Source organism: Cryptomeria japonica, chromosome 9 (genome assembly GCF_030272615.1).
Source record: "Cryptomeria japonica chromosome 9, Sugi_1.0, whole genome shotgun sequence".
Lineage (NCBI taxonomy): Eukaryota > Viridiplantae > Streptophyta > Pinopsida > Cupressales > Cupressaceae > Cryptomeria > Cryptomeria japonica.
The window spans coordinates 186,020,993-186,093,081 of NC_081413.1; positions in this window are offsets into that span (position 1 = coordinate 186,020,993).

Consider the following 72,089-nt stretch of genomic DNA (forward strand, 5'->3'; position numbering starts at 1 on the left):
TGCCCATCACAAGGTCACAAAAGGCAAAAAGTAAGATGGAATCAAACAGTGACTTGTCAGTAAATCCAACTTGGAACATGGACATATCAACTAGTCAACAGTCAAATTCTCAGGCAATGGCCACAATACATGAGCTACAATAGAATTTAACACGTGAAGAGATTGAATCAGCTCAACAGGACCCACATGTCTTTATGATCTTAGATGATCTTATACATAATGATAGGGACAAGTATCTCTCGTCGTTATTAAAAAATGGGGCCAAGTTACCTAAAGATTTTAATATCACAGCAATCTTACCACTAGGAAATACTCTAGGTCAAAATAGCAGTCAAATACCACATATGACACAAACTCAAACAACAACCTCAAGTTTTCCTCAGAATACATCAACATCATATATACAAAGAAATGACATTTTAATTGTGAATTTTCAATCAAGTGTGTCATCCTCAATAATAATGTCAATGCACCAGCACAGATTATACCAACGATGTCAAGTGTCTCAGTACCTATTCAAACACAAGTTCCTCATACAACAAGTGCAACCCAACCTCTGGTTTCCTATTCTATAGGATCTACATACAATCATCAGAATGCAAATCTAGGTTCCGTTAATACAATGAGTACAACTCAGCCAAACATGGGTTCACATATTGTTTATTTCACAGTACCTAGTGGAACTCACAACACGCGGAATTATAATCATGGTAACTTTCAACAACCTCCTAGTTATACTACCACAAATCCTTTTGTGGGAAATATACATACACAAAGTGTACCTCTGACTCAAATGGATATTCTATCACAACAAGTACAAAATCTGCAACAACATATGACAACTATGAAAACCAGTAATGATAAAAAGAGATACACAATGCAGGACTTACGTCCTTATCCTTTTGATTACACATTATACATGTCGCCTTTCCCACCACATTTTGAAACACCAAAATTTGACAGATATCGAGGGAAAGGTGATCCTAGAGACCATATCAGAGAGTTTTTTATGGCATGTATAGAGGTTGCAACTGAAGACACTTATCGAATGAGATTGTTTCCTAAAAGTTTGGGAGGCTCAGCCTTGGAGTGGTTTTCACATTTACCAGCAACCATCACATCATGGGGTGAATTAGTTGAACACTTCATTGCTAAATTTTTGCATAACATTGAAACCCCAATCACTATTATGGACTTATGTGCTGCAAAACAATATGAGAATGAAACATCTGCATCCTTCATACAACGATGGAGAGCTCTCTATAGGATATGCAAGACTATTATTCCAAAAATAAAGCAAGTTGACATGTTTATAGAAAACTTAATCCCTAAGATCAAGTACCCGATACAAATGCAATGTTTGACCACATTTAAACAAATCACCGAAAAAGCTCTAAAGTGTGAGAAAGGACTAGTAAAACAAGGTCTCATAAAATATGGCAATAACGACAACAATGATAAAACCAAATTTTGGTCGAAAAACAAAAATGTGACCAATGATGGTGTTGTAGACGCCTGTATAGTGAACAGAACTCAACCGATTTTGTCTTTACAAGGTCCAAGTCAATCATTTAGTCCACACACAGAGAATAACATTGTCTCGACAAATGTAAATACCGCACAAACTATGAACACAAAATTTCCAAGGGTAAACACTCCAAGAAGGAATTACACACCTCTAGGGGAACCTATTGAATCAGTGCTAAAAAAATTGATATAGACAAACATGATCACTTTTCCAGAAGTAAAAGTATATGAACGAAGTCCTTTCAAACCTACATGGTGGAATGATAGTGATTTCTGTGACTATCATCGCACTAAAGGTCACAAAATTGCAAGTTGCTATAAATTGAAAAACTTAGTCCAAGACATGATCGATCAGGTGACATCACAATTGACACCAACAAAACATCAGCAAACATGAATCATACCATCTTTAAGGATCTATTTGTCAAACATGACAAAGGGAAGGCATCTACATCAAGAACACAAGATAATACAGCTAACTACACAAAAGTCTCATACAACTACACTATTCATGCCACTAGCTCAGGAGATGTAGTAAAAGATGATTCACAAGAAGCACTTGATAATAATGAGCAATATCAAGAGACTCATAGCGATGATAACCAAATTTGTATGCTGTCAGAAGCACCAAAATATGATGAAGACAAGAATCTTTGTCTTATGGATTGGGGGCATGAACAACCATTCCATTCAGGATGGTTTGAAGATGAACTTATAGCACATATTGTGAGGCCCTAGCCCGATTCAGTTTGACATTTTCAGTTATTTGCATATTGAGACTATTATGGATGCTTATTTTATGCTTTATGGACTTAGAACTTATATGATTCCATGATTTGGATCACACTGACATATGTTGATGTTTTATTTCATGCATGATGATTATGAAACCTTAGATATGTTACTAGAATAGAATTACATTATGATGGTGAATGTCATTATTGGAAATTTGCAGGACTTCATATTGACGATAGAAAGATGATGCTTATTTATGAATGGTTCAATTTTGGAAAATTATGTTGATTGCTTATGTGAAATTGAATTTGAACGAATGAGATATTGAATTATTGTTGTCGAATGTATGAGTGTTTGATGTGTAATGAAATCCATGTATTTGATTATGTATAATTGTGATTATTTGGAAGTACTAATGTGTTAATTGAGATGCGCAGGAAAATTATCCGTGTGACCATGGAATTTATATGGAGAACCAAGCCTAGACCAATGTGCGTTTGTTAAGCCGGGAGTTGTCTATTTGGAGAGACAACACCCCTTTGTAATGTGTTTTTATTTGTGAAGTGTATAATGCTTGAGTGTTAAAATTAATTTGTATGTATATGTGTAAACCTACAAGAGACAAATTCCATGTGTGCTTTTTATATTGTATTTTTATTGTGTCACTTGACACATGTGCTGATTAAGTGTCATTGATTTTGACTTGTCTCTTGGAGGGAGTTTTGTTTCTACCAAAACCATTCAAAAACATGAGTGTGGTCCCAAATTTGCCTTGGGTAGGGAGTCTTGGGAGTGGTCAACTCAAGTTTGACCCGTAGGTAAACTTCAGTTGGGTTTCCAAAGGGTTTAATGGACTCCTAGGGTAAGTTTTTAGGCTTTTCCAAAGGTCCAAAGGGTATACCTATGGGTTAGGGGTATTTTGCAACATGTGGCTTCTCCCATGTGACTATTTAGTCACTTCAAAAAGTGGTGTTTTCAAGATGAACGAAAATTCAACTTAGAAAGTTCTTCCTAGGATAGAGAACCTTCCCTTTAGGAGTTAAACTCTCTTCCCCATCTTCTTCCACCTTTTCCCTTTCCAATTTTGGTAATGTGTAAGAGTTTGGGAAGGGCAACCAATGGGAACTCACACCTCACCCAAGGGGTTGGGAAGTGTGTGAGAGGCCTTCTTAGGCAAGAATTTGGAAACTTAGTGAGTAATCACCCACTCTCCTTTCTTGGAGATTATGCTTGTTTTGGAAAAAGTTAGTAGGAGATTAGCACTTTTGGTGGGAATTTGGGGAAAGTTAGTATGGAATTGGGCAGCTCATCCCCAACTAATTTTAGCAAACCTATTGGCAGAATAAGGTTGGTTACTTCTACTTCCTCTTGTTATGTTGTAAGTGCTAGTTTATGTTGTTTTGTAAAAGAAAAGAGTTGTTTGTAAGAATGTGTTTTATGAAGTTTTTTTTTGTTGAAGTTAAAATGTGTAGTTTTCTTTTCTATGTATTTTGTTTTGTGTTCTTGTTGCTTTGGGAGTGTCCAAGATCTCCTACTCTTGGGAGGGTAGGAAGATCTTGGGGTGGAAGGAGTATGACAGCCATGGGTGAGAGGCTCTCCTTATGGAGAGTGTTCTCAAGGGTGTCCTTAGTGACCCCTGATGCATAGCCTTGTGTATGCATTTGGGGGTCATAAGGGGAGTAAATATGGCCTTGAGCCTTTTTGGGGGGCATAAGGATTGTGGAAGTATTTTTGGTTGCATTTGTATGGCCATGAGGTGGCTTATGTTGTATTGTTTGTGGCATGCATTCTCCCCATTGGTACTTGGTCCACTTCCACCCATGGAAGAGTCACCATGAAAGTGGTGAATGTGTAGCTTGGGAAGGGAAATTTGATTGTAAGTGTTTTCCTATGTTTGTGTAGAGTTTGCTTGTTTGTAACCCGTCTAGTGCTTGGTTCTCCAAGCTCGGGGGTGGCTTCTAGTAAGCCTAGGCTGGGAGGTGAGCTTCCCATGGTCAAAATGTGTTTTATTGCAGGTTGCATGGGAATGGGAAAAGAAGAAATAAAGGATTATGTTGCTGTCTTGTATTGCAGAAATGTGTTTTAAAGAAAAAGAGAAAAGGATAGATTTAATGTTGTAGTGGAATAAAAGAAGAAATAAAGGATTATGTTGTTGTCTTGTATTGCAGAAATGTGTTTTAAAGAAAAAGAGAAAAGGATAGATTTAATGTTGTAGTGGAATAAAAGAAGAAATGTGAGCATTTGTAGCATTTGCTTTCAAGAAAAGAAGGTCTTGTACTACATTCAAGTTACTATGTAGAGAAAAACAATGTTGGGGTTTCATCCCATTTGTATTCATGTTTATTTTGTATCTATATCCATGTTGTATTTACCTTTGTCAATGAATATACATGCTTTTCCCTACTTGTTAGTTTGCAAAAGAAAGTGAAAGTGTTAGTTTGCATCTAGAGTCTTAATGTTTTGCATAAAAAGAAAAAGAGAAATGTATGCACTTTTGAGAAATCTGAAATTAATATTAGTTGTAAAACCATATTTCTTTTAGTTGAACATGCTGCTGAAAATTTGTTTAAAAAAAAAACTGTCTTTTATTTTTCTGTTTATTGCAGAAAAGAAATTTATTAAATGAGTTTATCCTTTGCAAAAAAAAAAAGAAACATTTAGTTTTTAATATCATCATTTTGTTACAAAAATAGATTATAGATTTGGAAACCCCCTTTAAATGCATTTTGTTGTTTTACAAATTAAGATTAAACACAATAGGAAAGCCTATATGGGGTTATATAAAAAAAAAAAAAAAAATGGTAGCACAAAAGAGGTATTCATAAATGTTTTAGCCCTTAAATGTTATTTGAAGATTCTGTTTCAAAAATAACATATGTACATTTGCAGACCTGGTAATTATTTCACTTACAAAAAAAAAAAGGAAAACTGATAATATGATTTAATAAATAAATATATATATATATTTTTATTCCCTTACAAGGAAATCTGCCAGTTCCTGGAATATAAAACTATAGGAAATGAGCTTTTCTTTCCAAAATATTTATAGACCTATATTTAAATGTAAATATATATATGTATATATATATATATATATATATACATATATATATATATATAAAAAAAATTAAATGACAACCAAATACAAGTGAAGAACCTTATTTTATCGCATGCTTTAACTGGGAATCAAAACCACGCGAAACAGAAAAAAAAAAAAAAATGTTTAAACGAAGCAAAGTTAAAACTGTGCAAAGAGTCTGCGGGGGGGGGCCGCGGCTCCCGGGCGGCGGTGGCCGCAGCTTGCGGCACCCGCAGACTGCGGGCGGCGTCGTCCGCAACCTGCGGGGAGCCGCAGCCTGTGGCGGCGCCGACCGCAGCCAACGGAGCCTCCGCGCTACAGGCGCTTCCCCTCCCCACCGCTCTGCCTGCCGTGGTTTCTACGCATTGCAACACACACAAAAAAAAACACGGTGCCCGGGTGGTTGGTAACACCGCTCGGCTTCCTCCCACATCGCCTTCCCTCCTGCGGCCGCCATCTCCCCTGCACACACAAGCACGCAAAAAAGAAAAACATGGGGTTTCATTCACACTCACAAAAAAAAAGGGAGGTGTGGTATTGACGTGTTCGCCCTAACCCTAGTTTCGGGTTAGGGCAATACTCATAAAGTTTAAACAAACAAGTGTGTGTGGTGGAAGGGGGGGGGGGGAATTTAAAAAAAAAGAAATAATAGAATAAAGGTTCCACTCCCCCTCCCTCCTTTTTGGGATTATAATTAAACTCATATGTATGGGGTTTAAAGATAAATGTATAAATAGTTGTATAAAATATATATATATATATATATATATGTGTGTGTGTGTGTGTGTGTAAATATATATACATATACATATATATATATATATATATATATATACATATATATATACATATATATATATATATATATATATATATATATATATATATATATATATATATATATATATATATATATATATATATATATATATATATATATATATATATATATATACATATAAGTAGTCTTAAATTGGTATTCATTAAGAACTAAATTTGTTAATGGTTAAACTAAGTCCTTCAATATTGGCTAAATGTAGAAGAATTTTTACAAGAGAGGATTTATTTCCTAGAGGGGCTTAATTCCTTGTTTAACTAGAATCATCTATTTGATTTTTTTGAATTAGGTAATGTTATTTTCCCTTTTAAATTATTAATGAATTAGAGGAATTTTTATAAGAAGACTTTTTTTTGAATATTTAGGTAGACTAGGTTTTAAGAAGAAGGGTGTAAACTCAAAATTAATTGTAGGGCCAAGAGGGCCAATTAAGTCAAATGTTATAAAGTAATTTTATTTCTTGAGGGAATTGTTTTAATAAGGTGCTTCCATGGTTTGGTCAACTAAATTTTAGTACCTAGGTGGTTAAGAAAGATAATAAAATATTTAGATCATTTAATTCGAGATTAGTCGATATTCTGGAGATTCTAATTAATTATTAATGAAGATTAGTGTTAATCCTTTTGGGGAATATCTTAGCTCGTAGATGACTTAGTAAACCTTGTCACCCAACTGAATTTAATCACCTGATTTACACCAAATGTAGTTGAGAACAAACAAAGTTGCAATATATTAATTAAGAAAGTCGATAATTAGAAAGTATTTAAAAAAAAAAAAAAAAATTCCTGTTCGTGCCCAAAAGTTGGGCATGACACATATCATGGATGTCAGAGTAGCACATAATGACTATAGGGAGGGGTAAGATATAAACCTTGATAACACAATGTATGTTACAAACAGTTCCATCACAAGAGATGATACAGTGGCTATAATCACGATAACTCCCAGAGATAGAGATTGTGCAGTAGTTACTCATAGATCTAAAGTAACTTTACAAGGAGTACCATCAAACTCACTACCAACAGTAGGGACTTATAATTTTGTTGAGCAACTCAAGAAAACCCCAACACAGATATCATTGTTTGAAATATTACATATATCACCAACTCATAAAGCTATACTGGACAAAGCACTTCAAGATTCAGTAGTGGACAGAAATATAGATGAAAATGCCTTCCAATCCATGGTAGGGAATTTGACATAGGGTACCCACATTGCATTCAAAGAACAAAATATTCCTAGTGATAGACTTCTCCATAATGATCCACTACATCTAGAAGCTTACATGCATAAGAAAAGAATCAGAAGAGTACTTATAGATGGAGGAGTCAGTCTCAACATTTGTACATTAAAGCTAGTTAAGGCATTGGGATATTCTGACCTTCATATTGATTCTTCGAAGAGAATAAACATCAAAGCATATGATGATGAAGAGTGTCCCTCAAAAGGTATAATTATGCTACCAGTGCAAATAGGACCTATAATAATAGAGGTTACTTTCCAAGTGTTGGATAGAGAACTAGGGTACAACATGTTATTGGGTCGCCCATGGATTCATACCATGCAAGTTGTACCATCAACATTTCATCAATGTGTCAAATTCTCATACAATGGCATTGAAATCACCATAAAGGGTGATCCAAATCCATTCCAACACTGTAATCACTTAAAGGCATGTGTGGATAACCGGGTGCCAATTAATCAAGTAGTACCCCTCACTACAAAAATGGAGTCATTAACAATCACAGAAACACAGAAGAATGTACCTACAACATCCTCTTTGCAGATAAAAGATATTGGTTGTGGAGAATACTCTATTTCGAGTACTTCAAATGGAAAATAGTTGTCTTTGTCTCCTAGGTCTTTTGGGAAACCTCAAAATGCAGTAATGAAACAAGACAAAGGAAAACAAATAGTCAGATACTCAGATTCATGCTCTTTCATTAGGTGGGGTGATTTGCAAGAAGAATATCTGAATGAAGATGTTAATCATTGGATATACAGAGAAGAAGATGACATGACAATACCCAGGTTACCTTTAGATCAGTATGGAAATGGATTCAAGATGCTACAAAAAAAAAGGGTATGATGGTACCATAGGCTTGGGTTTACAAAAGCAAGGAAGATTAAAACCCGTTGTACCAAATAACAATCCAAAGAATCAAGGGTTAGGGTATAAACATGTACTAAATATAATGGAATCAAGACAACGTACATTGGATATATTGAACAGACCAAGACTGCCATCAGAATACACATCTCAAAGTCAATCGTCAACAGGAGTGTTTCCCTCTTCATCTCAAACAAGCAAGAAAGTACCAGCATCACCTAGTGCAGAATCAGATGGTGAAGATATGAGATAACTTCTACAAGAACCTAGCACAAAATCACCCAATAATACTGTATCTGACACATCCGCACAAGAAAATGTGGTAACAAACACATGCTTAGTACCAATAAATGAGCTTAATCCTTGGTAATTGTCAATACTTCTGCCAAGGGAACTAACTCAAGCTCCACCCAATGAATCAGATGAAGAAAGACTACAATGACTTATACTAGATTTAAGAAGGGTAACCTTCATACAAAAGGAGACCTATGAATATACAAAAAAATCAGATACAAGAACAAGAGGAGATAAGTGATACAACCTCAGAAGCTGACACATGCATAGAAAGTGAGACAGACTCTCATGAATATGAATTCCTATCTGATCATGATTTTAATCCACGAACAATTGACATGAAAAAGTATCACAAATCACCTATAGATGATGAGAATATACCAGGTCCCTCAAATAACCAAGTATGCATGTTATCATAATCTGTTACGACAGAAGGGAGTAATGAGTTACCCATTGTACACTCACATCTAATTGATTGGGGACGAGAAGGAAAACCAACTCTAGATTGGTTTGAAAATGATAAAGCTATTGCAGAATTCCTTAGTGTCAGAGAAGGATTTCCACAAGGTGATCACAAGGCAGGATTTGTTTTAGACCTGGATAGAACAACATACTTTGGAGAGGCAAGTGCCTCTATAACCAAAGATATGGATCAAAGTAATCACAATGGCAAGAGTGAGTTACACAATATCCCTATTGAAAAAGAGATTTCAGCATTACTCATGGAAGAAACTGAAGAAGTCAATATAGCAGAAGGAGAAGTTGTACATAATATCCACTTAGCAAGATCCTTAAACCAAGAAAAAAAAGACAAATTCATGCAGTTTTTCAAACGTCCTATCAATTTCGCTTGGTCCTATGCGGATATGCCAGGATTGCATCTAGAATTGGTGTTACATCATTTACCTTTGCTACTAGGAATTAAACCGTACAAATAAAAGCTACGAAAGATGCATCCACAGTTTTCATTACTTGTCAAAATAGAACTTCAAAAGTTGTTAGATGTGGGCTTCATTCGACCTATTGACTATGCAGAATGGATATCTAATCTGGTACATGTAACTAAGCTCACTGGGGGCATAAGAATCTGTACCAACTTTCAAGATCTAAACAAAGCATGTCCTAAGGATGATTTCTCATTACCCAACATAGATATGATAGTTAACTTAACTATTGGGAATGAAATGCTTTCATTAATGGATGGTTTCTCGAGATACAACCAGATCAGGATTGCACTGGAAGATCAACACAAGATGGTATTTACTTGTCCATGGGGGACATGCTATTGGAATGTCATGTCATTTGGTCTTAAGAATGCATGAGAAACATATCAAAGGGCTATGACGATGCTATTTCATGACATGGTCCACAACATCATGGAAGATTATGTGGATGATCTACTGGCTAAATCATAGACAAGAGAAGGTCATCTTGAAGTCCTTGCAAAGATAATTGATCGATTAGAGCAGTACAATGTCAGGCTAAACCCAAAAAAGTGTGTATTTGGTGTAACAACAGGCAAACTGTTAGGGTTTATTGTGTCTAACAGAGGAATTGAAGTAGACCCTGCAAAGGTCAAAACAATCATGGATATGCAACCTCCATAAACACTTAAGTAGTTAAGAGGGTTACAAGGAAGACTACAGTCCACAAGGAGGTTCATAGCACAGCTGGCAGATAAATGTCATTCATTCCAGTATTTACTCAGAAAAGGAGTTACCTTCAAATGGACGGAACAGTTCCAAGAAGCTTTCTAAGCTTTAAAAGATTATCTTCTGAATACTCCAGTGTTAGTTCCACCTACTCCAAGAAAACCCCTATTATTATATATATCAACAACAAACTCATCTTTAGGATCCTTGTTGGTGCAACATGATGATCAAGGAAAGGAAAGAGAAATCTACTATATAAGTAGAACCTTAATTGGATGTGAGCTTAATTACAACCCTATAGAATGAGCATGTCTAGCAAAAACTTAGACATTATATGCTGAGTCACAAAGTACAACTCATTGACGCTTTGATCCATTCAAATATTTGTTAAGCAGAGCAACTTTGACTGGAAGATTGGCTAAGTGGGTCATGATTTTAAGTGAGTTTGATATAAAGTATGTGGACAAAAAGGCAATCAAAGGGAAAATTATAGCAGATCAATTAGTAAAGGCTCCTTTACAAGACAGTCACCCACTACTAATAGACTTTCCTAATGAATCAGTATTTACATTGACAACATCTACCATGTGGAAATTATACTTTGATGGGTCATACACAAATCATGGAGTTGGAGTTGGGATTCTTTTTATCACCCCTCAAGGTGATTCTATCCCTAGGTCATTCAGAATAAATTTTCCTTGTACGAACAATATAGCTAAATATGAAGCTCTCATTAGAGGACTTCATACCACTGTACAGTTGAGGATAAAAGAATTACAAGTCTATGGTGACTCACAACTAATTGCAAATCAAGTCAATGTTGACTATAACACAAAACATGATAAACTGTTGCCTTATAAAAAAATGGTAGAAGATTACAAAGAACATTTCAGATTCCAAGGATACAGAATAAGGCAGTCGACGCCATGGCTACAGTAGGGTCTCTACTAAATATGTCTAATAATGAAACTCAGTTTGAGTTTATTGTAGAACAATTGATGATACCGGCATATGATATTCCCTCATCAAAATATGTATGTGAAATTGTGGGTCCAGAATCCCCATGGTATAATGAGATATACACATACTTACATACTCAGTATATGTCTCCTGATTTGTCTAGAAATCAAAAGAAAACTCTTATTCATCAGGCATCTAGACACACTATTATTGTTGACACATTGTATAGAAAGGGATTTGATGGAACCCTTCTCTGATGTCTTGATGAAAATGAAGAACAAATTGCCCTAAAGGAAGTACATGGTGGAATTTGTGTGGCACATCAAAGTGGCTCACCATTGTCAAAGAAATTGTTAAGAACTGGATATTATTGGCCAACTATGGAAAAGGATGCCAATAAATATGTACAAAAATGTAACATTGTCAAATGCATGGAGACCTCATTCATGCACCGACACAGGATCTTCAACCTATTACATCACCATGGCCGTTTTCATAGTGTGGGTTGGATCTAGTTGGTAAAGTCAATCCTTCTTCTTCCAATGGGCACAAATTCATCTTAACAACTACTAAGTATTTTACTAAATGGGTCAAGGCAATTCCCCTTACATACACCACTAGCAAGAAAATAGCAAAATTCATTTTTAATTACATTATCTGTCGATACGGGATTCCCATGTGCATAGTGATAGACAATGGATGTCCAATCAAAAATCAAGAAATGAGAGAATTGTGTGACAAATTTCAAATACAACAGAGATTTCCAACACCATATTATCCGCAAATTAATGGACAAATAGAGGCAACAAACAAGACAATATTGAAGATCCTTAAGAAAGTTGTCACTAATGCAGGACAGGACTGGCATCTCTAGTTAAATCCCGCTCTTTGGGCTTACAAAATAGGAGTACGCATCCCTATAGGAGCAACACCATATTCCTTGGTCTATGGTATAGAGGCAATAATACATATTGAAATAGAACTACCGACTTTAAGAATCTCCTTAAAAAACATCATATCAAAGGAAGACTGTCATGTTGTAAGATTACAAGAGCTAGAAATGCTCGATGAAAAGAGACAAACTGCTTTAAATCATTTGCAAGGTTACCAGAATGGATTGAGAAGGAGTTATAATAAACGAGTATGCCCAAGGAATTTTGAAGTGGGAGATCTAGTTCTTAAGGAGAACCAAAGGAACCTAGCGGAATGAGAAAAGCCAGGGAAGTTTGAACCTAACTAGCTAGGTCCTTTTATCATAACAAGGGTTATAGGCAATGGAGCATACAATTTGGCTACCATGGAGGGAGATCCACTCTCTGACCCTATGAATAGAATGCACCTTAAACAATATTATATCTAAGGGTTGGGTTAGTTTAGGTTTTACTGTTTGCATTGCATATCATTTTATTCAAAAAACTACATCGCATATAGTTTCTTTTTTCAAATGCATCGCATTCATAAAATTTCTGCATTAGCATATAGCAACATCAATAAAACAAGGCAATTGTCCGAGTTTATCATTTGTTTGCATTCAAGAGAAACAAGGGTCATCTCCTTTCTTGGATATTCAAACATGAAGTCTTTGAGATTCTGAGGTCATTCATTTTCAACATTACCATGTGATGATGCTTTACTTATGTTTGGGTAGTGATTTCACTATTTGAGACTTGTTAACCCAAAATCTATCAATTTCTATATCTCAAACACATTAACAAAATCTCTAATTCCTTTGAGATACCTAGTTGTGTTAGGAACCAGAAGGACAACTGAGAGGGGGGGGGTTGAATCAGTTGTCAATGAATTTCAACCCAATTATAATTTAATCAAACTTAATACTTAATATCGATAAACCAAACTTAATGTCAGTTAATAGATTAGCAGTCAATATCAATACCAGTGAAACTTAATGCATGAAACAGAAAGAGAAACAACATCCACAACACATAACATAGAGATTTTGACGTGGAAACCCTATAAGGGGAAAACCCACAATGGGAAACCTTACCCACAATCAGATGATACTACTGCAGATAGTATGTGTATACAAATGGGGTCTGCACATGTAGAAAGGACAACCGCCTAGAGCACACTACTCAAATGGGAGTCGCAATGACTACAGTAGGATGGCTAAATCCTAGAATAATGTACTACTCAAAATAGCATCTCCAATGTTAGATTCAGTACCAGTTAAGCTCTGATAAACACCTTCAAACCTTCCTTGAACCTTCTCTATGGTCTGCTCATATGATCTTCAATATTCGCACATACCATGTTACAATACCATGCCATAACCATATCATATCTTTATCTCATAAATGAGATCTTACATATATACAAAACCTAACAGCAAATGTGTAGGTCATCTCACTAAGGATATTATAATTAAATCAATTACAAATAAGTCTTGATGTTAAACAACATGTCAGATCAATACAATTACAACAATATCCAATCAATAAATCATCTCCATAACATGTCATGCTGATCTAGAATAGATAACGCATACCGGTCCATAACCTAGACCAATCTACCGGTAACAACAAATATGTCAACCCGATTAGACCAATAACCAAAACACCAAAACCAAGTATCCAAACCATGTCTTTGACATAATCAAGTGATCTCCAAATGATAACAAGTCATCATCAGTGTCGGTGAGCATATACCGGTGATTGTGTATAAGTCACTAACCTTGTCAATGAACACAATGTGTTGGTTCAACAGTAAACTAAAATAACCATAGTGCCAAATCAACAATGTAGATCTCCAGAAGGATAAGTGTTGACATCAATGACAAAACTAATGCAACACATCCATAATACCAACAAGTTGATCATATGACTAGTGAAAAATCTAAAATTCTACTTCAGTGTTGTTGTAATTGTCACACCCAAGTAGGTTTCATTACTTACAAGTCAAAGCAATAAAATAAAAAAGAAAAAGTATTATGCAAAATATTCATCTCAAGGCAAAAGAGCAATGATATATAACTGAAATATCACGCATACAAAATGTGACAAAAAGCTTGACTATGAAAATATGTGAGTAACTCCATCAGGGCTATGAATGTCTGTTGGCAATGGAGAAATATTTGAGAAATTAAAGTCTATAACCTCGTCAGAGCTCTAAAATCTTGCTAGCAGGGAGGCTCTATTCGGGATGCTTTTGAAGTTAGAATAATCCATGTAGCTAGTCACATAGGATGCTAAGGATCTTTCATGAACACAAGAGTAGGAATTAACTCATTTGCACACACATGGGAAAAAGAAGATCAAAGTTTCAAGAACCAATGGGGAAGTTTTCCGCGTCTCCAATTGTAAATCCTAGTCACTAAGTGTGTTAATTTGGATGTTCCAAGGGGCCTTAAGGATCGATTGACCGCTTATCTATGAAATGTTTTGTACCTCCAATTCAATTGGTGTATTACAAAATGCTAAAAAAACATAGTCATCCTTGTTTGAATAGGAAATACATTTTCATCATGCATATTGCATTAACATAGGCCATATCAAAAATTTATTGTCTCCGCATGCATTCTGCAGATCATTATGTCATATAGGTCTGCACACTGGAGGCATAACTGAGAAAAAAATTTAAAATTAATATAGTCCTGAAAAAACCCTAAAAATCAAATACGATCCTGAAAAAATCAATCAAAAACATTCAAATATGGGAAAACATAAAATTGTTGGAAAATCTTTCAAAAATTCAAAAACATTCGGAAAAAGTCTTGAAAAAATCCAAAACATTGGGAAAATCTTTCAAAAAAAAAATTCAAAAACAGTGAAAAACATAAAATCCAAAAACATTGGAAAATCCTTCAAAAATCCAAACACATTCAAATAATGTCCTAAGAAAATCAATCAAAAACATCTGGAAAATGTCCTGAAAAAATCAATCAAAAACATTCAAATATTGATCCACATAATCCAAAAACATCAAAAAAGCTCTTGGAAAAGAACTAAAAATCTAAAATCAATCAATCAAAAAACTTGCAATAAAATGTCTTGCAAGAATCAAACACCCTAGCAAATATCCAACAAATGCTTCACATGAAGTTAGCAAAGGATATGACTATCCAGTCAAACATCTGCAATCAACTGATCAAACTATCTTATCAATTGTATCATATTCATATCAAGTGATCATTATCTTGTCTTAAACAGAAGAGGATACACTCGAAATCAGACAGGGAAGTCTTAAATGGGGTCCGTAACTTTCTAAGATCAGACATTATCAACCATCACATCAAGCAACTAAGAACGAAGGCACAAGGTCAGTATAGCTACTGAATTTTGTCTGGGTCAGTCTTTATCTTTTATCATTTGGCAACAAATCATGTTCCTATGCTACTCAAGGATGTCCACAAGTGTCTAGAGGAGCCATGATGGGCATTATCTTTTTTGTTGTTTCATGTTTGTGGTGTGAACTGATGAAGTTCTAGGGAAATTTCTCTAGTGGGTGTCTGTGATAGGAGCATTCAGCTATTCAATGCCACACATACCTTGACCCCTAGTGTATTTTCCAGAATGGAGGGGTTCACTCCTTGTCTGCTACGTGTTTGTTTCTTCAATGAGATGTATTTACATATTGGTTCCTTATACCCTGATGTTCTAAGCTCCATTGTTCAATAATAAGGCTCAGTGATGAATATATATTGTGCAATAAATAAATGACACAGGTTCATGATTCAATCATTCTCATTCTCATCTCATCTGTTTATTGATTTAATTTGTTGATTTCTCATCTTCTTTCTAAATCATATTCTTTTCTAACATTATTCTTTGATCAATCTCTTCTTTCTTTCATCTTACTAACATTTCTTCAAGGTACATCTGAGTTAAAATATTATTCTAGCATTATCATACAAAAACAAAAATACATCCACTTAGTGTTAAGTTGAATTCACTAGTTTAAATCATTGCATTCATAACATCATTCATAAATCATATAGAATCATATAGAAAGCATTTAACCATTGCATTCATAACATCATTCATAAATCATATAGACATGCATCGCATAACTCATTGCATCATGCAACATACATGGAAAACAAGGTATAATAAATCACCACTAAAAAACTACATATCATATATATATATATATATAACTCAAAAATGATAATGTGTTTGAATACAATAATCATAAAAAAGCCCGAAGGCTCAAATAACATGATCTAAATGTCTCAACCAACACTACCTCTATCAACAAGTGGATCCTGCCCACTAGATCCTGCCCCAGGATATCGAGGTGGACCCATGTCGCCACCACTACTGGTCCTCCGTGTAGAAGTCCTACTGGAACCGGAATGACCTCTAGCCTCACTTAAGCTAGGAGCTCTCTATCTCTTAGGTGCAATGTCATAGTAGAGCTATCGATAATAAAAAGCCTCCTATGCAGCGTAATAGAGTCTGTCAGACTGTCTGCGTGCATCAGTACCTAGAGAAAATTGTTGATCATAGGTAGCCTAAATCATCTGCGACCATCTCACAACCTCATCTCTCTCCCTCTAGAGACGATCTCTCTCGGTCTCTAATGCACCATAGTCTATGTGGAATGCCTCCCGCTTAGTATCTCATCATTTCCTAAGTCTAGAAACCTCATTCCCTAGACTCTAGATCCACGCTTTGAGAATCTACGGATCATCATCATCTCCATCATCACCTTGTCCTCCTCCCCCCTCTGCAGTAGGCGCATCCTCTAGCTCTAGCATATCATCATCATCCCTATCCTCATTGCTCGATGACCCTAAAGAATCATCATCATCATCTTCACTGCTCATAGACTCATTGTCTCCACCAATATCTATGTCCTCATCTCCTCCCTCATCTCCTCCACCCTCCTCTCCTCCTCCTCCCTCCTCTCCCCTATCATCTCCCCTCCTCTCCCCCATGTCAATCCTCAGTCATTGTCTAGGATGTCATATTTGTTGTGTTGTCATCGTAACAATCAGATCAATCAGTGGAATAGGCCTATGTCTGGCCCACCATGCATCATACTCTGGAGTAGTCTCTGGATCTGTTGCACCTGTACTCCAACCCCAAGGTAATTCCTGAAGAGCATCAAACTTGGGAGCAGCAACATGTGGTTGTATGCATACACCCCAATCAGAAACCTCATGAGAAACATGAGAAAATTACGTTGTAACAACAGGTGTCACATGTATCTCTCTAAACTTTCTGAGTACCCATCCTAGAAGAGACATCTCAATGATCCTTTGAGTCTTAATGGTCCTCCCAATAAGATATCTTTGTTGTCTGCAAAATGGCAAGTGTTGTGAATCATTTTCCCAACCGGGGCAATCTAAATATGGTCTCCAAATGAAATGTTGCAAGATATCAAGTTGATGTCGCCAGTACAAGGTATTACTTGAACCCCTATGTCTAATACCAAGTGTGTATCTGTACACATAAGGCTCACCGAGCTGCAAGTCAACATGAATAACATGTCTAGAGATAGAAATATGCTCCCAAGCCCAAGTCTGGAGCAATATCACACCGCAATTGATAAATCGGTATCCCAGGTATACAATGTCGTGCATCTGATAATAAACCATGGCTAAAAGACATGGACCCCAAGCATATACTCGACGATGAACAATCATATCATGGAGCACTCTACCCCATCCAACTAGAAATCCATGACCTCATCTGTCAGGAATCAACAAACCACCTACGATACTGCATAATACGATAGTCAGATCATCATAGTCCAATCGAGCCCAAGGGATATCCCAAGGTCCAGTGATCTTTAAGTCCTGCTCCTCACACTCAAAAAGGGCACATAGTCCAGCAACGTCATCATCATGATAATATACAACTCTCTCACCATGAATAGGAATGTGCAGTATACACCATACATCCTCTAAGGTAATGGATGCCTCACCAGTAGGAAGATGGAATGAACACGTCTTAGAATGCCATCGCTCTACGAACGTTGTAATCAAGGCCCTATTGGTCGTAACCTCTAGCAAATGTAAAATATATTCCAAGATGTCAAATATGTGCAATCTCCTCCTCAAGTAAATCAGCATAAAGATCAAGTCCATTGGATCTGCTCTGTCGGTAGTATAGCACTCCAATATTCTCCTGCACAGAGAAAATATTGAAAATGTCAGATATCAGATAATGAGATTACAAGAAATTATCAAACGCATGACAAAAAACTTCAATACACAACGAATGCATAATGTTTAACACTTATGCATTGCATTTTACACTAATGTGTTACAGTTAATGCGTATGCATGACATTTAACATGGATGTGTGAACATATGAGCTAATGCGTAAACAGATTAGCGTATGCGTGACAACTACAACCTATGTGATACACTTAAGATTTTGTGATACATTTATAGTGTTTGTGTAACACTTACAAGCAAATGCATTAAAATCGACAAGCAAATGCGTGATGATTGAAAATTAGGTTTCTGGAAAAAATAGCAATAAATAGGCAAACAATCAGGCAAAAATTTAGAAAAATACCATGTCACTAGGCCCTGGAGGTCTATGATAAGAACGTACTTGGTCAGACAAGTGAACTCGTGTCCTATAGCCAGCCATGATGATCAAATACATGCAGGAAAGCACAAAACTCGCAAGGATTTCCAAGAACTCACTACAATGCAAATGAGCAAATGAAAAGCTAAAATCTATATTTATAGCTCAAAATTAGGGTTTTTTCCCACCTTGATGCCTGTGGTCCTTGCCAACTTCAAACAACATGTAAGCTACTCAAATGATCTTGAAATTGCATGAAATTTCATAATATTTTTCAACCACCTTTTCCAAGGGAGCATATTTACACTATATAGTGATACCAAGGCATACTAGGGCATAAATTTTTTGTTTTCTTTGAAACAATGTCATTTTGACTTTGTCTCAAAGAGGGGCAAATGTAGATGTTAGGCCCAATATGGAAAGCTAATGTACTGAGAGGGGAGGGGTGAATCAGTACTCCAAAACTTTTCTTGAATAATAACCTTACTGTTATGCATAAACAAAATAGTGCAGTAACATAAAATAAAGTTAAAACAAATAGATAACAATCATACATGATTCACTCCATAACACATATTTTGGTTACGCAGAAACTCTTGGTTAGAGAGAAAAACTGTGATGGGGATGGCACCCACAACTTCACTACTGCAATAATAGAGAATGCTCAGTTAGAGCTACATTTTAGCTATTTCTGATAGCTTACCCTGTTAGGAGTAACAAGATCTGTTAGATCTACCTTGCTAAAGGATTTTACAACATTTATCCTGAATGTTGCACCTAGTTAGAGGCTTTACAATTTATAGACTTGATTAGAGTCTTTTACCCTGTTAAAGGTTTTTCTTTCAACTTCACAATATTACAATAAAATCATTACAAATATCTACAACTTTACATCTGAAATGTTATAGTAGATTCTATGTGCTCAGAATAGATTACCTTGCTTATAGCATACCTCGATAACCCATATAGTAACTCAATAAACCCTTCTGTTTACTCTGTTCTTCGACTGTTCTCTGAAAACCTTCTCGGTGACCTCTGTGTCTCTGTAACAGTCTTTCTTCATACATACATACACTTCACTCATGTTGTATAAATAGATCTCTTAAAACAGTGATCCAATTCATTGCTTCGATCTTACAAACAAGATTCCTCGAATGAATAACTAAACAAAATATTTCATTGGTTAGATTGTCCTTAAAATCATACACAATCTTATGGTGCAATTTCCAATGTAATAATGGTTAGATGTGCCTCGATCTTGTAACACATTTTCATATGCATGTCCAGGTTCAATGTATCTGGTAACACATTTCACTTGGTGTATGTCAACTTGGTGTGTCATCTTTGCTGCTCGGTAGTCTCAAAAAGATACTCGGTAGACAGCTCGGTGTATACTGTGTTCTGTAACTGCTTTCCTCTGTAACCGACTAGACTGTGCATACCGACTTCTCTATGTGTACCGACTGCATGATTTGGTAGTGCTAACCGACTAGAATATATAGTATGACTTTGAATATAAAAACTAATGGCAATTTGATAAGTAGTAACAATCTCCTCTTTTGACATTAGTTGAGATGTTTGACAAAAACTACTTTCAAAGTCATAACTCAAAAATCTATATACTTTGCAAAATGACTATACTTGACAGTAAATACAATAGTCAATGAAATAGTATATTCAGATATACTCCCCTTATCATTATACTATACATAACTTCTGATTTTACATGCTTAGTTCTGTGCTTGTGTGCTCTACTTACTGTCCTTGGATATTCTGCATACTCTGCTCGGTATACTCCCCCTGTATACAATACTCCAAATACTGTATCAAAAAATGTATTACAAAACTGTATCTCCCCCTATTTAGTATCACTCCCCCTTTTTGACAAAGATCAAAAACTTAATTTCCATCTGGGGGCGGTAACTGATCAAAAATAGATTTATACTTCTTCCGGGCAATGGTGAGTGCAACTGAGAGTGCATCCTTTACACTTTCCATTAAAGAATTTTGTGCTTGAATATCAGCCAATAGGGATATTAAGCCATCAAGAGTGCTTCCCTCTTGTGTAGTAGATAGGTATGTAGCTCGGTTAATCTATTCTTGAACTGATGAAAGATGAGGAAGGAATAATGTCTAGAGTGTCATTATATCCATCTGGATCTTATGTTCTTCATTTCTAAGTTCTAACTGTTGAGCCATGAGCTATTGAAACTTGGTATAAAAATTTTGAACTGAATTGGGCTCTGTGGTCAACTTATTTGAGAGATCGGTGATCTCTGTCTCAATTGCATCAGTTTTATTCTTGATATCTTTAATGAATATGGAAAATGTGCAAAGTTTCTAAAATAAATAAAGAATATGCTTGAGTTGAGGGGACAACTCAGCAATGAATTTGAAAAGTTTGACTTTGCCAATAGCTAGAGCTTTTTGTACCTCTTCAATCATTTTTGCAGTAAGCTCTTTGTCTTTTAGCTTGCTCAAGTACTCAAATGCATCAACTCCAGATGTTTCTATTTGAGTAAGGAGTTCATCCAATTGAATGTGGATGGCAGCATCGGTTGACACTGTAGTTGTAGGTAGCATATCTGTTAGCAGTGTCTTCACCTTCTGAAGTACTTTATTCTTCTTTTGAATGGCCATTTGTTTTTCTTGTTCGGCCTTTGCTTTGCATAGTTCACTAAAATCAATAAGTGCTTGCCCCTTTAATTTTGAGATATCCACATTGGGCAACACTATTGGTTTAGATAAATCAACTTTAAAACTATGCTTTTTCACCTTCTTTTCTTTACCTTTGGTTGGTTGAACTAAGACAATAGCTTGTGAGGCTTGCTGACCCGTGGTAGGTTGCTTGGTAGAGGCAACACTTTGGTCAGTTCCGGTAGCCATAGCAGTGTCTTTGGGTGTCTTGGTACTGGGTGTCTCAGTTGCTACATTTTCAATGCTTGACAATGCTTGAGAGGTTTTTTCTTGAGTTGTACCTTCTGCTGCTTCAGACTGGTGACCTTCAGTGCCTTGTGTTGTATCTTTAGGATCTTCGGTAGAGACAAGTTGCTTGACTGGCGGATAAGGCTAAACTTGTACTAACACAGATTCACTAGATACAAGTTTTGCATATGTAGTGCCTTCGATCATCTCCTGCCCCTGTTCTTCTGCATCCATCACATCTTCATCAATTTGAATAGTGTCAACAGGGTCTTGCTCGGTAGCGTCAGGACCTTGCTCGATGACATCAGGTTCTTGCTCGGTGACACCAACAATTTCAACTTTAGATTGTTCACTGATATCTTTTATTTTGAAGATTTCCTGCCATTTTGCTTTTGTTTCATTCTCTACATCAATGTATAGCCCATTCATCAATTTTAAGGCTCTCTGTTTGACAAGAAATTTAGAATTGTAGGTTGTCAAATGTTCCTTTATTTCTGCTACAGACATATCAGGAAATAGATGGACTAGACTTCTTTCTCTTATTTGTTTCTTTGAGTCCATTGTATATTTCCACCTGTTATCAATATGTAAGTACAGTTCACTCGGAAGTGACTTTACTAGTTCTAATGGAGCTAGCCAAAACTTTAGAAGTGTACAGATGACAGCTTCTTCAATTTGTCTCTTCTCATCATTATTCCTAGTCTCATACTTGACATATCTAAAGGAACCAAATCCACCATATTCTTTTAGATTTGCACAAAAATTTTCAACACTATGTATATTTACCTTCTTGCTTTTGACAATTTGGAATTTGTTTGCATCTTCGGATTCTATATCACTAGACTCTTTTGCCAAGATGAGTCTCCGAGTAGATTTCTTGTAGGTCTTGGTTACTTTGGGAGTAGTAACACCCTTTTTGTTTCTTACTCGGTGATGCAGCTGATGCTCTTGTATTAGGCTTCTTTGTTGGAGGAGTCGGTAGGGCCTTTGAAATGTCCTGTTTCTTTCTTTTCAATACTTTACCCTTAGGAAGTTCGGTGCTCAATGTTATTGCTGCCTCTTGAGCTTTTGATTCCTCTTCGGTGATGGCAAGAGTACCATTGATAGGTGTGGAGGAAGATTCTTCTCTGAATTTCTCAGATAATGCCTTAATCATCTTTGTAGCCTTTCTTGTAGCATTGGGTACTACAATGCTCATTTTTACCTTTTCCTTAACTTCTTCATAAGTTCCATATCTCAGCTCGGTAGCATGCCTTGGCAATGTAAGAAATGCATCAATTTGTTGTTGTGTGATATCAAAGTCAATCTCGTAACCCATTGGTGGCAAAGATTGAGTCCTTGGTTCCACAGCATTCACATAACAGTAATCGGTGTCTACCTCAAAGCATATATCATCTTTATATTTCTCTACCAGTTGTGGTGGAATCCGGTACTTGTTGTGCATCTTCTCTTGAAATTTGCTGAAGTAGTCATCCATGGTATCATTGAAATTATCTCCCAATTTCTTGATAAAGTCATTAATTTGATGGGTGATTGGTTGGTGTAGCTCCCAAACTACTTTACCGACTGATGGAAAGAAATTCTCAAAGTAGAAAAACATGCATACAAGAAGTGAACCAAACTTTAGTGTATTTGTCGAGTTGTTCTTCTTCAGCTTCCTTATTGTGTTCAGGTTCTCAAATAAGTTCTTCAATAACACTTCACATAAGTCTACTTTCATTCCCTTTTTCACTATTTTATAGGCTAAGTCAACTGCGGCATAGGGTACACTGTTTTCCCTTGCTGATTGGAAGAATCAGTAACCAATTACTCTAATTGCAAACTTAAGTTCTGCATTATTGACATTGTTCAGTTTCAATCCTCGGTAATCAGATTCTACTCTAGTTAAACTGATTAACTCCTTCTGTGATATCATCTTCTGTGCTCGTGCATGATCATAGATAGGATAACCGGTGATCACATGAATGATTTCCTTAGTGATTTTGAATGGTTGCTCCTCTAGCCACATGAAATCATCATGAACTCTGCTCAAAACAAACTCAACCCACTGGGGTTTGAACACACGGGGATAGGTTAGGGCTTTAGTTAATCCCTTGATTTTGATATGCTCGTACTTGCTATCCATTTTGCCATTAGTACATAGCTCATCATATGTATCACTTATCTCAACATGACCGAGTTCTTCAACACGGCATTTGGTGAAGAATCTAAAATCTTTGACTAACAAGACTCAATCTGGGATGAGTGAAAAGGCAGTTTTGTCATCTAGTTCAGAGGTGACTTTAGGAGTCAAAGTGTATTTCAAAGAGGGCTTCTCTACATTCTTGATAACTATGGGATCTTGGATCTTGGGTGCCATTTGTAAATTTCAGATAAAACTAGCAAACTATCCTTAGGGTTTGATGGTTTACAAATGGCAGACGCTTCACACTCAGTAGATAATAGCAATTTGACAAGATCGGTAAACTAGCTTAACTGTGTGATGAGATTTATGTAAATACCTTGGGTTCTCTTTGAACGAGGTTTGATCACCTTGATTCACTCTACTTTGCTCTCTTGAAAACTTGGTGAATGAAAATGACCGCGAAAATACCTTTAAGTACACAAAATACCTTATCGGGCTCTGTGCGGGTTAGGTCAAAAACATTAAATGCACTCGGTTCACCTTTAACCGATTGACTCCTTTTTTTTGTTTTAATCGAGTAACCAAATTTCCTTCATTTACCAACTTGACAGGCTTCCTATAAAGTACTTTTGATAGAATTTCAAACTTACTAATGCATCTTAACTATGCAGATTTTGAATTTAGTACATAATAAAATAGGAACTGTTATGATTTTAACCTTCAGAGAATGTAGTCCCTTCATACCTTTGCTGATTAATTTGGAATAGGTGCACCTAACTCGGTAGGTAAGGTGCTTTCTTCATTTGACACAATTTCCTTCTTTTTCCAAATCATCTTTAATTTTTCTTTTATCTCTTCAGTGTCTCTTCTAGGTTGATCTCTGCAATCTCTAGCTAAATGTCCAACTTTGTGACAATGAAAACATGCCATACCAGGATTTTCCCTATGATCTTCGGTTGTTCATTCCAAACCTTATAAAACAGTTGGCACTTATATGTCCATATCTTCCACAACATTCGCACCATATCCTTGTATTGTAATCCCATGGTACTGCTGCATATTGTCGGTAAGGATCTGTGTGAGTTCGGTAACCTCTAGTGTTTTCTCGGTGTGCAGACCACATGTAGTTCTTTTGCTTAAGCTAGCACTTCTCGGTACTATGTCCATATCTATTGCAGTTTTTACAAAACCCTTTGAATTTTGCCTTCTGATAGTTGTTAATAGACTTTGTCCTACATTGATTAGATGTGTGACCATATTTATCACAATTGTAACAATAACCATTGGACTTAGTGATATTCGGTTGCTTACCTTTTCTGATTTGGCATATGTTGGTAGTATGACCTTGATTTCCACAGTAATAGCAAATAGGCTTCTTTCTTTTGATGTTATTCCTATTTCCAGCTTGCTTTGATGATTCTCCTCTCTCAGTTGTATGAATTCCTTTCTCGGTATATTTTTTTCCTTTGTAACCGAGTCCTGCATCTTTGTTAGGTCTTCTTGTATTCAGTTGTTCATCCAACATCTTTGATGCTTCATAACTTTTCTTCAATGTTTCTTTGGATTTCTTCTCTGTTTCAAGTTCATTGGTCAACCTTGATACTTCAAGTTTCAATGCTTGATTTTCATCATTCTTCAGAATTGCTTCATGATGTGCATAACCTAGTTGATCTGTCATATTTTGTTGAATCCCAGTTAACCTTATGATTTCATCATTCTTATTAGATACTAAGACTTCAAGTTGTTGTTTCTCTCTTTGTAGATCTCTTGTTTTATCCTCTGTTGTCCTCAATGCATCTAGATTTTCAGTCATCTGTGTACTGAAATGTTCATGTTCTCTTTTCATTGCTTTTAGTTGATCAGCCAATGCTTTGTTCTTTTCTTTCAATACTCCAATCATTTCTTTAGTTTCTTCAGATATACTGTTCTCAGATGATGTCTCAATTTGTTCCACTAACTCTTGAGAATCTTGCAAGTCATCAGATAATCTTCTTCTTACTTTCAGATATTTTTGCATTTTCCTTTGCATGTCTGCAATCACTTGATTTGCATGATCCAGCTCTTCTTGCAGATACACAATCCTCCGAGATTGTTTATAGCCTTCCATTGATAAGATCTTTCTCTTTAGGTAGTTAAACCCTTTTCCAAGATTCAAGCTCTGATACCAATTGTTAGGCCCAATATGGAAAGCTAATGTACTGAGAGGGGAGGGGTGAATCAGTACTCCAAAACTTTTCTTGAATAATAACCTTAATGTTATGCATAAACAGAATAGTGTAGTAACATAAAATAAAGTTAAAACAAATAGATAACAATCATACATGATTCACTCCATAACACATATATTTTGGTTATGCAGAAACTCTTGGTTAGAGAGAAAAACTGCGGTGGGGATGGCACCCACAACTTCACTACTACAATAATAAAGAATGCTCTATTAGAGCTACATTTTAGCTATTTATGATAGCTTACCCTGTTAGGAGTAACAAGATCTGTTAGATCTACCTTGCTAAAGGATTTTACAACATTTATCCTGAATGTTGCACCTGGTTAGAGGCTTTACAATTTATAGACTTGATTAGAGTCTTTTACCCTGTTAAAGGTTTCTCTTTCAACTTCACAATATTACAATAAAATCATTACAAATATCTGCAACTTTACATCTGAAATGTTATAGCAGATTCTATGTGCTCAGAATAGATTACCTTGCTTATAGCATACCTCGGTAACCCATATACTAACTCGGTAAACCCTTCTGTTTACTCTGTTCTTCGACTGTTCTTTGAAAACCTTCTCGGTGACCTCTATGTCTCTGTAACAGTCTTTCTTCATACATACATACACTTCACTCATGCTGTATAAATAGATCTCTTAAAACGGTGATCCAATCTATTGCTTCGATCTTACAAACAAGATTCCTCGAATGAATAGCTAAACAAAATATTTCATTGGTTAGATTGTCCTTAAAATCATACACAATCTTCTGGTGCAATTTCCAATGTAATAACGGTTAGATGTGCCTTGATCTTGTAACATGTTTTCATATGCATGTCCAGGTTCAATGTATCTGGTAACATGTTTCACTTGGTGTATGTCAACTTGGTGTGTCATCTTTGTTGCTCGGTAGTCTCAAAAAGATACTCGGTGTATATTGCGTTTTGTGACTGCTTTCCTCTGTAACCAACTAGACTGTGCATACCAACTTCTCTATGTGTACCGACTGCATCATTCGGTAGTGCTAACCGACTAGAATATATAGTATGACTTTGAATATAAAAACTAATGGCAATTTGATAAGTAGTAACAGTAGACACCTAAAAATCTCTCATTAATCATGTACTAATTATTCCTCTAGTTGATTAAATAATTCTTTAATTATTTAATTAATCTTATTCTTCTATTTCACATTTCCTCATCATCTTACTAATTATTTTATTTCGTATTCCGTCATCATTTAATCATTTTAACCATTTTCTAATATTAATTAAATATTTATTATTTAATTAATTTTGATTAATTCCCCAATTTAAATAATCTTTATTATTTAAATAAATTCATTTTCAATTTCTATCTCTATTCATCTAATCATTAAGCCTCTTCTAAATATTAATTAATTATTTGTTATTTAATTAATTGTGATTTTAATGCTTTAATTTAAATAATCTTGATTATTTAATTAAATTAAATTTCTAAATAATTAAATAGTTTCTTTAAATTATATAATTAACTAATTTATTCTTCAATTCCAAATCCCCAAATTCTAATTCCATTTAATTTCATATTCTTCAATTTCATTCAAATTTAAATTCTTCTAATTTCTTCTAATTTCAAATACATGTGCATGATTTCAAAAATCAAATTGAAAATCAAAGTCAAGTTCTAAATATATTAAAATAACAAAATGAATTTAAAATAAAATCAATATTTGAATTAAATCTCATGCAAACATTAAATTGAAAATCAAATTCAAAGTGCAAGCACATGTTAAATTAATTAATTCAATCAATTAATTAATTAAATTAATTATCTTTTCAATCTCTATTTCTATCTTCCTCTTTGCTTTTTTCCAAAAATCTTTCAATGAGTTAACTATTCCATCTATTTTAATTGATTATTTCAATTAATTGATTAATTACATCATTTCTTTAATTCTCTCCAATCATTCTTTTTCTATCTTCTAGTTAGCTTTTTCTAAATAAAGCTTTCTTTGGCATCCTCTTAATTCTCCTCCAATCATTCTTTTTCATCTTTCAATCAGTTTTTTTCTCAATCAATTAACTCGTTTAATCTATTCAATCAATTGAGTTCCACCTCCAAATCAGCAGTTCAACTATCAATCAGCATGTGAGCTCACCTGAGTTCCACCTCTTGATCAATCTGTTCTGCCTTTCAATCAATCCTCCCCAATTATCTATAAATTGAGTATTCAATCTCCTCCTCAATCCTAGACAATTATTCTGAATCACGAACTTTGAATCTTTTTGTCACTTGCAGGTTGCCACCGCAATATCTGAGAGCCATCATACCACAAAGAAGTGAAGAACAATGGAAGTTATATGTGATCATGGAATGGGGAGTTTTAATTGATTATTTTACATTCATGTTTGATTGATTGTATTATTTCATTGGTTTATTTAGAATTATTTGATTAGATAGGGATTTGTGATTTCCCTCTATTTATAATTGATTTGATAGATGAATTTTACATACGACATATATCACACATCACTTGTTGTCTCAAAACATTATCATACTAAAGATATGATCATCAAAGCTCATCATAGACTGAAATTCACACTTCTACTTATTCACTTGTGTTTGCATATCATTCACATATAATTCAAAACAATCTATAAACCATTTCATATATCTACACCTTCATTTATACAAGTTTATTTATCAAAACCCTCAACTGGGTCAGCCACAGACAAAATATATAAGAATTACATAAAGTTAACCACCTGGACTAAAAGAACACAATGTGGTCCATTCTAGGAGATATGGAGGACCCAAATACATCACAACACATCTTCCTAAGTTGATTACAATGAACCGCACATGCTAGAACATCCTCCAAAGTTGGAATCAAATGTAATGTGTAGAAAGACAATGAAGCACATTAACCAGCTGGCCCAAAACCATCACCCAATGCTAATTGAATAATGTGAATCTGCACACACCACAGTGAGACCCATAACATCATTCTAACTCAACCTCCAAAGAATATCAAAACCAAAAGAGCATGATTCAAATAAGATAAATCAACTGAGTCGGCTAGAGACCAACACATCTGACAAAGCCGAACATAGAACAACTTAAATTCACTTGTCAAACAAACCAACATAAGAAATTTGAATTGGAATACTACATGAACCATATGAACATGTCCACCAAGACAAAACACTTGAATCAACATAGTGGAGTAATACAGAAAATTCTTTGAACTAATCTTGATAGACAACCTCACTAGACCAACAAACCTCCATGACGAATTACATCATCTAAGAAAATGAGGACCCAAAAACATGATAGTTCAACATCCACACAACATAGACATTATTTCTAGAACCACAAACCATCATCATCAAGAACCAAAGGAATTTAGATAATTCTTCTATAAAGGCATTAAATACTCTTTCCTACATATTGTAACTTCTACTATTGTAACCTTTTGAAAACACCTCATACTTACTCAATATCACCACTCAACAACATAGCAACATCTAAACACTCATTTTCAAACCATCGAATACATCCACACAACTAAACAACTGCAACTTCCTCTTCACTAACACACATGGTGATATCAATGACAAAACTAATAACAACACCAAATAGGTTGACATCAATGATAACAAAAGACATGTTTTAGTGTAATGGTGGGAAAATGGTGAATCATAAATCAAGAAGGAAACTACCCTTTACCTCAAAGAGAGATGAGAGTTTCGCTATCGATTACCATTGAAGCACTTTTCACCATTACATTAGGAAGAGGAGAGGATAATTCAATAGATTCAATCTCTCCACAAAAAGATGGTAGATTGAATTATGAATGAATGGGGAATGCTAAGTTGATCCCCTCTTCCTTGTTTGAAATGGAAAGGAATTGATTGAATTATGTAGTGCAAAAGTGACAAAGAATCGATTATAACTTGAGATTAGAATATGGGATGAAGTTGTACAACTAGATCTGGCAATAAAATGTTGCGACAAAGTCGCCCTGTGAATTTGAGGAAAAGTTCCCCAAACCATGGCTAGAATGTAAACGGTCCTCTGAAAAATTCGCGAAACAAAAAGGGTTTTTCCGCCTCTACAAGTGAAGCCCAAATCTAAAAGTACAATTGTCCACCTACAACCTACACATAGAAAAGAGAGGAAAATGGGTTGGGATTGGGGGTTTGCCTTTAGGTCAAACCCCAGTTTTGGACTAAACCAAGTAATGAAAGAAATTACATGCAAGTAGATGTAAATGAAAGAGTGAATAGTAAATTACCTCAAGGGAGGTTTTGATAGCAATGTTGATAGAAGTACTTATGTGGAATTGAATGTTGAAATCAATCTCCTCTTCAATGGTTGAATCCTAGACTTGAATGCAACACCTAGCCTTGAAGGGAGACTTGAGAATGCTCAATGCTGGAAAAGAATGCTTCAATTCTCTCAAATGCTTGATCGCTTATGCACACTCCAACATTATCCAACTTCAACTTATTGAACCTTTCTAATTTCCACCTATGCAAATGAGAGGATGAATGCCCCTTAAACACATGTTCAGGGATTTGAATTTTGTCATGGGCCAACATCGGGGGAGTTTCCCACCCGAGGCACAACCAACAATGCAGCCCTAGGGAGGGTCCAACCCAAAAATAGGGTAGAGACAGGGGTGCCACGCCCCTCTCCTACCCCTTTCTCCAAGGCAAAGTGAGGACGAGGTGATGCAAAGGCCAAGGAAGAAGTTATTTCTGCAAGCTGAGCAATCTCTAGTCTCCGATAAGGCTAGAGGATTCGAGTTCGCATGCGTGAGGACCCTAATGCAGTCGAATATTTCTAGGGTCACAATTTTATGACACTACATTTAGCCCCCACTTTAGCGGGAGTATAAGCGTACACCAATACTACCAGTAAAGTACAAGGAAACAAGATTGAAAGACTTTTACCATGTCAAGGAGGTAAGATGCGCCAAGCCCCCAGTACACTTAGGATCTTATGAGTTCGATTGACAAAGTAAAAGGGAAGATCGAGAAGGGGAGAACCATGACTGTAAGCAGAAAATTTTCCTTCATTATGAGTCATGAAATCAAGGATACAAAAGATTACAAAGAAAAACAAAGTTCACTAAGTAATTATAAGTATCACAAGAAGGAAAGTATGAGCGGAGTGTATGCCCCCACGTTAAAGTGATTGCATGCGCCTTATTGGGAGATATTGCTTTAAGGTAGGATACACCCAAGAGAGAGAAGGAAGGGAGCACATTATCACAAGGATTTATCCTCCAATCAAGGCATAAACCCAAGGATAATTAACACAAAACATGAGGTAGTGTCACTTTCCTTGGGGTCAGTATGTTGTATGATAACTCATGTATATCATGTATGTATATGCATATAATAATCTTCATTCCCCAAAGAATGATACTACCTTAGAAGAAAGGGAAGAGAGGGTGTCTTTTGAGTCATCATGAAAGAGACCAAGAGATGATATTAATGCTTTGCATCATCCCCAAGTAGACATTAAGGGAACAATAGAAGAACAAGATTACACATAGAAGAATGACCACAAAAGAGAAAGAAAGGAGAGAGAGAAGATCTACAGTGCTAATATTGCTAATCTAGGATGACATATGCCTCCTGATATTGTTGATCACTATTTTGGGAAGGCGAGAAACACACTAGAGGAGCGATATCAAGCACAACAGATGGAGCTATCACAAGATTCAAACAAGGACTATGCTCATGTTGTAAGTCACTTTGTTCAATTCTAGGAGCTAGGATTAGGGTTTCTGAAGAGTCATCTAATAAATGTTTTTCCACATCAACATACTCATACTCACTATCAGAAGCATTAGGAGTTGTATTGCCATTATGAATAAAATTTTCACCTTTTTCTTCATCAAAGTTTAAAGAAAGAGGAGCAAGAACATGGATAGGAGTAAAACCATCACATGTTTTATGCAATTTATGATTTGGAGATGTAGGTTGAACATCTTTCTTAGGAGAAAAGGGAATCGTGTCAACTATCGGAGTCTGAGGAGATTAAGTATTGTGAGTGATAGCTTCATGGGCTCAAACACGGCATCTTCATCGGTGTTCTCTCGCACAATGATTCTGTCAAGTCTTAGTGGGAGATTGAGAAGAAGTAAAAACATTGAAAAAGTAGGAGTGTTTCTTTCCTTGATAGTTTAAGGTTTAGGTTGAGGTCTTTTTGGTTGAACAATAGGAGAAGCAGGCCTCTTCTCTCGATAAGAGGAAGGAGGTGGAACTGCGCTATAGAAAGGAGGAATATAAGGTGTAGGAAGGAGACTAGGTCCATCATGAGGAGTAGGTATAGGTCTAACCTTAGGAAGAATATTGGTGTTCTCCTTAAGAGAAGGTAAAGTCACATCCATAGGGGTAGGTGGACAATTTTTCTTAGGAGGGATATTAGTTCTATCCGAGAGGGGAATAACCTCATCTTGAAGAATAATAGGAATGTCAAGTGTTGGCGATCTAGGTTGACTTAAGGATAAGATCATATCATTCTTCTATTTTTTATAAGATTTAAAAAGAGAATCGTTCCTTGATGGAAGAGATTGAAATTGTTTAGGCCAAAAGAGATCAATAGGAACATCAGGGCTTCTTTCGGATGGATGAAATAAGCTATGGTTCACAGTTATGATTTATCCATTGTGAGGAAATTTAAGACCCTTGTGGATTGGAGAAGCAATAGCCTTCATGGAATATAGCCAAGGATAGCCCAACTTCACATGGAATTACTCAGAAGAAGGTATGATAACAAAGTCAACATCCATGGAATAAGCATGAAATTCAACAAGAAGAGTGATAGAACCAATGGTAGGACAAGAGAATCCATCAAATAAATTCACAACCACATTAGAAGTATCATAAAGTGGTTTATGCAATCGGAAAGTAAAAAGATACTCTTCAGTTATGACATTAACCATGCAAGAGGGATCAATAAGGGCACCACGGCAAGGGATATCCTGAACCTTCACCACTATGTATAAAGGGCCATCAAGTGCTCTAATGATCTCACTAGGGTCAAATATAGTACAAGGATCCTTAGGTGTGTCTTGGGTTTCTACCATATTAACCAAGTTTGGATCCATAGAGGCGAATTCTTCAAAAGTGAGAGAATTAGGCACAATCTCAATAATGTTAGAGGTATGAGATGGCAAGGGATTAGTGAAAATATTAAGATTTTGGTTAGGAGGAGCTACTAATTTATTCCCTTTATCATTCACACCTGCCACAAATATAGTATTACTATCAATCAAGCCTTGAACTTCATTTTTAAATGCAAAACATTTCTTAGTGTCATGACCAGGTTGACGATGAAATTGGCAAAAGAAATTGTTATCAAAATAAGGAGATGCAAGTTTTGAAGGATCAATTTGTTTTATAGGAAGAAGTTTGATAACATTTATGTGCAACAATGGAGATATAATACTATGTAAAGATTCATTCAAAGGAGTAAACTATCTTTCTATTTGGAAGAATTTAGAAATAGAAGGCACACCTGTTGTAGCATTCACATGGTTGTTGTTGATTGGATCATTGAACTTGATGAAGCTTTCTGTTGGTTTGAACTTCACAAATGGTTGTTGAACACTCTCCCCCTTATCACTCGGAGCCATAGGAGTGGATTTCTCCATTTGATTCATAGCTAGTTGATATTGTGGAGTGTTGCACACAACTACGGAAAGGAAGTAAACTCAGACAAAAGAATCTTTTCCTTGATATCTTTTTGTAAATTAGAAATGAAAATTCTTTGAATATCATTATCAGGTATATGAAAAGAAATTTGAGCACACAAATGCTTATATCTACCAATGAAATCAGTCACTTTTTCTTTAACACCTTTTTTACAATGCATTAAATCAATCAAAGTGATTTTAGGACCAATGTTGTTTTGAAATTGTTGGATGAAAGAATTTACCAATTGTTGAAAGGAGGTGATATAATAAGAAGGAAGAGATCAATACCATTGTAAGGCCTTATCTCTTAGTGTTCTTGTAAACAATTTTGCAAGTAATCATTGATCATAAGCAAAATCTGTACACAAGATTTGAAATGTTTTGACATGCGTAAGAGGATCACCTTTTCCATTATAGAGTTCCAATTGAGGGATCTCCACATGTTTAGGTGGCACGACTTTAAAAATATCAAGACAAAGTGGGCTCACAACATCAAAGGTGGGCACACTAAACTTGGACTGACTCATAGAAGCAATTTGTTGTTGAAAGGAAGACATAGTTTGAGCAAGATTGTTGATTTTCATTTCGGTAGAAAAATTGATGTTAGACATAGGTGATTGAGAAGGTGGTGTAATGTTATTGAAAGAAGGCATGGACTAAGAATAAGGTGGTGGGACATTATGATAAGTATGCATTGGTGATTATTGGGTAGGAAAAGGGACACTTAAAGGAGGAATAAAATTAAGAGGTTACTTGTTAAACCCCCAATTTTCAAAAATCATCTTGAAAATTAAGATGATTTTTGAAAATTGGGGTTTTTACAAATCACAAGTTCAATTTTAATTTTAAAAACTAGGGTTTTTAATGAATTAACCACTAAGTTTGCAGATGCAATTTTATTCCAAGGAAAGCATGCAAGATGTCAGGTTCACCACAATGTAATGGTGGAAAAATGGTTAATGATAAATCAAGAAGGAAACTACCCTTTCCCTAAAAGAGAGATGAGAGTTTCGCAATCGATTACCATTCAAGCACTTTTCACCATTACATTAGGAAGAGGAGAGGATAATTCAATAGATTCAATCTCTCCACACAAAGATAATAGATTGAATTATGAATGAATGGGGAATTCTAAGTTGATCCCCTCTTCCCTGTTTGAAATGGAAACGAATTGATTGAATTATGTAGTGCAAAAGTGCAAAGAATCGATTATAACTTGAGATCAGAATATGGGATGAAGTTGTGCACCTGGATCTGGCAATAAAATGTCAAGACGAAGTTGCCCTGTGAATTTGAGGAAAAGTTTCCCAGAGTGTGGCAGGAATGTACATGTTCCTCCAAAAAATCTACGAAACAAAAAGGGTTTTTTCACCTTTGCAAATGAAGCCCGAATTTGAAAGTACAGCTGTGCACCTACAACCTACACATAGAAAAGAGAGGAAAATGGGTTGGGATTTGAGGTTTGCCTTTAGGTCAAACGCCAATTTTTAAATTAACCAAGTAATGAATGAAAGTACTTGCAAGTAGATGTAAATGAAAGACTGAATTGTAAATCACCTCAAGGGAGGTTGTGATAGCAATGTTGATAGAAGTGCTTGTGCGGAATTGTATGTTGAAATCAATCTCCTCTTCAATGGTTGAATCCTTGACTTCAACGCAACACCTAGCCTTGAAGGGAGACTTGAGAATGCTCAATGCTGGAAAAGAATGCTTGAATGCTTGAATTCTCTCGAATGCTTGATCACTTGTGCAGACTCCAATCTTATCCAACTTCAACTTATTGAACCTATCAAATTTCCACCTATGCAAATGAGATTATGAATTCACCTTAAATACATGTTGGTGGATTTGAATTTCATCAAGGGCCAACATCGGGAGAGTTTTCCGCCCGAGGCACAACCAACAATGAAACCCTAGGGAGGGTCTTGCCCCAAAATAGGGCAGGGATAGAGGTGCCACGCCCCTATCCAAGGGGGGACAATGGTACCATGCCCCTATTCTACCCCTTTCTCTAGGGCAAAGTGCGTACGAGGTGATGCAGAGGCCAAGGAGAAAGTTGCTTCTGCAAGTCAAGCAATCTTCAGTCTCCAATCAGGCTAGAGGATTCAAGTTTGCATGTGTGAGGACCCTAATGTAGTAAAAAATTGCTAGGGTCGCAATTTTATGATAGTACATTTAGATAAATGACAACACAACTGAAATTACCAACAATCTTCCCATTTTTCATTCATGGAATAATTTCTACCACCAGCCAACAATAAACTCTTCTCAATTGTATCTCTCTCTCTTTGACATCAAGGACAAAGGGCACAATATTGCAAACAATAACTCTCTCCCAAACAACTTTGATAACTGTAACACTCCCTCTAATGGGTATATCTCTCTTTTGTAACCATTTTCCTAAAACCAAGAAATCACAACCTTCATTGATCCTCCTTAAAGTAGCCACTGCATCAAACCATGAGCCAAAAAATAAATTTGATTCTTCCCATTGAAAGATGCATCACTTCTATGCATGTAGTTTGAATAAGGAGGGGCAATAATCCCTAATTTATTTTGGAGATACTCAAAGGTATACTTCATAAGTGCCTTGGTAAAGATATATGCAATCTGATCTTTTGTAGGCACATATTCCAATCTGACTTCCTTCTCTGAAACCTTCTCTCTTAAGAAATGATATCAGATATAAATCTATCTAGTCCTTGAATGCATTATCAAATTATTTGAAATTTTAATTGCACTTGTATTGTTACACATGATAGGAATTGCCTCATCATACATCACCTTGATATCTCTAAGAGTTTGTTTCATCCATATGACTTAAGTGCAACAAGATATCATTGCAATATATTCTACCTCTATAGTATATAATGACATTGAGTCATGTTTTTTTCTCAACCAAGAGACCAATCTATCTCCCAAGAAAAATTCACCACCACTTGTACTTCTTTTGTCATCAGCACATCTAGCTCAATCAGCATCTGTGTATGCCTTCAAAGTGAAATCATCATTCTTCTTGTATCACAAACCAAAATTTGGAGTCCTCAAATATCTGAATACCCTTTTGATTACATGATGATATTGATTTGGATTAAAGCTTGATATCTAGTGACAAAACAAATAGCATGCATAATATATGGTCTTGAAGTAGTCAAATACAACAACCCTCCAATCATAGACCTATATTATTTTGATATCAACTTCTAGAGATCCATCATCCTTACTTAACTTGCAACTAGTAGTCATAGGAATTCCAACTACTTTACAATATTCCATACAAAACTTCTTCAGCATATCCTTGATATACTTGGTCTAAGAAATGAAAATACGACCTTTTGATTGTGTCACTTGATGACCAAGGAAAAATCACAACTTACCAATCATTGGCATCTCAAATTATTTTTGCATTTCTTCAGCAAATCTCTTACAAATGCAATCATCTCCTCCAAAAATGATATCAGAAACATATACTACAACCACTAACAATTTATCACCTTCAACTTTGAAATAAAGATTACTATCTGATGTACCTTTCTTCAAATTTTGATGCAACAAATACTTATCCAATCTTGCATACCAAGCTCTTAGAGCTTACTTGATTCCACGGAGTACCTTCCTGATTCTACAAACCATATCTAGATCTTTTGACAACTGAAACCCATTTAGTTATTCAATATGCACATCTTCTTCAAGTTCTTCATTCAAGAATACTTTTCACATTCATATAATATACTTTAAAGTTATTATATGCAGCAAATACAAGAAAAGTCCTCATATCTTCCATCCTAGCTACTGAAGAAAAAGTCTCCTCAAAGTCTATACCTTAAACTTGTGAATAGCCTTTACAAATTAGTATTGCCTTGTTCCTTGTGACTTCTCAATCTTCATTCAAATTATTCCATAACACCCAATTTGTGGTGCAGGAGCACCTAAGACTTAGGCTTATAGTATTTTCACAATTTTGGCTTGTACTGACCTTATCCAAGTCAGGTTCCTAATAAGGACTCCAGGAGGGTCCAAAGAGTGAGTGTGATGTTTGTCTTGAGTCAATTGTAGGCCTAGTTGAGTTAGTTTTCTTCCTAGGTTTCCATTTTGTGCATAGGTAGTAGTTTGAGTAGGAATTGACCTTCTTGATGGTCAAAAGTGGCATAACTTGGTATAAGAATTTGACAGGTTTATAATGGTCCTAGGAATGCTTTAAAAGTCATGAGAAATGACTTTAAATAGGTTTCATAGGTTGACAAAGAAAAAAGTGAAAAGTTGTAAAAGTTGTCATGACAACTTTTGTCCTAAAAGTGATTAGCGATGGAGGTAGGAATAGAAAAATGCCCTAGAATTCCTCCACATGTGGGGAAGACTATAAAAACCTCCTCTTGCATGGTTACCAATGTTGGAAGTTTGTTTTTGTATGATCAACAATCTGAAACTACCCATTTTTGGGTTGTTATAACTGTTTTTGGCTTATTTTGCTGACAATGTGAATACAAATGGATTGAAACCATTGATCTAGTTGTGGATTGAGTTTCTTTGGTGTGTTTCAGATTCATTTGTTTCATTTCAATATTTTTAGTTAGTGTGTGTTGGTGTTTTCATAGTGTTGGTTGAAATCAGCCAGTTTTGGCTTGTATATAGCAATTTCTTGTAAAATGGTTGCCCCATTAAATCCCTCCGTGCTACCATCACGGCCTATTGGGAAATTGAAGAAATCCACTTTTATAGTGTACATATGTAGGGATAAGTTCTGGAATTGGTGTTTGATATGGCTACCACCTTGTTCTAGGCGAGTCCAGGAGCAACCCAGCTAGAGAAGACAAGGTGAAATTTGAGTGCTTAGTGCAGAGGTGAACACAAAACCACAACCAAATAATTTGGAAGAGGTCCATGAACTTGATACAGAGTTTCTATTGCAAGGAGAAGCCTTGAAAATACTTTTAGATGCCCATTTCACTAAATTGATCAATCACTGCCGGTTAAGAGGCCTAAAAACCCTAACAAACCCTCATTTTTGGGTTAGCGCATTGTACGGAGAGTTGGGAAACCAAAACCACCAAAATCACTTGGGGATAGGTGAATGATTGAAGAAAATCAAACCTTGTTGTAGGGTCATTTGGACCATTTTCTTCTAAACCCTTGAAAACCAGATTTTGGAGGCCTAATAGGGGCTCATTCCTTGTAGCCCTTTTCTAGGCAAAATGGTAAAATCGGTAGGAAGAATGATAGATCAAAACCACAAATGGACCCAAATGGAATTCATTTCATGTTAAAAGCCACCTCCACACCTCTGCAATAGCTCACAAAAGTAGGAGGTGCAATTAACAAGTTGAAGTCAAGACAGTAAGAATGAGCATATGGGAAACACTTTGAAATGGTAGAGTTCCTAGTTAAACACTTGTTGCAAACACCTTGAAATTGGAAAGAGAAAGCCCTAGAAGAGATTGAGAAGGACTTGGAGGTCTTGGAGCATAGCTAGACCTCAAGAGGTTGGTGGAATTGAGCAACTCCAACTAGGTGAAGTGTGAGCAAGTTAGGTAGATCCCCATCAAATTGGTATCAGAGCCTATAAGATTTGGGCTAGGTGAGTAGATGTCCTGAGTGGAATATGTAATAGACAACAACATGGTTACCAATGCAGAGTTGGCAAACAAAGTGGATGATTAGGAGGAAGAAAATAGACTCCTAAAGGAGAAGTTGATTGAATTGAAAAGTAAGTTTGGTGAGGTTGAAACCAAGATAGATGAAGTGTTGCTAAAGGTTGAAGGAGAAGAAGGGAAGGGTAAAGAGGTGTCAAAGATTGACAAAGTACTTGAACCTGATCAAGTCTTAGAACAAGAACCTTTCCTAAAGGCATTGAAAGCCTTAAGTGGTAAATCACTAGAAGAATTATCATTGTTTACTGGTAAGATGGAAGTAGAAGTGGTTCTAGAATGGATAGGGGGATGGAGAACCATTTTGAGTGTGAAGGTATAACTAAAGCCCAAAGAGTCAAAGTAGCCAAGTCTAGGATGAGAGGAGCTTCTCTCACATGGTGGAAATTTGTGCAAGATGAGAGAAAGAAAATAGGAAAAACACCCATCTCTTCTTGGAAAGGGATGTTAGTCAAAATCAAAGAAGTCTATCTCCCTGATGACTATGAAGTGAAGCTTCATAGGAAGAGACAAAACCTAAGACAAAAAGACCTTGATGTGAGTGGTTATATAGAGGAGTTCCATAAACTTAGTCTTAGATCCCATGCGGTGGAAGAAGAAAGTCTCAAAGTTGCTAGGTACCTAAATGGTCTACGATGGAACATCCAAGAGGAACTCAGTCTAATGAGCCCAAAGACAGTTCATCAAAGCTATCAACTTCCCCTTAAAGTGGAAGAAAAATTGAAAAGAAAACATGATTCAAGTAGTAATAGGGGCAGGAGTAGAGGAAAATAAAATAGAGGCCATAGGGGAGGCTTTGGAGGAAGAAGTTCAAAACAAAGAACTCAAGGTGAGTCTAAACTCACTGAGAAGCAAGAGAGTGGCACTAGTAAAGGAGGTTTCAATAGAGGAAGGGGGTCAAACAGTGGTTTTAGAGGAAGATCTAGTGGACAAGGTAAAGTTTCTTCATATTTTGCCTCAATGAAGTGTTACCATTGCAACCAACTTGGTCATCCAACATATAGGTGTCCAGAGAAGGGATCATCTATTAGGATTCCCATAGATACTGAGAGGGGGGGGTGAATCAATACCTAACTGGTTATAAGATTTTCTTAACTTAAAACATGTAGAGCATATTAATACTGTGTACCGATAAGCAGAAAGTACTGCAATAAACAGAGATAAAAACAACCACATGAAAAACACACCATAACACAAGGATTTAATGAGGAAACCCGGTGTGGGAAAAACCTCGGTGGGATTTGTGACCCACAATATTCACTTACTGGCCAATAAGAGAATATTACTGCTACAAGAGGGGCCTGCACATGCAGGAAGGCCAACTGCCTAGAGCTCACTGCTCAAATACAAAATGGGAAGTCTCGCTGACTTACAAGATGGATTATATAAATCCAGTGTCTTGTACTGCTTCAAAATAGCATCTATAATGCGAGATCCAGTACCGGTTTCTTCTCTGCTTCTTACATAAACCCTTAACCTATAATTCGTATAATAGGTATGCCTTATTTCGCCTAATTACAATCTTCTTACTTTATTTCAAATGTTCTACAATGATCTCTCTTATATAAGAGTCATTTTACAACTTGCCAAGTTGGCTTACAATGATTTTACAAATAATAAACAAAATATATAAACAACAAAAAACTTGTCGGCCTTTGTGCCGGTATGCTTCATTTCACTGTCGGTGCCGATGAACTGAGTGCCAGTGTAGAGTTTGATCTTGCTAGTGCCGGTGGAATGCCTTGTCGGTTTCATAGGATTGTAAGGTTGCCATCAATGACAAAACCTTCAATAACCTACAATGTCTCATTGGAGTGTGCATATGCCAACATCATCATCACAAAGTAGTGAAAGGAGAGTGAACTATCTTCAAGAAGAGACTTCAAGCAGAAATACTTCAGAGGTTGCCTTATAATCAGAGGTAGGTGATAACTTGATGATAAAGAGAACTTTAATAAAAGAACCTGTCAGAGAAGAGCCTAGCCAAAGGAGGTCACTATTTAGGATCAAATGCAAGATAATAGACAAGGTTTGCAAAGTGATCATTGATTCAGGGTCAACAGACAATATTGTGTTAGAAGAGGCAGTGAGTAAGCTTAATTTATAAAGGATACCTCAAAACAACCCATATAGAGTCACTTGGTTGTTAAAAGGCCAACATGTCCTAGTCAATGAGAAAGCATGGGTGTTACTACTTATCAAGTTTCCATTAGTTTTATGTTCAAAGTTATTCTATATACTCTAGTCGATTATCTCTACCGAAATATTTAGTCGGTATGCATAGTCTAGTCAGTTATTGAAGAAAGTAGTCTCAGAACGTAGTATACATCGAGCTGTCTACTGAGTATCATTCCATGTCTATCGAGCAGCAAAGATGACACACCGAGTTGATATACACCAAGTGAAATGTGTTACCAGATTCATTGAACCTGGACATACATATGAAAACGTGTTACAAGATTGAGGAACATCTAACCGTTATCACATTGGAAATTGCACCTAAAGATTGTGTATGATTTTGACGTCATCTAACCAATGAAATATTTTGCATGCTTATTCATTCGATAAAACATGTTTGTAAGATCGAAGCAATGAAAGGATCACCATCATAAGAGATCTACTTATACAACATGGATTAAGATCAGAAATATACATGTAGCATGACAGAAAGGAAGATATAGAGATATATGAAGCAAGACATGTGAAAGCACCAAGTGTTATGACTGTTACAGAGACACAGAGGTCACCAAGAAGGATTTCAAAGAACAGTCAAAGAACAGAGTAAACAGAAGGGTTTACTGAGTTACTATATGGGTTACTGAGGTATGCTATAAGCAAGGTAATCTATTATGAGCACATAGAATCTTCTATAACATTCCAGATGTAAAGTTGCAGATATTTGTAATGATTTATTGTAATATTTTAAAGTTGTAAGAGAAACCTTTAACAGGGTAAAAGACTCTAATCAAGTCTATAAATTGTAAAGCCTCTAACCAGGTGCAACATTTAGATTAAGTGTTGTAAAATCCTTTAGCAAGGTAGATCTAACAGATCTTGTTACTCCTAACAGGGTAAGCTATCAGAAATAGCTAAACATGTAGCTCTAACCGAACACTCTTTATTATTGCAGTAGTGAAGTTGTGGGTGCCATCCCCACCGCAGTTTTTCTCTCTAACCAAGAGTTTCTGCGTAACCAAAATATATGTGTTATGGAGTGAATCATGTATGATTGTTATCTATTTGTTTTAGCTTTATATTATGTTACTGTACTATTCGGTTTATGCATAACAGTAAAGTTATTATTGAACAAAAGTTTTGAAGTACTCATTCACCCCTCCCCTCTTAGTACATTAGCTTTCCATATTGGGCCTAACAATTGGTATCAGAGCTTGAATCTTGGAAAAAGGTTTAACTGCCTAAAGAGAAAGATCTTATCAATGGAAGGATATAAACAATCTCAGAGGATTGTGTATCTGCAAGAAGAGTTCGATCATGCTAATCAAGTGATTGCAGACATGCAAAGGCAAATGCAAAAATCTCTGAAAGTGAGAAGAAGATTATCTGATGATTTGCAGGACTCTCAAGAGTTAGTGGAACAAATTGAGACATCATCTGAGAACATTATATCTAAAGAGACTAAAGAAATGATTGGATTATTGAAAGAAAAGAACAAAGCACTGGCTAATCAACTGAAACCAATGAAAAGAGAACATGAACATTTCAGCACATAGATGACTGAAAATCTTGATGCATTAAGAACAGCCGAGGATAAAGTAAGAGATCTACAAAGAGAGAAACAACAACTTGAAGTCTTAGTATTTGATAAGAATGATGAAATCACAAGGTTGACTGGAATTCAACAAAATCTATCAGATCAACTAGGTTATGCACATCATGAAGAAAATCTAAACAATAATGAGAATCAAGCATTGAAACTTGAAGTATCAAGGTTGATCGATGAACTTGACACCGAGAAGAAATCCAAAGAAACACTGAAGAAGAGTTATGAAGCATCAAAGATGTTGGATGAGCAACTGAATACAAGAAGACCCAACAAAGATGCAGGACTCAGTTGCAAAGGAAAAGACTCTACTGAAAAGGGAATTCATACTACCGAGAGAGGAGAATCATCAAAGCAAGCTAGAAACAAGAATAATATCAAAGGAAAGAAGCCTATTTGCAACTATTGTGGAAATAAAGGTCATACTGCCAACATGTGCCAAATCAGAAAAGGTAAGCAACCGAATGTCACTAAGTCCAATGGTTATTGTTACAATTGCAATAAATATGGTCACACATCTAATCAATGTAGGACAAAATCTGTTAACAATTCTCAGAAGGCAAAATTCAAAGGGTTTTGTAAAAACTGCAATAGATATGGACATAGTACTGAGAAGTGTTGGTTTAAGAAAAAGAACTATATGTGGTATGCACACTGAGAAAATGCTAGAGGTTACCGAACTCACACAAATCCTTACTGACAATATTCTGCAATACCATGGGATTACAATACAAGGATATGGTGTAAATGTTGTGGAAGATATGGACATATAAGTGCCAACTGTTTTATAAGGTTTGGGATGAACAGCTGAAGATCATGGAGAAATCCTGGTATGGCATGTTTTCATTGTCACAAAGTTGGACACTTAGCTGGAGATTGTAGAGATCAACCTAGAAAAGACACTGAAGAAATAAAAGAAAAATTACAGATGATATGGAAAAAGAAGGAAATTGTGTCAAATGAAGAAAGCACCTTACCTACCAAGTTAGGTGCACCTATTCCAAATTAATCGGTAAAGGTATGAAGGGACTGCATTATCTCAATGTTAAATCTTAATAGTTCCTATTTTATTATGTACTTAATTCAAATCTGCATAATTAAGATGTATTAGTAAGTTTGAAATTCTATCAAAGTCTTTTGAAGCACTATGCAGGAAACCTATCAAGTCGGTGTATACAGGAAACCTGTCTAGTCGGTGAATGAAGGAAGTTTAGTTACTCGGTTAAAGCGGAAAAAGGAAAGAAAGTTAAGTGGAATCGAGTGCATTTAATGTTTTTAACCTAACCCGCACGGAGCCTGATAAGGCATATTGTGTACTTAAAAGCATTTTCGCAGTCATTTTTACTTACCAAGTTTTTGAGAGAGCAGAGCAAAGCGAATCTAAGGCGATCAAACCTCCTACAAAGCAAATTCAAGGTATTTACATCAATCTCAACACATTGTTAAGCCGGTTTACCGATCTTATCTAGTTGCCATTATCTGCTAAGTATAAAGCATATGTCGTTTGAAAATCTTGAAACCCTAAGGATCATTTGTTAGCTTTTATCTGAAATATACAATGGCATCTAAGATCCAAGATCCCATCATTGTCAAGAATGTAGAGAAGCCCTCACTAAAATACTCTTTGACTCCCAAAGTTGCATCTGAACCGGATGACAGAACCGCATTTTCACTCATCCCGGACAGAGTGTTATTAGTCAAGGATGTGAGATTGTTCACCAAATGTCATGTTGAAGAACTTGGTCATGTTGAAATCAAGGACACCTATGATGAGTTGTGCACAAATGGTAAATTAAATAGAAAGTATGAGCACATTAAGATCAAGGGATTAACTGAAGCCCTAACCTATCCCCATGTGTTCAAACCCCAGTGGGTGAAGTTTGTTCTGAGTAGAGTTCACGATGATTTCATGTGGCTAGAAGAGAAACCATTTAAGATTACCAAGGAAATCATTCATCTGATTACCAGTTACCCCGTTTATAATCATGCCCGAGCCCAAAAGATGATATCACAGAAGGAATTGATCAGTTTAACCGGAGTGGAATCAGATTGCAGAGGATTGAAATTGAACAATGTCACAAATGAAGAACTAAAATTTGCCATAAGATTAATGGGTTACTATTTCTTCCAATCAACAAGGGAAAATAGTGTACCCTATGCAGCAGTAGACCTGGCATACAAAATTGTGAAAAAGGGAATGAAAATTGATCTATGTGAGGTGTTGCTGAAGAACCTATTTGAGAATCTGAACACCATCAGAAAGCCAAAGAAGAACAACTCAGCTAATACACTAAAGTTTGGATCATTACTTGTATGCATGTTTTTCTATTTTGAAAAATTCTTTCCATCAGTCGGTAAAGTTGTTTGGGAACTACACCGACCAATCACCCATCAGATTAATGACTTCATTAAGAAGTTAGGTGATAATTTCAATGATATTATGGATGATTACTTCTGTAAATTTCAAGAGAAAATGCATAACAGGTACCGGATTCCACCCCAGCTAGTGGAGAAATACAAAAATGACATATGTTTTGAAGTAGACACTGATTACTGTTATGTGAATGTTGTGGAACCAAGAACTCAATCTTTGTCACCGATGGGTTACGAGATTGATTTTGACATCACACAATAGCAAATTGATGCATTTCTCACATTACCAAGGCATGCTACCGAGCTGAGGTATGGAACCTATGAAGAAATAAAGGAAAAAGTAAAGATGAGCATTGTAGTACCCAAAGCTACAAGAAAGGCAACAAAAATGATAAAGGCATTATCGGAGAAATTCAGAGAAGATTCTTCCTCCACACCTATCAAAGGCACCATTGCCATTACCAAAGAAGAATCTGAAGCCCAAGAGGTAGCTATAACACTGAGCACTGAATTGCCTAAGGGTAAAGTGTTGAAGAGAAAGAAACAGGACACATCAAAGGCCTCACCGACTCCACCTCCAAAGCGACCTAACACTAGAGCATCTGCAGCTTCACCGAGTAAGAAAACAAAGAGTGTTACTGTTCCCAAAGTAACAAAGACCTACAAGAAATCTACTTGGAGACTCATTTTGGCAAAAGAGTCTAGTGATACCGAATCAGAGGATGCAAGCAAATTTCAAATTGTCAAGAGCAAGAAGGTAAATATACATAGTGTTGAAAACTTCTATGCTAATCTGAAAGAATATGGAAGATTTGGATCATTTAGATATGTTAAGTATGAAACAAAAAATAATGATGAGAAGAGACAAATTGAAGAAGCTGTCATCTGCACACTTCTAAAATTCCAGTTGGCTCCATTGGAACTAGCTAAGTCACTTCCAAATGAACTTTATTTGCATATTGATAATAGGTGGAAGTATGCAATGGACTCAGAGAAATAGATCAGAGAAAGAAGTCTGGTTCATCTCTTTCCTGACATGTCAGTAGCTGGAATAAAAGAACATCTGACAACCTACAACTCAAAGTTTCTTGTCAAACAGAGAGCCTTAAAACTAATGAATGGTCTGTATATTGAAGTTGAAAATGAGACAAAAGCAAAGTGGTAGGAAATCTTTAAAATCAAGGATGTCAGTGAGCAAGCTATAGTTGAAATTATTGATGTCACCGAGCAAGATCCTGATGCTACCGAGAAAGACCCTGCTAACACCATTCAAATAGATGAAGATGTCATGGATATAGAGGCACCGGAATAGGAAATGATAGAAGGCAATGCATATGCAAAACTTGTATCCAGTGAATCAGTCTTGGAACAAGTTCAGCCTTATTCACTGGTCATGCAACCTGTCTCAATCGAAATCCCTCAGGATACAGAGCAAGGCACCGAAGGTCACAAGCCTACAACAGGAGAAGGTACTACTCAAGAACAGACATCTCAAGAACCTTCTAGCACTGAAAATGTTGCAATTGAGACACCGAGTACCAAGACACCAAAGGACTCTACAGAGGCTAAAGAAATTCATTAAAGTGTTGCCTCTACCGAGCAACCTATCGAGGGTCATCAAGCCTCACAAGCCATTGTCTTAGTTCCATCGGTAAAAGGTAAAGAAAAGAAGATGTAAAAGCATAGTTTTAAAGTTGATTTGTCAAAACCAATAGTGTTGCCCAATGTAGATATTTCAAAATTAAAGGGGCAAGCACTCATTGATTTCAGTGAACTATGCAAAGCAAAGGCCGAACAAGAGAAGAAAATGGCAATTCAAAAGAAAAATAAGGTACTTTAGAAGGTGAAAGCACTCTTAATAGATATGCTACTTGAAGCTACAGTGTCAACGGATTCAGCCATCCACACTCAACTGGATGAACTCCTAACAAAAATAGAGACATCTGGAGTAGATGCATCAGAATATTTGAGCAATCTAAAAGACAAAGAGCTCACTGCAAAAATGATAGAAGAGGTATAGAAAGCTATAGCTATTGGCAAAGTTAAACTTGTCAAATTTATTGCTGAGTTGACTCTTCAACTCAAGCACATTCATTATTTATTTTAGAAACTCTGCAAATTTTCTTTATTCATTAAAGACATTAAAAATAAAATAGAGGCAATTGAGAAAGAGATCACCGATCTCTCAAATAAGTTGATCACAGAGCCAAATTCAGTTCAAAATTTCTATACAAGGTTACAACAACTCATGGATCAACAATTGGACCTAAGAAATGAAGAACATAAGATCTGGATGGACATAATGACACTTCAGACATTATTCCTTCCTCATCTTTCATCCATCCAAGAATAGATCAACCGAGCCACTTCCTTATCTACTACACAAGAGGGAAGCACTCTAGATGGCTTAATATCATTATTGGCTGATATTCAAGCACATAATTCTTTAATGGAGAGTGTAAAGATTGCACTCTCTGTCGCTCTCATCGAAGCACGGACCAAGTACAAATCCATTTTTGACCAATTACCACCCCTGAATGGTAATTAAGTTTTGATGTTTGTCAAAAAGGGGGAGTGGTATAGTATTCAAAGTATCAAACAAAAGGAGTATGTATACAGGGGGAGTATACCGAGCAGAGTAAGCAGAGTATCCAAGAGCAGTGAACCGAGAAATAAACAGAACAGTAAGCAAAGAATGAGAATAGATCACCGAGCATGCAAACTCAGAATTTTGTATAGTATATCGATAAGGGGAGTATATCTGGATATATATTTTACTGACTATTGTATATACTGTCAATATAGTCAAATTTTGCAAGTATATAGATTATTGAGTTATAACTTTGAAAGTGGTTTTTGTCAAACATCTCAACTAATGTCAAAAGGGGAGATTGTTACTACTTATCAAGTTCCCATTAGTTTTATGTTCAAAGTTATTCTATATACTCTAGTCGGTTATCTCTACCAAAATATTTAGTCGGTATGCACAGTCTAGTCGGTTATTGAAGAAAGTAGTCTCAGAACGTAGTATACACCGAGCTGTCTACCGAGTATCATTCCATGTCTACCGAGCAGCAAAGATGACACACCGAGTTGATATACACCAAGTGAAATGTGTTACCAGATTCATTGAACCTGGACATACATATGAAAATGTGTTACAAGATCGAGGAACATCTAACCATTATCACATTGGAAATTGCACCTAAAGATTGTGTATGATTTTGAGGTCATCTAACCAATGAAATATTTTGCATGGTTACTCATTCGATAAAACATGTTTGTAAGATTGAAGCAATGAAAGGGTCACCGTCATAAGAGATCTACTTATACAACATGGATTAAGATCAGAAATATACATGTAGCATGACAGAAAGGAAGATATAGAGATATATGAAGCAAGACATGTGAAAGCACCAAGTGTTATGACTGTTACAGAGACACAGAGGTCACCAAGAAGGATTTCAAAGAACAGTCAAAGAACAGAGTAAACAGAAGGGTTTACTGAGTTACTATATGGGTTACTGAGGTATGCTATAAGCAAGGTAATCTATTATGAGCACATAAAATCTTCTATAACATTCCAGATGTAAAGTTGCAGATATTTGTAATGATTTATTGTAATATTTTAAAGTTGTAAGAGAAACCTTTAACAGGGTAAAAGACTCTAATCAAGTCTATAAATTGTAAAGCCTCTAACCAGGTGCAACATTTAGATTAAGTGTTGTAAAATCCTTTAGCAAAGTAGATCTAACAGATCTTGTTACTCCTAACAGGGTAAGCTATCAGAAATAGCTAAACATGTAGCTCTAACCGAACACTCTTTATTATTGCAGTAGTGAAGTTGTGGGTGCCATCCCCACCGCAGTTTTTCTCTCTAACCAAGAGTTTCTGTGTAACCAAAATATATGTGTTATGGAGTGAATCATGTATGATTGTTATCTATTTGTTTTATCTTTATATTATGTTACTGCATTATTTGGTTTATGCATAACAGTAAAGTTATTATTGAAGAAAAGTTTTGAAGTACTCATTCACCCCTCCCCTCTCAGTACATTAGCTTTCCATATTGGGCCTAACAATGGGTGGATTTAATCATTGGGAGGTATAAGGACAAAGTATTATGTGATGTCCTACCCATGGATGCATGTCATCTTCTATTAGGAAGACCATGGCAATTTGATAGACAAGATATTCATGATGGAGCCAAGAATGCATACTCATTCAAGAAAGATGGAGTCACATTCAAGATCCAATCTATCCTTGAGGAAGGTGAAAAAAAAGGCAGCATGTCCTAATGTTCTTTTGGTGAGTGAAAAACGATTCTTGAAGACAATTGAAGAAGGTGAAGGTATAGGGTTTGCATTAGTAATGAAGCCTAAAGAGGAAGACAAGAAAGAGAAGCCAGATTTGTCAATAGAGGTTCAAGACCTATTGAAGGAGTTCAAGGGAATGGTGAGTGATGGACAGCCAGCCACCTTACCTCCTAAAAGAGCCATAAGCTATCAAATAGACTTTATTCTCAGAGCATCCTTACCTAACAAGGCAGCTTACAAAATGACTCCCCAACAAAATTTTGAGATTGCCAAGCAAATCCAAGAGCTTTTAGACCAAGGCCTAATTAGGAAAAGCATTAGCCCTTGTGTTGTCCCTACCGTGTTAGCTCCAAAGAAAGGTGGTACTTGGAGATTGTGTACCGACTCTAGAGCTATAAATAGGATCACTATCAGATATAGGTTTCCAATTCCTAGAATAGAGGACCTAATGGATTATTTAGGGGAAACCAAATACTTTACCAAGATTGACCTTAAAAATGGATACCACCAAATTAGGATTAAGGAGGGTGATGAATGGAAAACTGCATTCAAGACAATAGAGGGTCTTTATGAATGGCTTGTAATGCCATTTGGCTTATCCAATGCTCCAATAACCTTCATGAGACTCATGAATGAGGTGATGAAGGACTTTATAGGTAAATTTGTGGTGGCATATCTACATGATATTCTCATTTTCAGTAAGGATGGGGCAGATCATATTAATCATTTGCAAAATGTGTTACAAAGATTGTCTGAAGAGAAGCTAACCATGAACTTGGACAAGTGTGAATTTGTTAAGCAAGAGTTGGATTACCTTGGGTTTGTGTTGTCTTGAGGAAACCTCAAGATGGATCCCAACAAGGTTGAAGCCATAGTAAATTTTCCTACTCCTAAGTCAGCAACAAAGGTGAGAAGCTTCCATGGACTATCTCAGTACTACATGAAGTTCATTAGGCAATTCAGTTCTATATGTGTACCAATGTTTGACACAATTAGAGGTGGAATGAAGGCAAAGTTAGAGTGGAATGAACAAGAAAATAGAGGTTTTGAAACCTTTAAGGAGAAGATAGCTACTCAACTGGTGTTAGTGTTGCCTAGTTTTGAGAAACTCTTCACAGTGGAATGTGATGCAAGCAATGTTGCAGTAGGTGTTGTCCTAAGCCAAGAAGAAAGACCAGTAGCTTTCCATAGTGAGAAGATAAGTGATGAAAAGAGGAAATACTCCTCTTATGACTTGGAATTATATGCTTTAGTGCAGGCTTTGAGGAAGTGGAGGCACTGTCTCCTTCCTAAGGAATTTGTAGTCTATATAGACAATCAAGCTCTAATCTTTCTAAACTCACAAGACAAACTTAGTCATAAACACATGAAATGGGTGGAGTAAATGCAAGCCTACACATTCACAATCAAGCATAAAAAAGGACAATTAAACTGGGTTGTTGATGCATTGAGCAGAAGACTCTTTACAGTCTAAGAAATTTAGTTAAGGAGCATAGGTGTTGATAGTTTTAGAGACCTATACCTGGAAGATGAAGACTTCTCAAATGCCTACAAGGTGTGCAAAGAATACCAAAATCATTTTCAGAGTGAGTATTCAGATTTTCCTTTGCAATATGGACTATTGTTTAGAGGTGGACAACTTTGTGTGCCTAGAGGGTCAACGAGAGAAAATCTCATACAAGAGAAGCATAATGGCAGCCTTAGTGGTCATTTTGGAGTCAATAACACTCAAGAGTTGGTTCATAGGTATTACTATTGGCCTAGGATGAATCAAGATGTGAAAAATTATGTGGAGACTTGTATTGTTTGCCAAAAGGCCAAGGACACTTCTTCAAATGTCAGTTTATACCAACCTCTTCCCATACCAAATAAACCTTGAGAGTGCATTAGTATGGACTTTATAGTAGGTTTACCAAGGACAAAGTAGGGATTTGACAGTATTTAGGTCATTGTGGATAGATTTAGTAAGATAGCCCACTTTGTACCTTGCAAGACTACTCATGATGCATGCCAAATAGCTCATTTGTTCCTTAAGGAAGTGATACGAATACATGGTTTACCCATGAGCATTGTTTCAGATAGGGACTCAAAGTTCATGAGTCATTTTTGGAAGACACTTTGGCAAAAGGTTGGCACCAACCTATCTTTTGGATCAGCCTACCATCTTCAAATAGATGGGTAGACCGAAGTCGTTAATAGGAGCTTGGGGAACTTATTGAGGTGCCTTACCAAAGAGTATGGTTAGACATGGGATCAAGTGCTATCACAAGCTGAATATGCTTACAATGACACAATAAATAGGACCACTGGCAAGAGCCCTTTTGAAGTGATATATGGTGTTCATCCAAGGGGTATATTGGAGCTAAGAGACTTAGGTAATGCAGCAACAAGAAGTGGATATGTAGAAGACTTTGCTCAGTCAATAAAGGAGGTACATGAATCAGTCAAGCAAGCATTGATAAAGAACACAAGTAAAATCAAGCAAAAGGTTGATGAGATAAGGAAGAACCTATAATTCCAAGTAGTAGATCTTGTCATGGTACACCTAAACAAAGCAAGGCTATAGCAAGGAGTACCTAACAAGTTGCAAATGAGAAGATTGGGTCCATGTACCATTCTAGCCAAGTATGGAGAAAATGCATCATACAAGGTGGCCTACCTAGTGACATACGATTGTCACCAGTTTTCAACATAGCAGACATAGTTGCTTACAAAGGACCAATGCAAGGTTCAGATTGAAGTCACTCAGAGGTATCAGATGATGCAAACAACCTTCAATTGCTAGCAAGACCAAATCCAAAGGCTGAAAAGGTATTGATTTCAAGGATCGCTAAGAAGATGAGGCATCAAATCTATTGGGAGAACCTAATCAAGTGGAAGGGTATGGGTGATGTTGAAGCTACATGGGTGCTTGAGACATAATTTAAGAATTTAGGCATTGATCAGAATCTGATCCCCAAGGAGGTGACTTAGTTCTCTTTTGTTTGGGAGAATGGTGCAGGAGCACCTAGGACTTACGCTTGTAGTCTTTTCACAATTTTGGCTTGTACTAACCTCAGCCAACTCAAGTTCCTAATAAGGACTCTAGGAGGGTCCAAAGAGTGAGTGTTATGTTTGTCTTGAGTCAAGTGTAGGCCTAGTTGAGTTAGTTTTCTTCCTAGGTTTGCATTTTGTGCATAGGTAGTAGTTTGAGTAGGAATTGACCTTCTTGATGGTTAAAGTGGCATAACTTGGTATAAGCATTAGAGAGGTTTAGAATTGTCTTAGGAATGCTTAAAAATTCATGAGAAATGACTTGAAATAGGTTTCATAGGTTGACAAAGCAAAAAGTGAAAAGTTGTCAAAGTTGTCATGACAACTTTTGTCCTAAAAGTGATTAGCGATGGAGGTAGGGATAGAAAAATGACATAGAATGCCTCCACACATGGGGAAGACTATAAAAACCTCCTCTTGCATGGTTACTAAGGTTGGAAGTTTGTTTTTGTATGATCAACAATCTAAAACTACCCATTTTCGGACTGTTATCACTATTTTTGGCTTATTTTGCTTACAATGTGAATACAAATGGATTGAATCCATTGATCTAGTTATGGATTGAGTTTCCTTGGTGTGTTTTAGATTAATTTTTTTCATTTCAATCTTTGTAGTTAGTGTGTGTTGGTGTTTTCATGGTTTTGGTTTCAATCAACCAGTTTTGGCTTGTATATAGCAATTTCTTGTAAAATGGTTGCCCCATAAAATCCCTCTGTGCTACCATCACGGTCTGGTTGTAAATGGAAGGAAACCACTTATATAGTGTACATATGTAGGAAGAATTTCTAGAAGTAGTTTTTGATATGGTTACCACCTTGTTCTAGGCGAGTCCAAGAGCAACCCGACTAGAGAAGACAGGGTGAAATTTGAGTGCTTAGTGCAGAGGTGAACACAAAACCACAACCAAATCATTTGGAGAGGTCCATGAACTCCATACAGAGTTTCCATTGCAAGGAGAATCCTTGAAAAGACTTTTAGATGCCAATTTCACTAAATTGATCAGTCATTGCCGGTTAAGAGGCCTAAAAACCCTAGCAAACCCTCATTTTTGGGTTAGGGCATTGTACGGAGAGTTGGGAAACAAAAACCACCAAAATCACTTGGGGATAGGTGAATGATTGAAGAAAATAAAACCTTGTTCCAAGGTCATTTGGACCATTTTCTTCTAAACCCTTCAAAACCCAATTTTGGAGGCCTAATAGGGGCTCATTCCTTGTAGCCCTTTTCTAGGCAAAATGGTGAAATTGGTAGGAAGAATAATGGATGCAAACCACAAATGGACCCAAATGGAATTCATTTCATGTTAAAATCCACCTCCATACCTCTGCAACAACTCACGACAATAGGAGGTGCAATTGACAAGTTGAAGTCAAGACAACAAGAATGAGCATATGGGAAACACTTTGAAATGGTAGGGTTCCTAGTTAAACACTTGTTGAAAACACATTGAAACTTGAAAGAGAAAGCCCTAGAAGAGATTGAGAAGGACTTGGAGGTCTTGGATCATAGCTAGACCTGGAGAGGTTGGTGGAATTGAGCAACTCCAACTAGGTGAAGTGTGAGAAAGCTAGGTAGATCCCCATCACTTTGTTCCTATCGCATTCTTTTCCATCGGTCTAGGTACAAATTTCCATGTCTAATTATTTTCTATATGATTCAACTCCTCTTCCCTTTCTTTCATCTAACCTTCATCCTTGTTAGCTTATGTAAAAAAAAAATTCTCTACCTAAGATATAAAATAGAAACTTGCTTGTTCACTAGCCTTAGCAAGTCTTTTTCTTGTCTGGACTCCTTTGTCTTTATCTCCAATGATCTAATTTTTTGAATGGTTCTTTTGCACATACTTTGTAGGTGTCTTATATTTTTTTTCAAGTTCCTTCTCTTCTACATTTGTCTATTCTTTGTCTTCTAGAGTCTCCTTCTCTTCCATAGCAATAGGACCATCCTATATTTCAATCTCATGTTCAGATACAACATGATTCCATTCTTCACTTTGACATTCATAATTTCCACAATATTCTTTAGCCTTTTGTTGTAACACTAGTATGCCTTTCTCTTTGTAGAGTATCCCAAGAATATTCCTTCATATGATCTTACATCAAAAATTTTGAAGTTTTCTTCATCTCTTCTTATGTATCACTTACTTCCAAATATCTTGAAATACTTAACAGTAGGTGTTCTTCCATGTTATAGCTCTTAAGATGTCTTTGTGTGATTCACTCTTACCTGTATCCTATTAAGAATATATATAATAGTATGCATAGCTTCTTTTCAATACATATTAAGTAGGCTAGCATCTTTTAACATGGTTCTAGACTTCTCTATAACAATTCTATTCTTTCTTTCAAGCACTTTATTCTGTTGAGTCCTAGGTGCAAATAATTTCCTTCTAATACAATCTTCACAAAATCTATCAAAATAATTTGATGTAAACTATCCTCCTCTATCAAACCTTAGAAACTTAATTTTAGCATCTATTTGATTCTCAACCATAGATTTGAATATCTTAAATCTATAAAATGCTTTAAACTTTTCTTTTAAGAATGTAACCCATTTTATTCTAGAGTCATCATCAATAAGAAAGATAAAATATCTTCCACCATTTAGTCATCTTGTCCTTGTAGGTCTGCATAGGTTTTTATTAATCAACTCCAAAGGTATTGTAGTATAATACTCCTTATTCTTGAATATGTTCCTCTTTTTCTTTCCCATCTGACATTCCTTGCACATTGTATTAGCAAGTGTGATAATCTTTAGTAAATATCTCATAGCATGAGTTGAATTGATCTTCACCATTTTGTCAAAGTTAACATGTCCCATCCTTTTATGCCATAACCAACATTCACTGATCGGGGCCAATAGACAACTACTTTCTACACTTTCATTCACAAAGTATAAATTGCCATTTGTTCTTATGCCTTCTACAATCAATCTTACAGAACCTCATTTTCAGCTCTCACATCTAAACCCATGAATATAAGTTTGTAGCCTTTACTGCACATCTGACTCACACTTGAAATATTATGTCTCAAACCTTTAACATAATAATCTTTATTTGTCTTATTCTTACCACCAATAGTTATGGTTCCTTTACCACAGATAGGTATTGCCTCCTCACTAGCAAATTTCACTAATCCACCATCATATTTTCCAAAGTCTATGAACTTATTTCTTTAATCTGTCATATGATTTGAGCATCCAAAATCAATTATCCAGGCTTTAGGTTCCACTTTTACATGCAGTGCAATCTTTATAGTCATTGATCTTTCACTGGTATTCTCAACATGTGAAGTGTTAGACCTTTCACTATATTTTTCTTCTATGGCTAAAAATAATGATTCTTCATTTGAGTCATCACCATCTTCATCTTCAAAGTAGTAGGTCTCCATTGAACAAAAACTCTTTTTAGACTTATCTCTGTCATCTACTCTTTTCTTTATGTCATCTATCCTATAAATATATTTTCTCTTGCTATCATCATCTAGTTTCTTATGGATAACCTCCCTAAAAGTACATCTAGAAACATAATGACCAATTCTTCTACAATTAAAACATTTAAAGGGAAACTTACCTTTGTATATCCTAAATCCTTTCTTCGGTATTATCACAAAGTTTTCTTCCATTTCTTCCATGTCATTGAAGTTTCTTTATTGAATTTTATCATTAATCTTCTTGGTGACTTTGAATGTTGCTTCCTCCTTCTCATTTTTTTTCTCACTAAGCTCTAAAATTTCAAAGGTAGAGAGTGATTCATAGAGCTGATCCAAAGTATATCTATTCATATCATGACTTTCTCTAATGGTATACTTCTTAAGCTTATAATAGTTAGGCAGTGTTCTCTGATAATATGATGAAACTATAAGGATCCGGTCAACTAATGAGAGGAAGGGGGTGAATCAGTAGATAGAAAATAAACTAAGCTTTCACCAAACAAACTTTCAACTCAGAATCCAATCACAAAACTAACTGGTTTAGTCACTGTATCAAAAACTGCAACTACACTGTCAAACTTTACCAGTTGACCAAAAATATCAATGATATAATGTAACAGATCTGAAACTCAAATACCATTTAACCAAAATATTAAACCACTTCACTAATATTAGTAATAGCACATTTTAGATCATTTCCAGTCATCTAAACATATCTATGCAAATTTACCAATCATTCATATCAAACATATTAAAAACACATCCACAAAATCATTCACCACTTGACATAATGATTTTTCATGTGGAAACCCAAATGGGAAAAATGACGGAGGGGATGAATACCCACAAGTATTCTAAACTCTTCTAAATTCCACCCTTTTAGGAGCCAAGCCTTGTTAGAAGCATATACAATAATGGCCGGTTAAGAATAGATCCGGTTAAGGGATTGACTATAATACCCTGTTAAAGGCAATACCATATTAAAGGTAACCTCAATGGAGGATTTCAAATCCAAGCTAATGGATCACCTGGTTAAAGGATTTAAACAAGAAGCCTATTAAATCTTACCCAGTTAAGGGATTTAACTATTGTAATGGTTAGAGAACAAAAGGTTCTTTGTTGATCTGGTAATAGCACTATCTTGCTTAATCAGATCCTTTTATGCTCCTATCTATCTTCACAACATTCTACAAACACACCTTCTCGTTTGGCAACAATCACACTTAACCAAATTTGCCAACACAATTACAAACAATTCATCGACCTTAAAAAAAATACATTAGGTCGGTAACACAACACAAAACCTACAAATCTCATAGAGATTACAAACATATCGATTCAATATTGACTGTTAGATTACATAGCAATCAACTACACATTATTCTAGACAACTTCAACCACTCCTGGATCACTACACATTGGATCCTATAGCTCATCACGTGTTTTTTACTTTATGTTATGCATTTGATCATTCCCAAGATAAACAGTTATCTCTACATGCCAAAACCATTTTGAAACTCATCACATGCATCATGCATACGTGGCATCTTCATCTTCGATCATCATTCAGTTATAGATCATCACAACTGATTCTCCAAGCTCCATCAGTTAGGGTTTTTCTAATCAATTGGTTAGGGTTACCAGTTGATCTCTTTGCTTCAATAATAATGTTGGTTGCATACACTACTTTACTACATCATTACTGGTTACTATTGACATCAATGACAACACTATACTTCATCAATGCAATCTTCATGCAATGCCAACATTCTCCCCCTTTGGCATTAATGGCAATACAAATACCAATACCCATTGATTGTGATGATTGAGAGTAAAGCATATGTTAGGTCCTGGAGACAACTGAGAGGGGGGGGTGAATTAGTTGTCTAATAAATTCAAACCAAAATCTTATTAACCAACTTAATGCTTAATACCAGTAAACTAGTTAAGTATGCCGGTAGACAGTGTTAACAGTAAATTGCTATACCGGTAAGGATTAATGCATGAAACATAAACACAAAGTCATCCACAACACATGACACCAATATTTGTACATGGAAACCCTGTAAGGGGAAAAAACATGGTGGGAAACCTTACCCACAATCAGATGATACTACTACAGATAGTAAGTGTACAAAAGGGGTCTGCACATGTAGAAAGGCCAATAGCCTAGAGCTCACTGCTCAATCACAAATGGGAGTCACACTGACTATAGTTGGATGGTTAAATCCAATAAGAATGTACTACACAAAATAGCATCTTCATATGCTGGATTTAGTACCGGTGTAATACTGATATGCTTCTACAAAAACCTAACTTCACCTTCAAATGATGTCGTCGTGTATACCTCTTCTTGATCTCGCATATACCTTCACACAATTCTTTTTCGCATTCCACACTTGATCTTACAAATAAGATCTTACATTTATACCATACCCTAAGACCAATTTTAGTAGGTCGGCTCTACAAGATATTACAATAAAAACATTTTACAAATAATATAATATCCGATGCAATAACCGATTGAACATGTCAGCTTAATGCATTTACAACAATAATAAATCATCTCCATAGCGTGCCATGCTGATCTGGAAAAGATAAGCCTATCGGTGTAACCCTAGATAATCTGGACCTATTTGTCGGTAAAAGCAAATATGCAAATATGAATATACCAATGATTATTTCTTCAAAATAAAGTGTCCACATGATGTTTTCGACATTACCAAGTGTCTTCCATATCATTCCAGGTACCGATGAACAATATATCCTGTCGGTGAACCATATACCAGTAACTTTTGCACAGTTTACTGTTTGCCGGTGAATGTTGTTGGATCCCCAAAGTAACATCAATGACAAAACCATACCAAAATACCAACAATATATACACAGGTATAGGAATCCTAGTTTACATTTTTCCCATATACTCTCCTTCAACTATATCTTCATGTCTTTAGCTGGTAACTGGATATCAATCATATACACTTCTTCTCCCCCTTTGATAGCAATGCCAAAGTGAAGATAAACCATATAGTTTCATGTTTCACCGATATGCAACTAGTTGCTCCCCCTAGGGAGTAGCTCCACTCTACACCAATTCTTCTTCAAGATTTGCAATAGGCTCAAGGATTGATGGCTTCCACATCTGCATAATTGACTTCATGTAGGGGTACAACCCCTAACTTACCTCTAAGATATTCAAATGTAGCCTTAGGTAGAGGTTTAGTAAAGATATTTGCTAGTTGTTCTTTAGTAGATACATGCTTTAGTGACACATCTTTACATTTCACTTTCTCTCTCAGGAAATGATACTTTAGCTTAATATGCTTTGTTCTAGCATGCAACCCTGAGTTCTTAGAAATTTTTATATCACTTGTGTTATCACAAAAAATTCTTACCGGTTCTGATATCTTCAACTTGAAACCTTCCAAAATGTTGCAACATATTCAGCTTATGTTGTTGATTGAGAGATACAACTTTGTTTCTTGTTTCTCCAAGACACTAACTTGCCTCCAAGAAAAAATGCTCCTTCAGTTATACTCTTCCTGTCATCAAAATTGCCTGCCCAATCTACATCTGTAAAGACTTTTAAATCAAAGTCTTTTGCATATGGATACAATAATCCATAGTCAATTGTGTCTTTCAGATATCTGAAAATTATTTTGGTTGCAACCATGTATGTCTCCTTCAGACTTTTCTGAAATCTGGCAACCAATCCTACTACATGAGCAATGTTCAGTCTATTTTGGACAACATAATTTAGTTTACCTATCATGGACCTATACTCCTTTTCATCAACTGATACAGAATCATCTTCCTTAGAAAAATTACGACCTATAACCATTGGTGTTCTAACTGATTTACACTCTCCCATTCCAAAAAATTTCAACACTTCTTTCACATATTTGGACTGTGTGATAAAAATAACTTCCTTCATCTATTGGATTTGCAAACCTATGGAAAAATTTATCTCACCTACCAGTGACATCTCAAATTCACTCTTCATTTCATTAGCAAAATCATCACACATATCATCATTTCCTCCAAAAATGATATCATCCACAAATACCTCACTTACCAGTATCTTATCACCTTATGTCTTGAGATTTATGTTATTGTCTTCACTGGTTCTTTGAAAATCTATCTTCACTAAGTGAGAGTGAAATCTTTCATACCATACTCTTGGTCCTTGCTTCAATCCATATAATGCCTTATGTAATTTGCACACTGTGTCCTTTTCTACAATTAAAGCATAACCATCTGGTTGTTCAATGTAGACTTCCTCTTCCAATATTCCATAAGGAATTTTGATTTCACATCCATCTGATATACTTTAAATCCTTTGTATTCTGCAAATGCAAGTAGATTCCTTACTCCTTCCAATCTTGCTACTAGTACAAATGTCTCACCATAGTCTTCACCTTCTTCTTGTGCATATCCTTTGCATACCAGTCTGGCTTTATTCCTGACCACTACTCCATCTTCATTCTATTTATTTATGAATACCCATTTTGTACCTATTACATTCTTGTTCTCTTGTCTGGGTACCAATGACCAAGTATTGTTCTTCTTTATCTGGTCAAGTTCGTCTTCCATTGCCTTGATCTAGTGTTCATCTCCAAAGGCTTCTTTTGTTGTTCTAGGCTCAATGGTGGAGATCATACAAGAGTTCTCTCTTATCCCTCTTCTAGTTAACACACCTACATTCATTTCTCCAATAATCTAATTGAGGCTATGATTGAGTCTAACATACCTTTGAATAACATGATCTTAGTTTTTCAGGTTCTTCTTCTTCTTCACTTTCTTCATCTTTTGTTGGACCTTCCTATTCCGGTTGAACTGGGGCTTCTCTGTTCTAATCACCAACTTCTGGATTTACCATTTTTGGTTCCAAAAATAGTTTGTAAGGTTCTTATTCCTTCTCCTTGTTGGTTTCACCTGAACTTTCAGGAAACTCATCTACTCAGACATTTACACTTTCAATGATCTTCTTAGTTTAGCTGTTGTAACACTTGTAAGCTTTTCTCTTGGTGGAGTAACCAATAAATATGCCTTCATCACTCTTGGCATCAAACTTACCAATATAATCACCTCTTTTGATAAAACGTCTACTACCAAAAAATTTGAACTCACATTTGGTGATCTACCATACCAGTACTCATAGAGTATTTTGTCCTTACCTATTTTAACTAGTATCTAGTTCCTTTTATAAATAGTTGTGCTAACAGCTTCTCTCCAGAATGTCTTAGCTACACCTCCTTGAATTAGCATAGTCCTAGAAGCTTCAACTAATGACTGGTTGTTCCTTTCTGCAATACCATTCTTTTGTGGTGTCCTTGGTGTAGATAGTTGCATCTTTATTCCATTGACTTCATAGTATCTAGTGAATTACTCTGAAGTGAATTCACCACCTTGATCGGTTCTTAAGCACTTAAGCTTTCTTCCACTTTCATTTTCAACTAAGGCTCTGAATGCCTTAAACTTGCTAAATTCTTATGTCTTGTCTTTCAATAATGTGACCCAAATCATCCTTGAGCAATCATCAGTAAATATCATGAAGTATTGATCACCTTGAATACTCCTAGTCCTCATTGGTCCACAAAGGTTGGTATAAACCAAATCTAGCAAATTTTCAGCTAAGAAATATTTTCTCTTGAAGGTTGTGGATGTCATTTTCCCTAACTAAAATTCCTTACACAAAGCATTCACCAGGTTTTCCAACTGAGCCAAACCTCTTACTGATTTGGACTTACTGACTCTTACAATATTATCAAAATTTATATGACAAAATCTTTGATGCCAAAGCTAATTGTCTTCTACTTTTGCAATCAAACAACCGTTGACTTTAGAATTTAAGTGAAATAAGTTACCTCTAGTATGTTTTTCGGTTGCAATCAGTTCACCTTTGCTTCCATAAATCTTGCACACTCCATTCTTGAATTCCAGTGGCTAACCTTTGTCATTGAGTTGAGCAACACTCAAAAGATTATGTTTCAGTCCTTCAACCCAGTAAACATCATCTACACTTCTTTTACCATTTAGGGAGATGGATCCTTTCCCTTTCATCATGCGGGATGAGTCATTCCCAAATCTAACAACACCTCCATCAAATTCCTTCAAAGTAAGAAACTTACTACGGTCACCGGTCATCTGGTGTGAACAATCACTATCTATAATCCAGTCATCTGAATTATCCAAGTGAGAGACCAATGCCTTCTGATATGATATCTCTTCTTTGATGGCAACAAAGACAATATCCTCATTTGCATCTTCGTTAGATTCTTCATCCGTAATTCCTCCATCCACTGCAATGAGACAATTTCTTTTACCTTTGCCATTATACTTCCTATACTTCTCATGGTTTTCTTAATTATCTCCATTTGGATAGTTAGTAGCAATATGTCCAATCCGGTTACATGCAAAACACTTCAGTGGTAATTTACCTTTGTACTTACCAGTGCCCTTGGGTAACCGCTTGGCCAACAATGCTTCAAGCTCAATCAGACTCTCTTCATCATCTACCTCTCTGCACCACAGTGGCATCCTTACCTTTTTTTATCAATAGATTTGAGTTCTTGAATGGTTGCAACTATGATAGCATAGACCGGTAGAAGGGTTCTCAACACCTTGCTAACCACAGTGGAATCCTCCACTGTACCTCTAGCCCTTTTGATTTCTCCAACAATCTTCTTGATCCTTTGACCATACTATTGAATGTTTTCTTCTTTGGTCATCCACATATCATCAAATTTTCCTCTAAGACTCTCTTCTTTGGCAATCTTAACATGCTCATCACCGCTATAGATATCTTCCAGTTTCTTCCATACTTCATATGCAGTCTCCAATCCATGAACATCAACATACCCTGAATCCGACAAGGAACTGATGATGGCCTTTAATGCTTGATTGTTCTTCTATTTCTCCTTCTTTTGATCATCTGTCAAAATTCCATTAGGCAAGTTATACTTAGTAACAATATGTTCCCAATATTGACTTCCTAAGCTCTTGATATAGATCTTCATCCTGTCACTCCAAATTGTGTATTTTTCCCTATTGAACTTCGGACCTTCTTTCTTCATCATGTTCTCCTAGATCTTTTCCTCAAGCTATTAGGCTTAAACACAAGAGGACTTGAAATGCTCTAATACCAATTAATAATATGGTGAAACTATAAGGACTTGGTCAACTACTGAGAGGGGGGGTGAATCAGTAGATAGAAAATAAACTAAACTTTCACCAAACAAAATTTCAACTCAAAATCCAATCACTAAACTAACTGGTTTAGTCATTGTATCAAAAACTGCAACTGCGCTGTCAAACTTTATCGATTGACCAAAAATATCAATGATACAATGTAACAGATCTGAAACTCAAATACCATTTAACCAAAATATTAAACCACTTCACTAATATCAGTAATAGCACATTTCATATCATTTTCGGTCATCTAAACATATCTATGCATATTTACCAGCCATTCATATCAACCATATCAAAAACACATCCACAAATTCATTCACCACTTGACACAATGATTTTTCACGTGGAAACCCAAATGGGAGAAACCACGGTGGGGATGAATACCCACAAATATTTTGAACTCTTCTGAAATGCACCCTGGAGCCAGACCTTGTTATAATCTTATACAATAATGTCCTGTTAAGAACAGATCCAGATAAGGGATTGACTACAATACCCTGTTAAAGGAAATACTCTATTAAAGATAACCTCGGTGGAGGATTTCAAATCCAAGCTAATGGATCACCTTGTTAGAGGATTTAAGCAAGAATCCTGTTAAAGCTTACCCGGTTAAGGGATTTAACTATTGTAATGGTTAGAGAACAACAGGTTCTTTGTTGATCTAGTAATAGCACTACCTTGCTTAATCAAATCCTTTTCTACTCCTATCTGTCTTTACAACATTTTGCAGACACACCTTCTGGTTCAGAAACAATCACACTTAACCAAATTTGCCAACACAATTACAAACAATTCATCGACCTTAAAAACAAATGCATTAGATCAATAACACAACACAAAACCTAAAAATATCATAGAGACTACAAACATATTGGTTCAATCTTGACCATTAGAGTACATAGCAATCAACTACACATTGCTCTAGACAACTTCAACCACTCCTGGATCACCGCACACTGGAACATGTAGCTCGTCACACATTTTTCACTTCATGCTATGCATTTGATCATTCCCAAGATAAATGGTTATCTCTACGTGCCAAAACCATTTTGAAACTCATCACATGCATCATGCATACATGGAATCTTCATCTCTGATCATCATTTGATCATATATCATCACAACCAATTCTCCAAGCTCCATTGGTTAGGGTTCTGCTTATCAACTGGTTAGGGTTACTGATTGATCTCTCTGCTTCAATAATAATACCGGTTGCATACATTGCTTTACTACCAGTTGCTTTACTGCATCATTACTAGTTGCAATACATCTTCATTACCGGTTACTGTTGACATCAATAACAACACTATACTTTGTCAATGCAATCTTCATGCAATGCCAACATTCTCATCACTTTTGTTACAACTTCACTTTCTTCCATTTTTCCACCAATGTCTCTCATCGCATTGACTATCTCATTTACTCAGTGCAAATAACCTTCAATGTTATCATCTTCAAACATTCTCAATGTCTTAAATCTATACTTTAGATTTTTCATCTTGACTTGCTTGCACTTCTCATCTCCTTCATAAATGTTTCTCAATTTATCCAATATTTGATTTTCACTTGCACATAAATTGATCTTAAAAAAATTTGTCATGCAAACTACTAACAAGTGCATTTCTTGCTTTGGCATTATTTTCATTATTCTTGATCTCATCTATAGTAGTCGAACCATCATTCAAATTAGTATAACCAGTTTTGACAATGTCCCATATTTCAAACAATAGAGAATTCAAATGATATTTCATCTATGACTTGAAAGCAGAGTAATTTGTTCTATCAAACCTTTGTTCCTTGAAATAGATGTCTTGCACCATCTCATACATTCCTCAAGCAGTTAAGCCTATCATAGAGGAACCTCACTCTAATAACATTTGTTGAACACACCATAGGACTAAGAGAGGGGATTAATCAGTCTAGACCTTAAAATAACTTACCTATAATCCTTTAAACATCAAATCACAATTAACTTATCTCTAAAAATATGACATATGAAACTATTAAGTACAACACACACAAGAACACTAGATTTATGTGGAAAACCCAAGAAGGGAAAAACCACGGTGACAATCACACTCACTATTGGCATATTGGTATAAATGTGGATGATATTGATGAATTAGTATAAGGATTGTTGGTGATGATATAGTTGAGATGTTATTTGATGACTTGATAATCCTGCTAGTGATGATATAGTTGAGATGTTGTTTGATGACTTGATGATTAGTTTCTATTGTCATTGATGGAAACTATGGTTACATTGTTCATTCATGTTATCTAAGTCATCTATGATTGACCAGAAAGATATGGAATGGATTTGACAGTTAACTGGAAAATAGGACTTTAACCGGTAAATGTGAAACTGTGTTATGCTTAAGTAATTGGATCTAGAGATTGATGAAGAATTTGGTGTTGCGGTTTGGAATTTTTGTTTGTAACATTGTAATGAGGTTATGACCAAACCTGCATCATATTTTGGCTATCGAAAGTCATGTTTGTGATTGACTAATGTATTTTCTATAGGGTTTTAGTAGGGTTTAAGAACCAGTATTCAAATCTTATAACCGGTAATGATTTTGCGTTTGACGGTGTATTACATTATGTTTGTAAGATGGTGATGACATGGCTGAATCCACGTGAAGTGTTTAAAAAAAAATTTGGCGTGATCAAAGAGCAAATTTCTTGGGAATGAGCGAATTTCTTAGTAGAATGAGCTAAGGGTTTGAAAGTGTATCAGATCGATGTGCGGTGATCATTCAACAATTGTAATTGATTTGTAATTGATTGTAATGATCTGCAATGAGTTGTAAAGATCTATGATGATCTATGTTGTAAAACTTAGTATGAGATTAGGGTTTTGTAACCGACTAAGTTGTAAAGTTTATTTATGGTAAGTTTGTGATGATTTACTGTGCCAGTGATCAAAGGAAGAGTTTGTGGTCAAACTAGTGTTTGTGTCTGCAAGGGAGAAGCATATTAGAGTGGGAAAGGATCTATACAATCAAGTAGAGAGTCTTATTTTCAAATGATACATCTATTATTCACTAACAGTTGCAGCAAAATCAAAATCCCTTAACTGGGTAGGTCTTGATAGGCCTGATTGTATAAATCCCTTCACCGGCTGACTCATTAGCTTGGGTTCTAAATCCTTTCACAAGCTCCTAATAGAGTAAAGCTCTTAACAGGGTTGAGGTAAATCCCTTAACTGGGGGACTCCTAATAGGTTTTGCTCCTAACTAGGCATATTTGTAAGCTCCTAACCAGGCTAGGCTCCTAACAGGGTGCATTTCAAAAGAGTGCAAAAATTTTGTGGGTACAATTTCCCACCATGGTTTTTCCCATTTGGTTTTCCATATGAAAATCTTGGTGTTCATATTTTTATTGATTTCTTATGTGTTGAGTTGATATCTTTCTATTGCATTCATGTTGATGAACACTTAGAAGAATAGTTTGATGAATCAGATTAGAATTATGATTTCATTTATTACTGATACTATTTATGAGTTGTTTTGAAAGAATTTTTTGGTGGTTGTTAAAGTTTTAAAGTTTATTGTTGTATGCGGGAAAAGTGGGCTGATAAAACTCAATATGTGAAAATTTCGTTAAATACTAGTCCACACACACACACGGGACTTCTTGGTGCAAGCTATGGAGTAACGTAATATTACTCAGCTTCCCAAGGAGGGTCCCATGGTTCTCTATCTCACAATGTCCCTCAAACCAACGTTTTGCTCTCAGATCACTGAGAAAAATGGTTTACGGATGGCAAATGCAAGAACGAGGGATGCTTTGATAGATTTTAATATGAAATGGATGTTAAGCTATGTATGATTCTAGAAATGCAATAGACTAGATGATAAGATGACAAGATTAGTATGAATACTATCCTAGCATACTATATTTAGTCTATGATTGAGCTAAAATGATAAAGAAAGTACTCTTAAAAATGCATATTTAGTCTAATTCCTGTTAAAAGAGAAGCTAAATGATGAGCATAAAAATGATATGAAAGCTTGAAAGAATTTGAGCATAAGTGTAATGCTTCAAATTTAGAGGATTCTATATCTCAAGATGGAGGAATGAGAGCTCTATTTATAGAAAAAATAGGGCAATGGATGGTCAGGATTGAATGGTTTAATCAAGGGTTGAGTTTGAAAGTTGGGGATCCATGTTTGTAATTGGCACCAATGAAATGGTGACAAGTGTCAACATAGGGTTGGGTTGAAAGAAGGGGTTGGAGACATTGAATGCCTGAGAAGACCTTATGGTTATCTAGAGGCTAAGGGTCAAGTCTAAGTTAGGATTACCCACTGGATTAAGAGTTAATCCAAGGATAAACCTTTGTGCAAATGATTAAGAGATAGTCATGGTCAAAGCATTAAAGGCCTGATGAGACCCTTGGGTTGGGTAGAGGTTGAGTCAAAACAAATGTTTTAACCATGTAGGAGTCTTTGAGTTAACCATTAATGGTTATTGGAGACTTTGGGGATTAAGTGGTTGAAGGTTGGAAACCTTCAATGGTTATCAAAGACTTTGAGCCATTTAGTGGTTGAAGGTTGAAAGCCTTTAATGGTTATCAAAGACTTTGAAGTTTTGAGAAGTGACTTCCCTTTGCTTAGGGATGTGACAAAGTTTAGAGGAGGGGTTAGGTTAATTAGAAGCGATTAGAAGATTCTAGAAGGGATTAGAAAGGGGTTTGGGATTTTGCAAGTGGATGGAGGGATAATAGGATTTAATTGATTTAAATGATTTAATTCAATTTGGTTGCAATTAAATAAATTAGATTTATTCAATTCAGGATAACTATTTAATTAAATTTGAACTTAATTAAAAGTGGATAGGGGGAATTTAATTGAATAAAATGATTTATTCATTAAATGGGTATAGTGAATTTAATTTAAATAAATTGAGTAATTTACTTAATTAAATAGAGGAATGTGGATAATTTAATTAAATTGGATTTAATCAAACAGAGAAATGAACATAAAATATTCATTTAGGAATGTGGTCATTTTTATACATCTATAATTGTTATTACTGATTCACCTCCCCTCTCAGTAATAACCGGTTCCTCACAAATAATAATTGGTATCAAAGAATTGGTCCTCTGTGTACAGAAGATTAATCGCTTGAGGAAAAGATCCAGAGGAAAATGATGGAGGGTCCAAAGTTTACTAAGGACAACTACACAATATGGAAAGATAGAATGAAAATTTATATCAAAGGTATGGGTTCTCAATTCTGGGAACATGTTACTACTAAATAGGTACCCCCTACCAGTCCTCTAACTCCAGATCAGCTTAAGGAGCAATAGGAAAACAATCAAGCACTAGAAGCCCTTGTAAGTGCATTGTCTAATACTCAATGCATTGATGTAAATGGATTAGAAGCTGCATTTTAAGTTTGGGAGAAATTATAACTAATCTATGGTGGTGATAAACATGTTCAAAAATCTAAGGAAGATAGTCTTAGAGGTAAATTTGATGAAATGAGAATGGTAGAAGGTGAAAATATAGCTCAGTATGGACAAAGGATTAAAGAGGTTGTCAGTGGTATTAAAAGTGTTGGAGGAAAGATTGAAGATGACACTGTTATAAGTAATATGTTAAGAACTCTTTTACCGGCCTATGCTATAGGAGTTTATGCTATTCAAGAGTTTAGGTCAGTAAGTAGTGATAAAGTCACTGTTGATTCTCTTATTGGTAAACTAATTGCAGTTGAATTAAATAGTTTTGATAACAACATTTCTAAGACATCTAAATCAGATTTTAAAGCATCTGTAATCGGTACACTTGTGAGAAAAGGGAAAGATGTATGTCACAGTTATGACTGTCGATCTAGTCATGGTGGTAGCAGAGGAGATAATGATGATGAAGATCATCTGATGGAATTTGAAGCTCTTCTAGCTAAGAGACTTCCAACAGGCATTGGTAAATATAAAGGTAAACTACCTCTTAAGTGTTTCTCTTGTAATAAGATTGGACATATTGCTGCAAATTGCCCTAATAGTGATAGTAAGGAGAAGTTTAGGAAATATAAAGGAAAATGGAAGAAACAATGCTATGTTGCAGTTGATGAAGGTGTGATAGATGAGGAATCTGAAAATGATGACAATGAGAAGATTGTCTTTGTTGTTGTGAAGGAAGATCTAACTGATGAAAATGCTTTGGTATCTCAGTTTGACTCTAGTGATGAGTGGATAAAAGATAGTGGTTGTTCACATCACATGACCGGTGATAAGAACAAATTCATATCCCTTGAAGAGTTTGATGGTGGTGTGGTAAGATTTGGTAATAACTCACCCTGCATGGTAAAAGGTAAAGGATCTATTTCATTGAATGGTAAGAGTAATGTAGATGATTTTTATTTGGTTGAAGACTTAAAACATAACTTTCTGAGTGTTGGACAGCTAAATGATAAAGGGTATCACCTTGATTTTAAAAAAGGAGTGTGCAGGATCATGGGATGCAATGGAGATTTGATTTCTACTGGTAAATAGACTAGAGGTAATCTTTTTCATCTGAATGCTAATGTGAATAGTTGTTTGGTGGCTAAATTTGAAGATAGCTGGTTGTGGCACAAAAGGTTTTGTCGTGTCAACTTTGATAAATTGATAAACGTTAGCAAATCAAGTATGATGAGAGGTATTCCCCAACTTATTAAACTAGCTAATGTGTTATGCAAAGATTTTTAGATGGGTAACATGACTTCAACATCTTTTAAGAGTAAATCTTTTTCTTCAGAGCATATTCTGGATTTAGTGCATATTGATATATGTGGTCCTATGAGGACTAGAAGTTTTTATGGTGATAAGTATTTTATGATTTTCACTAATGATTTTTCAAGGATGATGTGGGTAACTTTCTTGAAGGAGAAATCAGAGGCGTTTAGGAAATTCAAGATCTTTAAAGCCCTAGTTGAAAAGGAAACCAGCAAGAATCTTAAATGCTTAAGATTTGACCGAGGTGGAGAATTTAATTCTGATGAATTTACTAGGTATTGTGAAGAACATGGAATAAAGAGATAGATGTCAGCACCTAGGACTCCATAGTAGAATGGCATTGCAGAGAGAAGAAATAGAACAATAGTGGAAACTGCTATAACAATGTTGTTACAAGGAGATGTTCCAAAAATGTTTTGGAGAGAAGCAGTTAGCACTATTGTTTATACTTTGAACCAGGTTCTTGTCAAGAAAGTTAATGATAAAACACCAAATAAACTTTGGCATGGTAAGACTCCTACTATCAGCTACTTTAAAGTTTTTTCATAGTAGATGTTTTATTAAGACAAATGATTTTATTGGAAATTTTGATGCGAATAGTGATGAAGGGATATTTCTTGGATATTCTACCAAGAGTAAAGCATTCAAATGTTATAATAAAAGGACAAATAAAATTGTTGAGTGTTAATGTTAAAATTGATGAATTTTCTGACAAAACGGATGAGTCCAGCGGATCTGAACCTGTTGATGATAAAGAAAAACTTGTGTATATTGAACCAGAAGTGCAGAAGGAAGATGAGTAGAACAACACAAAAATAGGAGCTCAACTAATAAGCGATGAAGAAGATGATGAGCCTGAAGTAGAAAGCATTGCACCGGAAATAGTAATCCCAAGATATGTAAGGCTAAATCATTCAAAAGACCAGATTATAGGTGACAAGAATGTTGGTGTGCAAACAAGAAGAAAAATCAGAGAGAATTCTTGTCTGATTTCAACCATTGTACAGAAGACTGTTAGAGAAGATTTGAAAGATGAAGACTGGTTGAATGTGATGAATGAAGAACTTGACCAAATTGAGAAGAACAATAAATGATCTCTTATTCCTAGACCAGAAGACAAAAATGTTATTGGGACAAAATGGGTATTCAGTAACAAACTTGATGAGGATGGTGAAGTTGTTAGAAACAAGGCGAGGTTGGTTTGCAAAGGGTATGCACAAGAAGAAGGTGAAGACTATGGTGAAACCTTTGGACCGGTGGCAAGACTTGAAGGTGTTATAATTTTCCTTGCCTTTTCTACATTTAAAGGATTTAAGGTATATCAGATGGACATTAAATCAGCTTTTTTGAATGGTATCTTGGAAGAAGAAGTATATATAGAACAACCAGATGGTTTTGCATTGAGTGAAGATGAAAATATAGTTTGCAAACTACACAAGGTACTATATGGATTGCAACAAGCTCCCAAAGCATGGTTTGAAATATTGCATGCACATCTGATCAATATAGGATTCCGAAGAACCAGTGAAGGCAGTAACATATATTTGAAGACTAGTGGAGACAAAATGTCACTTGCTGAAGTTTTTGTTGATGATATAATATTTGGTGGAAATGATGACATGTGAATGTCTTTTGCAGATGAAATGAAGAAATAATTTGAGATGCCTCTTATCGGTGAGATAAAAAAATTTATTGGTTTACAGATTCAACAACTGGAGAATGGAATATTTATCTTTCAAACTATGTAAAAGAAGTCTTGAAAACTTTTGGCATAAAAGATTGTAAACTGTTTGGTACTCTAATGGTGATAGGATGTAAATTATCAAAACAAGATGATTCATTGTATGTGGATGAGAAAGAATACAGGTCTATGATTGGAAAGTTGCATTATGTTGATCACAGTAGACCGTACATTGCACATGTTGTTGGATT